Below are 61406 nucleotides of genomic sequence, written 5' to 3' on the forward strand. Positions count from 1 at the left end.
ACTTCCCAATTTAGACATATTTTTTGGGGGTGAGTTTCTCAGTATAGAGAACCCTCGTGGTGGCAGTAGAAGTACATGGGGGTGGAAAGGTGGAAAGGGATGAAGGGCTCGGTACCTTACAGTTGGCTCCAGGGTATATTGTCATTTAGCCAGTGTTTGTGTGATTGAACACGGAACACCCATCTCTGTTCCTTTTCCAACAGAAATCTTTCGTTGCTCACCAGTTCTATTACTGTCCATGTAATATCCTCTGGTTTATGGTTCATTTCCAGGAAATGGTTGGTCAACTTAGTACTGGATTTCCTGCATTTAATCGTGCTCTTGTGTTCACCTATCCTGACCTTGACCGCTCTGCTTGTCATGCCCACATATTCCAGTTGACAAGGGCAGGTGATCAAATATACAACATTCACACTGTTGCAGTTGCTAAAAGCTCTCTGTTCCCAGACAGTGCCATTGTTGAAGGTTATTTTTTTACTTTTTTTAGTAAGACCACAAACCCTGCATCCTCCACAGGGATAGTGACCCTGAACAAAGTTGGGGTCTCTTTGTGTGCTGTTATTGGGTTTTGGTCTTGTATGGACCAAAACATCCCTCAAACTCTTTGCTCTTTTGTGCGCAAACATTGGCTTTGGTATTTGTAACCCACCACTGTTCAAAATTTTCCAATTTTTGTTGATGATTTTGGTCACTAAATTGGAGCTGGTGTTATATGTTGTCACACAAATCGGTCGTTTCTCTTCCTCTTTGGCTGTTTTCTCTTCCAACAGGCTTTCACGGCAGTTATTTCTTGCTCGTGTGTAGGCCTGGTTAATAACACGGTCAGGGTACCTTCGTGCTTTTAATTTCTTTTTGAGATCATTTGATTGAATTCTGAAATTCTCAATCTCTGTGCAATTCCTGCGTAGGCGCAGGAACTGGCCATATGGAAGGTTGTCTCGCAAATGTTTGGGGTGAAAACTGTTATACATGAGGAGGCAGTTCTTGGATGTACTTTTGAAATGGGTCGTGGTTATCAATCTACCATCTTTGGGGAATATGTTCAGGTCTAGGAAAACCAAGTTGCTTCTGGTCACTGTGCTGGTAAACCTTAGGAAATCGTCCTGTAGATTGAGCCAAGTTAGAAATTGTTCAGAGCCTCTTTCATCTCCATCCCAGATGATAAGGATATCATCGATATATCATTTCCATAGTCTTATGTTAGGTCTGAAGGGATTGTTGGGGTTCAGTATTTTGGTTACCTCGAGATGGTGTACGTACAATCCAGCTATACTAGGGGCAAATGTACTTCCCATGCTGGTCCCATGCTTTTGTATATACAAGGTACCTTCGTATTCAAAGAAGTTCTCTTTCAAAGCGAGTGCGCAACAGTTCATCACCACGTTGCGTGGTGTTTGGTATTCCCAGTAGTCCTCAAATAAGACATCTTCAATGATATCCAGAGTGGCTTGGTGAGGCAGGCTGGTGTATAGGCTTTCCACATCACAGCTGATTAGTAGCTGGGTTTCAGGATCAAAACTTACCTCCTCTAGCAAGTTTAACACTTCCTTGGTATCCTTCAGATACGTTGATGTTTTTTGTACCATTGGCCTAAGAAAAGCGTCTGCAAATCTAGATACTGGCTCTAGAACTGACCCAATACCCGAGACAATCGGTCTCCCAGGGGGGTTTTGGAGGTTTTTGTGGATCTTTGGTAGGGTGTATAGGTAGGGGGTTCTTGGGTTTTTTTGATTTAGAAAATCCCCCTCCTTTTTAGTGATCCAATCGTGTGACAAGGCTTCCTCCACCATGGTACCAATTTTCGTTTGTATACTCGTTGTAGGGTCACTGTGAAGGATTTCATAATTTCTTTTGTCCTGTAGTAGCCGTCTGCACTCCCTGTCATAATCTTCTATGTTCTGTATGACGGTGGCACCACCCTTGTCGGCTGGCTTTATTACCAATCTTTTGTTGTTACTCAGATCGCGTAAAGCTTGTCTTTCTTCATTGGATGTGTTCTGAAAGGCACGTTTCTCCAGAGGATTGATATTCTCCAACTCTGTCATTACTGCCTTTTCGAAGGTAAGTAGTTCCACTGGAAGGGTGTTGTCCATGGGGGTGAAATTGGATTTGGGTTTCAGATTAGTATCCCCGTGGTCTGTCACATCTTCTTTGTCTTTGAAGAAAACTTGCAGTTTGAGACGTCACATAAATTCCTGGACTTCATGACAGAGATGGAATTTGTCCATACTGGCCGTAGGCACATATCCCAAGCCTTTTTCCAAAACTCTTCTTTGCGGAGGGGTTAGTTCAGTGTCTGAAAGGTTCACAACCAAGCTCATTTCTTGCCCGTCGTTGCGCCTGTCATGCTCCTTGTTGAGACTCGAGGAGTTTCTTCTTCCTCGGTGTTCCAATGGACTGTGGACCCTCTCCGGTTCCTTCCTTTCGTTCGTCCTTGGCGTGCCCCTAAAAAAGGAGCCGAGGGATCGAAGTATCCATAGTCTTGTTGTTGGTAACCCCAGGTGGGGTACGGTCCTTGTGGATGTTGGAAAGGGGGTGGTCCATATTGTTGTTGTTGATGGTACGTCATGGGAGGGTTGAAACTATTCCATCCTCTAGAACCTCTGAAATTGGGTCTACGGAAATTCCTCCTATTACCTCGTGATCTCGGGCTTTTATTCCTGCTAGAATTAGAGCTATTGGAACCTGAGTCAGATGTCTCGTCGTCTGTTACATTATCATTAGTTGTTTTATAATCGTCCCTGATGTAGGGATAGATTCTTTCCTTTGTCCACCGGCTGTTGTCTTTCTTTAGTTTCTCATATTTACTATCTTTCAGAGTGGTCTCAAACTCGTTCAAGGATTTGTTCATTTCGTCTAGGTATTTTTTAATGTCGGCTGGAGATTCATAGCTTTTTATTCGTACTTCTATGGTCTGTATCTCCACCTTCAGTTCACTGGCCAATCTACTCGCAGTTTTAATGATGAGGACTATCCAGTCCCTGGTACATCTCCATGAAGTTTTGGACCAATCAATCTTGAAAGTTTTATCGTGTAAGAAAATAAATGGTTCATTGCGAACAACAAGGCCAGATGGTGCAGTGTTTACTTTTAAGTATTCAGACATTAATAATCCATGTAAAGCTGTTTTTATTTGAGTTCTCCTCAATTCCTCCAGCTCGTCCCAGTCATTGTTTTTATTCGAAGGACCTGCGGTGTTTAGACCATCGAAGGTTCCCAGGGATGCCATCAGATTGGAAATCTCAACTTCCGTGAAGGCTAGGCCTAGATCGGCCATTGTAGTACAAAGCGAAGTCAGGAGGGGTCCCCTTGTCTGTCAAAAGCTTGCTGTGTAGTGCAGAATCACTCATGCAGTGGTGGTGAGCAGAAAATGGTCAATTGTTCGATGAGCTCCTGCACGCGCTGCCAGTAAGTCCAAACCAAAAAGGAGAAGCGTAGAGGTACTGATAGAATCACCCTCCAAAGTAAGACTTTTTAACCACAGAGATTCTATCAAAAAAGTGAAGAAAGTGATGATTTTTTTTAATTTTTACCGTTTCTAAAAGGGTGCTAGGCTCTCTCTTATACATGGAAAGATGGGAGCACAATGTGCTTGTTAAAATACCCCTCACACACTAAAAAACCGTTAGTGTCATGCTTCATCATAGGGGTCTTCCCGCCCCTATAACGGGACGGGGCGTGCTACGACCAGACGAAATACGCGGGAGCACTAAGATGTGACAGAGGCTATGTGTAGGTGCATGGGTATCAGTGAAAGTGTAGGGAGGCGGCACCAGCGCCTGGAGCAAACGCGGAAGTGAAAAGCTCTTTAAAAACAAACGGAGGCACGAGTCCGGTTATCCTCGGAGGAGCACGGGGGTAGGAATAATGATTTCCGTTGCTGGCAGAAATGTGAGTACATGACTTTGACGCCGAGTCTCTAAAAACGGGTCGCTGGGGTGAAATGTATCGACAAAATTCTCGGTGATTCCGAAACCATCTAACACGAGATTTTGTCCTTTGCAGTAAACTGCGCAGAATACCCCTCGCCTGCAAACTCATGGGGTGCTGATATTTGTTGAGATAAGTATGTCATTGATACCCTGACCACTACTCTAAATGTTACAAAGGAGGTCCCCCTCCCCTCTCATTTGTTAGTCTGTTGTACGTGCATTGAGTCATAAGTGTTGTGTGTGTGTGATGCGATGATAGTGGACCTTACAATATGAAACCACTATTGTTTCTACCGATAGGAAGTGGATATCGAGAGACATATGACAACTACATGTCAATTTACATGTAAAAATCGAACCGCTTTTAAAAATTTACAATGCGGTTTGCTCCCAAAAATAGGGAAACATTGTCTGTTTGCATTTACCACTCAGATAAGAATGCTTATTTATGCATCTATGTTGGTTTTTCTCTTCCCTTTCTTTTTCAGAGACCACATCAGGTCAATTTTTTCTGCTTCACCTGGGCCAGCTCATGCCCTGAAGCCCAAACAGCCAACTTATTTTTGTTGGTTGTTTGTAGGACAGTAGGCACTATTTGTTAGAACTGAGTAGTAACAGTAGGGATCGCTATATGGTCCTGATGAGTAAGCAGTAGGGGACTGCTTACGAAACATGTCGACAGGTAGTAGCTAATGCTCTACCACACAACCCCTTCTTAATGTTCCCAGCTAGAGAAGCTAATAAAATAGTTTTTTTCTACTAAGCCAGGGAATTTTTAACTTTTTTCCATTTTTTCACTTTTTGCACACTCACTAGTGTTAGGTCCCTACACTTTCACTGATACCCATGCACCTACACATAGCCTCTGTCACATCTTAGTGCTCCCGCGTATTTCGTCTGGTCGTAGCACGCCCCGTCCCGTTATAGGGGCGGGAAGACCCCTATGATGAAGCATGACACTAACGGTTTTTTAGTGTGTGAGGTGTATTTTAACAAGCACATTGTGCTCCCATCTTTCCATGTATAAGAGAGAGCCTAGCACCCTTTTAGAAACGGTAAAAATTAAAAAAATCATCACTTTCTTCACTTTTTTGATAGAATCTCTGTGGTTAAAAAGAGGTTGTAATTTAGACATACACGCATGACATGAGTTGGTTACACAGACAAGTACAGGTGGTCAAATGTCACATATAGTATTTTTTTTTTTTGCAGAGTTTTATACAGCGCGAACTTGACCCGAATCAGGTATCAGAGTGCTTTACATAGCACCAGTTACATTACAAGAGGACACTCATTCATTGTTGTTAGGCGCGGGGAGATGAAGTAATTTGCCCAGAATCACAGGAGGTTTAGCGTCGTTACCGAGACTCGAACTCAGTTCCCCAGGTCCGCGGTCGAGCGCTCTCGCCGTTAGGCCAACTCCTCTCCCAATGGTCATCTTACATTTCTCATTAAATGTATTAGTTTAAAAGCGATGGGGTTTGTTAATAGGAGTGCAGCTGCAGGGCAGATTGTGTGCCTTTTAGAAAGTATTCATGTTATTTGCAGCACCTGTAGAAGCATGACGGGTGCTGCAATCAACACGAACACTTTCAAAAAGACCCTCAATCCCCCCGGCAGCCGCACTCCTATTAACAAAAGGAATGCAGCAAGTCTGGAAGCAGGAGGGTCCTTCAGGGAGTGATGGAGGACATGACAGAGCATCAGATACACAAGCACAGTCCGATTGGCCTCTCAGCCGTGTTCTGCTGTTTCTGCTTCCTCGCTGAACACCAGTTATGTAAACTATCTAACATCCAAATGCAGTCATGCTGGAAAGGGGAGGGAATACTGGTAAGCTGCTAACATTTTAGGAATGGGCGGCCTGTCAGTGCCTGTACTGCTGACCATCCCTGGTATTCACAGTAATGATGGTGTCCACAGTAACATCAGCTCTGGAAATGGACAGGTGCAGTGCAGAGTATCCACTTAGAACAGCCCACTGAGCTTGTTGCTGGCCCATTTTGGTGTGTTATTCTTGTCTTTGGTGTGTTATTCCTGTCTTTGGTGTGCTATTCCTGTCTTTGGTGCGTTATTCCTGTCTTTGGTGTGCTATTCCTGTCTTTGGTGTGTTAGTCCTGTCTTTGGTGTGTTACTCCTGTCTTTGGTGTGTTATTCCTGTCTTTGGTGCGTTATTCCTGTCTTCAGTGTGCTATTCCTGTCTTCGGTGTGTTATTCCTGTCTTTGGTGTGGTATTCCTGTCTTTGGTGTGGTATTCCTGTCTATGGTGTGTTATTCCTGTCTTTGGTGTGTTATTCCTGTCTTTGGTGTGTTATTCCTGTCTTTGGTATGTTATTCCTGTCTTTGGTGTGTTATTCCTGTCTTTGGTGTGTTATTCCTGTCTTTGGTGTGTTATTCCTGTCTTTGGTGTGCTATTCCTGTCTTTGGTGTGCTATTCCTGTCTTTGGTGTGTTATTCCTGTCTTTGGTGCGTTATTCCTGTCTTTGGTGTGTTATTCCTGTCTTTGGTGTGTTATTTCTGTCTTCGGTGTGTTATTCCTGTCGTTGGTGTGTTATTCCTGTCTTTGGTGTGTTATTCCTGTCTTTGGTGTGTTATTCCTGTGTTTGGTGCATCCAGCTTCCGCAATGGGCTGTGCACATTTGCGGTCAAGAATGCCAGGGCCGGAATGAATGGGGCTGAAAGGAAAGGTGAAATGCTTTGTTCTCGAGATAACTTTGCATCCCAGAACAGTTTCTTGTTAGGAGAGGCATACTTCAGCATTGTTTGCACAGTTTGTGCAGCGAGCATGTATCTCTCTCCAGATTTAATCATTTTATGCTCAACTTTTTCATCATAATACTTCTGATGCTATCGGTAGAGTAGGTAACTAATTTTGCATATGAAATGTCCTGTCTCTCCAGAGTCTCTGTAGGGTGTGACACCTTTACTGAACTAACAAGAAAAGGAGCGCACCGGCCAAGTCCCATGGGAAGGGAGTGTATCAGTCCGAAACCTTTGTTATCACTCCATAGGGACTTTGAATTTATAGACCAGCATACACCGCGATTAACTTTCTATTCCGAAGCAGAGCATCCTCTTCTTGGTTAGAGGAGCTGGGAGGCAAACTGAGAAACTACCTGGCATGAAGGTAAACATACAAATATGGCTACTTCTGGGATCCGTTGACATACGGAGAAAGCTCAGTCGCTTCGCACAAGCTGCGGAGCTCCTCTGAACAGCAGTCTCCACTCACATCCGCCTGTCTGTGGCAGGTAATCAATCTCCCACAGCTGTACTCTATTAACAAGGTATACAGCAAGTCACTTCTAGACTTGCTGCATTCCTGTTAATAGAGCGCGGCTGAGGGGCATATTGTGTGCCTTTTTAGGTCTCGGCTCTGGTTGAGAGATGCTGTATAAAGTATAGTGGGGGAAGCTCCACCCACTTTCCGTCTATCATTTTCTTTGGCCACAATTGGCCACAATTCTAAATGCTGCGTTTTGATTGGTTTTCGGGACTTAATTTCGCCTCCTGTGGTAAATAAATATTTACCGTCGGAATTTCTATGCAGTAAAGTTCAATAAAATAACTCAATCGGAAATGAGAGGCAGAATCCGTGGTATCTGCGTTTATAAGGGTTTTATTCCATAAAATGGAATGGTTCGAACCAGGTATCATGTTCCTTTCACCATTAAGGATCAGGAAGGGATAGACAATACTTTATTAACAGAGTACAATATATATAGTAAATGCATATAATGGTGATGGATACAGAAGGCGTAACAGCTGAGAAAAACGAGATAAGAACACATGTGCGTAACAGAAAGGCGTGCACGAGGGCGTACACATAGGTGTGTGCTAGAAACGTCACATGAAAGTGTCACAAGTGGGTGGATACATAGTGGAATCTTGCAATGTCAGCAGAAATCTGTAGCAAGGATGCGCGCGCAGCAGCATGACGTGTGACTGACGTGAGGCTGGAGGGTGCAGGGGACTTGACATTTAGCACTAGAGGAAGAGACAGAAGTCTGGCATGTCAGATCGACTCCTTCCTAAATCATATCTGATATCTTGTGTTTAGGGAACTATATTATCTAGAAGGAAAGGTCTCTTGGGCAGAGGCTACTCTATACTGACTATTAATGCGTGCATATGTGACTACGTGTCTGCATGTAATGCGAGGGGCCATGGGCCTACCATGGTAACGGGAGCAATGAATTACTTGCATGGAGACAGAAAGGCCGGGCCCTTTGCTCTGCAGCCGGGGATTGTTTATCTACTCTGCTAGACTGGAATGTGTTTTCGAGGAGCTGAGCTCGGCTATACTGATAACTTGAAAGCAAAATACTGTCTTTGGCAGGCAAGCAGGCCGAGCCGGGCACCGCTCGCCACGCAGGGAGTAGGACAGAGGTCAGGGATGTATCCCACGTTGTAGCTTTCAGGAGGCAGAGAGCAGAAAGGGCTTGATGGCAGAAATCAGGGCCTAGCTCTGCAGGGCTAGGAAAACGTAAAAGTGCACCATGAAAAGACGTTGGCAAGGCATACTTAGGAACTGAATTATCGATCCATTCATGGTGGATCTGAAAGAGGACATGTTAACGTTGGACGCAAATGTATTTGCGTCTTCATAACTGGTCGAGGAGGGAAGTTACATGCACTTTAAGCTCGTACATGGAGACGGTGGGGTTCACGTTAGGGGACACAATTTACCATAAAAATTCATATTACCTCATTCCCTCCTTGTCCCCTACGGACCCTTCATGATATATCAATCTTCATTAGTCCATCTATTTGTTCATATAACATCATTTGCTCTTCCTTTTTCAGGCGGGATTTAGAACGTGGACTTGGATGAGGAAAACATGATGTGGCGCACAAGCCGCAAATCGCTGGCCCACACTGTATACATAGGCAACAACTGAATACTATGAGAAGGGCTATTCCGAGGAAGGATAGGACTTTCCATCCCCAGGCTGATAACACGCTCCAGAACCAACCGGACCAAGTCCAGGTGCCTGGATTCTGGTGTATCTGACTTGCAATCTTATGGAGACGGGTTATGGCTCTATATACTGACGGTGCGTTTTCTGGAATGAAAACACAGCAACTTGATCCGATGACTTTACAGGCTCCGCCCCTATCGGCCAGGATGACGTCAAGAACAAGACGATTTTGAAGAACAACAAGTCTCATAGCAGACTGTTCCTCTGTTAAGTTGCCTAGGGCGGAAGTAGTTTCATTTACCACTGCTTCAAGGGTTCTGGTCAAGTGACGTATTGATTTGCTATTAAAGATAGCTCCTAAATAGGGAAAGAAACCTTTATTGAAATCTATGTATCGTTCCCATGCCGTTTCAGTATAGTCGACAATCGGGAGTTCTCTCTTGGGTCTATTAGGTACTAGGCGGGAGTTCTTATGATAATCAGGTGGAGCTAGAAAAACAGGTGGCAGAAGGAATGCAATGTAACATGTCCCATCCCAATCTAGTGGCAAACGTATATAGGCTGTATGACCACAAATGCAATAGGAATGGCGGGTGGCTTTGAATGTAGACTTGCCTTTATCACTGAATTCGATCACAGTAGTACATTTACTATGACCTAGGTGTACTGAACCATTCTTTCTGACACATAATTCACCTTTTACTGGTAACACTGACATAGAGGGTAAGTCTGGTCCTGTATCGGACTGGACATTCAGAATCATGAGGTTAAGTGTATAATTACCTAATCCATATACTTCATTTTCTAGATCGGTCCCTGTCCTTTGTGGAAGACCCTCCTTGTTAGGGTAACATGCTTTATGCATAACTGTGTTCAGATTTCCCCATACCCAATTGCCTTGGTAGACTATGGAATCAGAATCTAAAGAATTTATTAAGCTGAACCAGGCACCACAGGAACCATTATGTGTGAACGGATACGGGAAGAGGGGCAGGACTCCCTTGTATTTCTGATAGGGAGGGAGTCGGCCACATATCCAACAATTGGTAGCATTGCTGGTCTGATGGGAATGATGTAACATACTGATAAAAGTATTGTTGCGCAGCGCAAGCCGGTAAGATAACTCGTGCGGGGGCAATTCACTGAAAGTTTGCTCGACAGTGCTATTTGGGAAAAAATGTGCATGTATGGAAATAGGAAAGTACATGTGTAATAATAAACTTGCAGCAATAATCGTAAGACTCAGAAAAAACATAATCAATAATGTCACGATGCAGTGACTACGAAGAGATTTACAATATTCTCGTTTCTTGAGCTGTTTCTGTCTATCTCTCTCTCTATTGGGGTCTAACTTGTACATGTCAGGAACCTGTCTAACCGCTTCACCTAGGGGAGGACTTAAACAATTAAACTGTCTGACTTGCTAGACCTCAATTTCATTCGATACTCCTGCTGAGGAGTTTTCTCTACCAGGGGGAGTTTAGTATCAGTCTCTGAAACGGGGCAGGGCTGGGAGTCTGTCTTTGGCGGCAGTCCATAGTATTTCTTGATATGACTCGAGTGGAGCCAGCCCTTGCGGCCCTCCACCTTCACTGCTGTCCTTGTAGTTAATAAAACAAGCTTCGGCTCCTGCCAGCGGGGCTCCAGCGGACTCCTCCTGTCGAAATTCCGAATAAAGACGTGATCACCAGGGACGATCTCGTGTGGCTTCACCTCGGTGTTGTCGGGAAAGGCTGCAGCCACCTGTGAACGACATGATTGTAGTGCAGACATCAAGGAAGCAAGGTAATCTGTCAGCATATTACAGTCAACATCTGTGATCTTACGAGGCAGAGGCGTCCCCCACATATTCGGTGGCCTACCAAAGACCACCTCGTACGGGGATAGCCCTGTTCTAGAGTGTGCAACCATTCTCATGTAAAACAATGCAACTGGCAAGGCGACTATCCAGTCTACCCCTTTCTCGGCACAAATCTTAGCAAGACGTGTTTTCAGTGTCTGATTGTGGCATTCCACGAGGCCTGCTGCCTCGGGATGTCGGACGCAGTGGAATTTCCACTGATATCCTAGCAGGAGTGATACCTGCTTCATTAGTTCGGACGAGAATGGCTGACCATTATCTGAGTACACGACACGAGGCAAACCGTACCGTGGGAAGAATTCACGAACCAACTGTTTGGCAGTGGTCGGAGCAGTGTAATCTGGGACTGGATATGCTTCTGTCCAACGGGAAAGTGCACATACAACTACAAGGACATATTTGAATCCTCGACATCGTTCCATCTGGATATAATCCATCTGGAGGACTTCAAAAGGGTGATCGGGAGGATTGAATCCACCTTGCTCTACGGGAATGCTTTTACCTGAGTTGAACTGACAACAGATCATGCAAGTACGCACTTTCTGTTTTGCTGCTGCTCGTAAATGTTTGTTGTACCAGAGATTCTGTAAACTGTCTAAGATGGCTTTTTCTCCTAAGTGTGCTGGACTGTGTGCGGTGTTAATCATAACTTGAACCATAGAGTCGGGGAGAAACCATGTGGCTTTTCCCTTCGTCATCCATCCCTGGTCTGTCTGGATCCCTCCTAGTTCAGTCCATTTCTTTATTTCGTCTGGAGTAGCATGTGTCTGTATGTCAATTACATCTAGTGCGGGATCCTTAACTGTCATGCAATGTGTCGGTGTCGGAACTATTGTCTTTGTCATATCAGCTGCATGTGTGTGAGTCAGAGCTGTGTGTTTCGCGGTTCGATCGGCCAGGTCGTTACCCTGGGAAATAGTATCTGTAACTTTAGTATGTGCTTTGCACTTCATGATAGCTATGGCTGATGGCAAATGTATTGCTTCTAACAATGCTTGAATGAGGGGACCATGCTGGATCTTGGCTCCGTGAGAGGTCAAGAAACCTCTTTCCTGCCAGAGTACACCGAAGTCGTGTACGACTCCAAATGCATAACGTGAATCTGTGTATATGTTAACATTCCTTTTCTTGGCTACTATACAGGCTCGAGTCAGAGCAATGAGCTCTGCAGCTTGAGCAGACAGTGTATCAATACGGTGTGTTTCTTTGACTTCAGTTTCAGTGGTCACTGCATATGCGGCCACTAATTCTCCTGTGCTTGTTCTCATACATGAACCATCCACGTAAAGTGTCAGGTCTGGGTTAGTCAGCGCAACATCTGTCAAGTCTCGTCGGGGCTTTGTTACTGCATTAATGATCTCTATACAGTCATGTGGAGCTGGATCTGTTGTGTTCGAAGGTAACAATGTGGCAGGATTGAGTATATTGCAGCGTCTGATTTCTATGTGTGGCTGGAACAATGTCAATTCATAACCTGTCAGTCGTGCTATAGTCAAGTGTTGAGTCTGTGTTCTGTTTAAGAGAACTTCCACAGAGTGTGGAACTTGTACTGTCAGGGGATGTCCTAACACTATGGAATCACTTTGTCTGATTGCTAAGGCTGTCGCTGCAACTGATTTCAAGCACGCAGGCAGGGCCTGGGCTACTGGGTCTAATGTACTTGAAAAATAAGCACAAGGCTTATGTGAACCTGCTTGGTCTTGTGTGAGGACAGATAATGCTGTGCCATCACGTTCTGTAACGAAAAGTGTAAAAGGTTTGCTGTAACATGGTGTTGCTAAAACTGGTGCTTGACATAATGCTTTCTTTAATTCATCAAAAGCCTGTGTGTGTTCCTGGGTCCAAGGGAGGACAGTCGAAGTCGCTGCCTCCTGTGTTGTCAACTGTATAAGTGGCTTGGCTAGAAATGCATACTGGGGAATTCATTGTCTGCAGTAAGAGGTGAGGCCAATGAAGGCCCGCACTTCCTTTTGTGTCTTGGGTTGAGGTAAGTGTGCAATTAACTGCATGCGGTCAGGTGTTAGCTGTCTCCCCCTCTTGGACAGCAAGTGCCCAAGGTACACCACTTGCTGAACACAGAATTGTAACTTTGAAGGGGACACCTTGTGTCCCTTGTCAGCCAAGAAATGCAAAACCGTCAGTGATGCTTGTTCACATTCAGGTTCGCTACGGGCGGTGATCAACAGATCATCGACGTACTGGAGTAGGGCAGTGTTAACTGGCATGTGAATACTGTCAAGTTGTCTTTTCAATGCTTGGCTGTAGATGCTGGGGCTTTCTGTGAACCCTTGAGGTGCGCGTGCAAATTTGAAGCTACGGCCATTTAAACAGAATCCGAAAAGATATTGGCTCTCCGGATCAATGGGGACACTGAAGAAGGCGTTCTTGAGGTCAATTACAGTAAAGAACGTCGCCTCTGAATCAATAGCAGTCAATAATGATGAGATGTCGGGGACCACAGGATACTGTGGTACAATGCATTTATTTAATTCTCGTAAATCAATCACCAACCGATAAACTGGAGGTGCATTCGGGTCAGTACGTTTAAGAATCGGAATGATAGGGGAATTATATAGATTGGAGTCGGTTTCTACAACCACTCCCTGTGCAATGAGCTCTTCAATGATTTCCAGTAAAGCCACTACAGCATCGGGTGGTAACTTGTATTGTCGGATTCGGGGTAGTACAACTCCTGGCTTGAGTGTAACTCGGTATGGTGTAATGTGCATACAACCTACATCAGTTGGGCCTTGCGCCCACAAATGTTCTGGTACATTTTTCAATCTGACATCAAAATCTCGTAATACATAGTGACCCTTAAAGTCACGCAAAAACAGTCTAACTCCTTCCGGCGAACAACATATTACAGCTCCTAGGGCTTTCAGTGTCTTGATACCTAACAAGTTTTCTGGACATGACTTCGTGAGCAATAGGTCTGTAGTACGTGACAATGGACCAACTGCTAGGGGAACAGGTTTCGATACTTCATTAACAATAGGCTGTCCCGAAAATCCAAGGGAAACATTCTGTGAGCCTGAGAGGGGTGCCCCTGGAACCTCGTCGTGACTTATTGTTGTTCGACTTGCCCCTGTGTCAATCAAAAACTTTCTATCTTTTCCTAATACTTGACTATGTACATAAGGACCCTCTTGATCTACAGGAACTTCAATGAGAGGCAAGCCAACCTCCCTCTCTAGGCTGTTTCATGAGTATCGCTGATAATCGGGGTAATCAGACTGTGCGTACTGGTACATCTGCTGTGAAACTTGCTGTGTCGCGGCAATGGGCTGTGGATGTGGTACCGCTACTGTCTGTACTGTCTGTTGTGGAGCAGGCATAGGCTGTACGTTCTGTGGAATATGTTGCTGAACCTGATGTTGGACCTGGTCCTGTCTAGGCTGACGTGGTCTCTCTTTAGTCTTTCCTGTTGCTATATTGTGTTTCAGAACCGTACATTCATTCACATAGTGACCTGGCTGTTTACAATAGTTGCAGGTCCCTTTAACGGGAGCCGCAGTATTATTTGACTGTGTCATACCCCCTTTTCTGACCGTCAGCTGGAACTGACTGAGCAACTAACATTTTCATTTTTGTATCTTTCATACGTCTCTGTTCGTGATCTTGTTCTTCCCTAATTCTATTTTGGTGATACTGTAACATTTGTAACATTTGGGACGGCGTATTTGCTTGCCATGTACTTTCTACTTTCAAAACACGGTTCTTAACTTGAGGCAGGGAATTCTCGACTAATTTTGATACAAAGAGGTGTGGGTATGACTCGCTACTTGTTTTCAGGCCACTGTTAATAATAAAACATTTCTCGAATCTAGAATAAAAATCACTAGTGTCTTCATCGTGTTTCTGCTTACAGGCTGAGATTGCGTCCCAGTCTTCCTTTTTAGTTGTTAACAGTCGAGGCAAAACCTGTACTAATAAACCCGGTAATGCTTTAGCTTTATCCCCAAGGCCTAAACCTGCGGTACGACCATTTTCTTCGACTTCTAATGCAGCCCAATCGATCTTTGTGTCTCCCACCTCCCATTCTTTCTCCTTTAGTTTCTCGTAAATTCCAGCAGGCAACAGTACCTTTAACATTTTCATAATATCTGAATACGTGTAATCGCCCATGAGTAACATATCTTTAATCTCTCGGTGAAAACCTGCAGGGTCTTTATCATGACTGGGCACTATTTTCTTCATTTCCAATAATTCCATTTTAGTGATGGGTGTATATACGAATACACGTTCTAGGGTGTTATCGTCTTTTCTGACTGGATGTACTTCCCGTAAGGGATTCTGTCTGTCAAAGTAAAACATTTTTCTTTCTGAGGGTGGTGGAGCTGAAATAAACTGTGGTTTCAGGAAAGCACTATATTTGTGTCTATGTTCTAGAATTTCTTTAATTAAATCAGTACCTAGGCCCCTCCATCTATTCGAGAGCAGTTCTATTAATATATCCGGTAAGGTACCTGGATCAGAATGTTGGCTTTTGAACAACGTAATGAGATGCTGAATCATGTATATACCAGCTAATTTTTGTTCATCAGGGGAAAGGTTCAAAAACGTCTGTGCTACTGTATCATCATTGTATGTACTAGAATTGTTAGCCCATTGTACTGCGGACCGGGCTAGTTCTTGTTCATCCATGGAATTGAGTACATGGTACCCCATTCGATCTTGAAGTATTTTATCAGTAGCCTGAAACATATGTTCAGGAGAACTCGGATTTGATATAGCAGAGAAAAAAAGTCTTTTGCTTTCTGGACGTATTGTTTTCTTAAGGTATCTTCCCTTTCCTACATATGCTATCAACTCTTTGTTTGACTGTTGCGAGGTTTCTGCTAGATCCTCTATATCATCCTCCTCTTGCGAGGAAGTTGGATCGTCTAATTCAAGTTCCTTTTCAGGTGCTCGCTGGGCATGTATATCTATTATTTCTTTACGGATCTTTCTAACCATATGATGTACACTGTTCTCCTTATCATGTTTACCCTCCGACATATTCTGGCTCCATCTAATCAGTCTATTCATCTCACTTTGCGGAAAACATGCCTGATCTTGTTCTCTGATTAAACAATTAACCAAAAATCGCATTATTAAACCTTTAGTCTCAACTTTCTGACGTGACATGGCTTCAGCAACAGACTCCGGTCCTTCTCCTGTTCTAATAAAATAATACAATTTGTCTAGATGTTCTGGCATTCCTGGTAGTAATATCAAATAATCTGTAACGCGTCTCAAACGTATGGACGCTAACAACATGGGTCCTGACGTACCAGGCACTGGGTCATATCTGCAGTCTGTAAGTTCTCTTCTAAGTTGTTCGGCCGGTGCGCCTTTCGGTGTCCGTGCCTTTGCTAGATCTCTCATTGTCACTCGGTGTAACTGTGGGGGTGTTTGATAACCTCCTGTAGCACCTCCTGAAGCGGAGGCTTGAGCATAATCTGGCTGTAGGGTCGGTACCTGCTGTAGCTGGGTTGGGTCCTGGACCACGCCAGTCCCAAAAGGATTTAATGGATGCAGTTGTTGAATACCAGGGGGGACAACGGGCACGGGTGCGGATAGCGGACCTGGAGGGATCTGCTGCTGCGGACCTGGGGGCTGATGATCATGGGGTAGGAGGCCGTCAGCGGGTACAGGTGGTGCGGGTACATGGGCAGGTGCAGTAGTATATGTAGGAGCTACATCGTCTAAATAGGAAGAAATTAAAATGTCTGCTGCGGTCTTGTGACGTAATTTAGTCAGAACCAATGGAGGGGGCAGATCTTTTGGTATTTCCGGAGTGGCCTTAGGTAAACCCTCGGCCAAAAGAGGATACATACCATTCACAAGAGTGTTTCGTTGTCGGTCTACTTGTTCTGCTTTAACTCGTATTCCTTCTTCATCTAGTACGTTTTCTCGGGCTTTATCTGAATCTTCTCTATGTTTTTCTGTTTTTCTGAATTCTTTCTCTGTACGTCTATGCGATTCTTTACGCCACAATTCTATGGCGTCTTTCTGAGATTGTCTGGCCTTCTTTTTCCATAGCGCTTCTTCTACTCTCATGATGCAGTCTGCATCCCATGTCCCTGTAACGGGCCATCTATATTTCTCGTCTAGGTTCTTAGTATAATCGACCCATAAATCTAGATATAATATGGCATCTAAGCCGTGTTTATGGTACATAAAATTTCCTGGAGTGTCCCTAGGTGGGACAGGAATCGCTTCCTCTAGTATCCCTTTCCTAGTTCCTAACTGTCTTAACTTTGAAAACAATGGCATCTTGATATTCGGCACTTGACACTTACTCGAACTTGATCACACTTTTTATACAGAAACACAGTAATGTATATCAAACAGTCATTCATACCACGACATTAATCACATAGAAACATTTTGAACACATATTGACTATGCTTGAATTCTATAACGAAAACAAAATCGAACCGTTGAAGACACGAATTACTTGATATACTGCTAAACAGTACAGATACACTGCTAAAACAGTGCAGACCGGGTCTGTGTACCCAAACCCGTCTTGACCGGATACATAGTAATGCACCCGTCTAGATGCATCCCCAGCAACGGTACTCACCGGGAAGAACGGAACGGAAGGCCTCGGAAACTCGTCTGGACTGGACCGGACTGGACTGGACTCGACTCGTGACGTCACAGGCACGTCGGAACTGGTGGGCCTCTAGACACCTCGGACCTTGCTCTCTCGGCTGGGCTCTGGTCGGGATCCTCCGCACTCCTCACCGCCTCGTCTGGATGCTGATCGCAGTCTCCGTCACCTCCGTAGGCCTGAGGGAGATACAGGAAATCCTGCGGGTACGCGTAATTGTCCGTCACGGCTGTGGCAGGGGCCGAAGCCTGCGACGCACCTACCGGCACGTGGGGTGGGGGAGGGGTCCCTATTCGGGCGCCAAATTAATGTGGTAAATAAATATTTACCGTCGGAATTTCTATGCAGTAAAGTTCAATAAAATAACTCAATCGGAAATGAGAGGCAGAATCCGTGGTATCTGAGTTTATAAGGGTTTTATTCCATAAAATGGAATGGTTCGAACCAGGTATCATGTTCCTTTCACCATTAAGGATCAGGAAGGGATAGACAATACTTTATTAACAGAGTACAATATATATAGTAAATGCATATAATGGTGATGGATACAGAAGGCGTAACAGCTGAGAAAAACGAGATAAGAACACATGTGCGTAACAGAAAGGCGTGCACGAGGGCGTACACAGAGGTGTGTGCTAGAAACGTCACATGAAAGTGTCACAAGTGGGTGGATACATAGTGGAATCTTGCAATGTCAGCAGAAATCTGTAGCAAGAATGCGCGCGCAGCAGCATGACGTGTGACTGACGTGAGGCTGGAGGGTGCAGGGGACTTGACATTTAGCACTAGAGGAAGAGACAGAAGTCTGGCATGTCAGATCGACTCGTTCCTAAATCATATCTGATATCTTGTGTTTAGGGAACTATATTATCTAGAAGGAAAGGTCTCTTGGGCAGAGGCTACTCTATACTGACTATTAATGCGTGCATATGTGACTACGTGTCTGCGTGTAATGCGAGGGGCCATGGGCCTACCATGGTAACGGGAGCAATGAATTACTTGCATGGAGACAGAAAGGCCGGGCCCTTTGCTCTGCAGCCGGGGATTGTTTATCTACTCTGCTAGACTGGAATGTGTTTTCGAGGAGCTGAGCTCGGCTATACTGATAACTTGAAAGCAAAATACTGTCTTTGGCAGGCAAGCAGGCCGAGCCGGGCACCGCTCGCCACGCAGGGAGTAGGACAGAGGTCAGGGATGTATCCCACGTTGTAGCTTTCAGGAGGCAGAGAGCAGAAAGGGCTCAATGGCAGAAATCAGGGCCTAGCTCTGCAGGGCTAGGAAAACATAAAAGTGCACAATGAAAAGACGTTGGCAAGGCATACTTAGGAACTGAATTATCGATCCATTCATGGTGGATCTGAAAGAGGACATGTTAACGTTGGACGCAAATGTATTTGCGTCTTCATAACTGGTCGAGGAGGGAAGTTACATGCACTTTAAGCTCGTACATGGAGACTGTGGGGTTCACGTTAGGGGACATAATTTACCATAAAAATTCATATTACCTCACTCCTCACAGTCATGTCGTCATTTTCCACCTTCCGAGGCTATCAACCCCTTTACTTTCACAACAGTTTTGTTGCCCAGCCTTTCCCCCCTCCCTCCGGTAGTCCGTAACTTCTTGGACCATCACCACCCACACCACCCCCTCCCGTCCGTGCCTTCTTTCACGCAAACACTTCTGTTTAAAATGCAATAGGTCTCTCGTAAATACGAGTCCTATTGCATTTTCAGTGCTTGGTTGTCCTGTGATTGGTCCATGGATTCGCACTCTTTGTTGCATGTGCACAATGCCATCATACGCATGCAGGACAAAACAGTGAGCCTGCAGCACCTGCACCCGCCCCTCAGCCACAGCCGCTCCATCCCAGCGTCAGCCTGCTGCAGCTCTCCTGCTGCATAATGCCAGAGGCTCAAATTAAAATTTGGTTTGCCACAGGTGACACCGAACACTTCCGGGTATGTTGAGCAGTGATGCCTTGTTGCGAAACAGCTTTGAGGGCATTTAGTCGGAAGATCTAGAAGATCTAGACATACCAAATTATAACTCAAGTGACCAAGAGATTTGCACAGATGGTGTACAGCCCATACAACATTTACTACTAAAACTGCTGCAATACTATTCTGCTACTTCTGAAGTCATTGCTAACCTGCTAACTTATTCATCTGATACTAAACACAGTATATTAATATATTTATAATAGTAACTACACCCTAAACTCAATAATATGCCGAGACCAATTGGGCATTGCCAATGCTTGTTTAGATCAAGCCTGGGCAGCGAAGGCACTTGCGACATGCTGTATTAGGGCATGGAACTGAAGCCCTGCCCATATTCGTCATTGGCTTGTGTCTTTGCCCTTAGTAAATGCTGGCTTCTGATTCCTTAATAGGCTTGTTAGTCCCTCCTTACTACGACCTTGTCTTCATTTGTAACCTCTCATGAGGACTGGCCATTTTACTTCTGTTGTTACACGGTACGTCTTTTTAGGTCGAGCCTTCGCAGCGCATGCTCTGCAAAGGAAAACGACCTCTTCCGAGCGCTTTGGCTTTTCAGCCAAGCATGTGCACGCGTTGCCATTGCCTTCAATGGCAACGCGTGCACGTCAGAGATTCATTCGCGCGCGGGAGTGCGCTCCACCATCTGGCAGCAATTATCGATCCCGCCAGTGAATCGCACCCCTCCCCCCCACCGCGCGAGGCGCTCGTGTTTGTTGCTGGTTTTTCCACTCTCATCATCACCTTGCACTTTGCACCACGAATTCAGCATGATTGGCGATTATCAAAAAAGAAGAACTGGGTCAAGCGTGCACCATCCTAAATAACAGTAATACGACTAGGGAATCTAGTAATCACCATCAAACAATATATTTTATAACAATAAATAGTACAGAACAGAAAAAAATCAGTCGAAATCCTTTAGAGTCTTAGAATCTTCATTTCTTTTTATTCTTCAAATCATCATAATGAAAACAGCCGACACGTGTTTCGTAAGTACTTGATAAGTACCATAACTTTCTCAAGGCTGAAAACAGAAAGTATCTGCTGTGAAGACAAGCTGGCGGAGTAGAGGTAGAAATCGTCTAATTCCAAGGAAGCTAAAAAGATGTGTATTCACAAATCTTCACAACAATACATCCAAGGATGCACCATATATAGTAGCGTCAAGTAATTGGTGTCTGTAAGTTAATTTTCCATAAGGTCAGGATGATTACAAGCAAGCTAAAAAGATGTATATTTAAATTTCTTCACAACTTTAAGTCCAAAGATGCACCATATGTAGTTGCGTCAAATAATTGGTATCTGTAACTCAATCATCCGTAGGGTTAGGACGATTACTATTATTGTGCGCTTGCGAGTCCAATCAAATAGAGAGTGGCGAAGTGTATAGCCACTCAAATATAAATTGTCGGGGCTCCGTAAAATTCCAGGTGATCTTATCCGATACCTTGGCGCTTGTGTCAGAAAAACGGCGTCCCACACGAGGAATGTAAGGCCGATTAGGTGTAAATATTGGGTGAATGTTTCGGTATAGCTGTGGGAAGCCGCAGGACATCGCGTGACAAGCACCCTTTTCATTTTGAACTTTACCCACATCGTCTCTCCTTTGTGTGCTGCTACACTTGAACGACCACTACCCTTCAGTCAGGCGAGAAAGCCCCGGAAGCAGCAACATTCACAGAGGATGGCAGCAAGCGTTCAGAGCTGATCAAAGCTCGCTGCTGCGCCTTGCGCTGCCTTTCCCTGTACACCTTGACTGCAAGTCAGCAGGCTGACATGCAATTTAATCCAATTAATCCATTTATTCCCGGGATAAAGCAGCAGCCTCTCGGAACAGGCGCCGCAGCCATTTACCAGGGCAGGAGCAGGCCCGGCTCCAGGAATTTTTATTTGGGTGGGCCAAGGGTGCATTTGGGTGGGCCACTGCGAGCTCGATTTGTCACATATATGTCTGGGCAAGCCTGCATAAAGGCCCTCCTTTATCTCTTGTTAGTCTTACAAGGCCCAGTAAAGCACAATCTTTTCCAAATCTCTTTCTAAAAATTATCACTCTCAAAAAGTGTTTTTTCCATGTAATGTTTCTTTGATGGGAGAGGAGGTTTCTGAGGTGGGAGTATCAGGCAAGTGACACTTCTCGGGCTCCCTCTGTGCGAGCCTTCAGGGAGAATCTCTCTTCATTACTACCTCCACCGGACCCCGGAGTCTGCAACGCACTCCCTTACAGGCTTGATTATCCACGACTCCTCTCCAGTGCACCTCATCGTATAGCGGACCTTGGAGCCCCAACCCCATATCAGGCACCAACAGGCTCCACTTTCATTTTTCCCAGTAAAAACATTAGTCAAATCACCTTCAAACTTAAAACATTGAATATAGCAGTAAATATAATTAGCACACACTTTGAAGTATGTTCCACAGAAGCCCTTAAGACCCGACTGCTAACTAAATAAACAAAAACAGAAAGGCCATGACATGGCTGGCTTTAGCGCTGGTGCGAAGGTCCTTTTCAGCCCACCACTGACCTCTTTCTCCGTAAATACCTTTACTACCACCTTCCAACAGTGCCCCTCATCCCTTCATGGGCCCCCTATTGACCTCCTCCTCGGATTCCCTCACTGCCACCCTCCACCAGTGCCCCCCTCATCTCTCTGTAGCTCCTCCCCTTCATTACCTCCTCTTCAGACTCCCTCACTTCCACCCTCCCCCAGTGCCCCTCATCTCTCTGTAGCCCCTCCCCCTCATGACCTCCTCTTCAGACTCCCTCACTTCCACCCTCCCCCAGTGCCCCTCATCTCTCTGTAGCCCCTCCCCCTCATGACCTCCTCCAACTCCCTCACTACCATCCTCCAGCAGTGCCCCTCATCTCCATGTGGCCCCTCCCCGTCATGACCTCCTCCTCAGACTCCCTCACTTCCACCCTTCCCCAGTGCTCCTCATCTCTCTGTAGCCCCTCCCCCTCATGACCTCCTCCTCAGATTCCCTCACTACCACCCTCCCCCAGTGCCCCTCATCTCTCTGTAGCCCCTTCCCGTAATGACCTCCTCCTCAGACTCCCTCACTTCCACCCTCCCCCAGTGCCCGTCATCTCTCTGTAGCCCCTCCCCCTCATGACCTCCTCCTCAGATTCCCTCACTACCACCCTCCCCCAGTGCCCCTCATCTCTCTGTAGCCCCTCCCCCTCATGACCTCCTTCTCAGATTCCCTCACTACCACCCTCCACCAGTGCCCCTCATCTCTCTGTAGCCCCTCCCCCTCATAACCTCCTCCATAGATTCCCTCACTACCACCCTCCACCAGTGCCCCTCATCTCTCTGTAGCCCCTCCCCTCATAACCTCCTCCATAGATTCCCTCACTGCCACCCTCCACCAGTGCCCCTCATTTCTCTGTAGTCCCTCCCCCCATGACCTCCTCCGACTCCCTCACTGCCACCCTCCACCAGTGCCCCTCATTTCTCTGTAGCCACTCCCCTCATGACCCCCTACTCAGACTCCCAAACTACCACCCTCCACCAGTGCCCCTCATCTCTCTGTAGCCCCTCCCCCTCATGACCTCCTCCTTAGATTCCAACACTACCGCCCGCCACCAGTGCCCCTCATCTCTCTGTGGCCCCTTCCCCTCATGACCTCCTCCTCAGATTCCCTCACTACTACCCTCCACCAGTGCCCCTTATCTCTCTGTAACCCCTCCCCCTCATGACCCGCCTCCTCAGACGCCCTCACTACCACCCGCCACCAGTGCCCCTCATCTCTCCCTAGCTCCCTCTCCACCCCATGACCTCTTCATCGGATTTCCTCACTGCCACCCTCCACCAGTGCCCCTCATCACTCCTTAGCCCCTCCCACTACCTCCTCCTGGGATTCACTCACTGCGACCCTCCAACAGTGCCCCTCATCTTTACGTAGGCCTTCTCTCATATGCATTTCCTTTGTTGTATAGCACTACTCATATCAGTGTAGGGTGTGTCAGTACTTTACACCATGCACACATTATACAGAGACAATGAATCATACAAGTATGTAAATCAGTCTACAGGGAATGTCACATTAACCAATGAGGATTACAAGGTGTAGGAATCACGTGTCATCCATACTGGTGGACAGTATATTTAAAGATGGTTTGGTCTGGGGAAACACAACCTTAAGATTTAAAGAGTATTCCATGGGGGTCAGCTTTACTGATAAAAATGTATATCTGCTCAAACGAACTCATTTTACCAATATTAGAATAATGAGAGACTGGGGAAGTTCTAACTATATCACAAAACAAAAAAAGCGAAGTTCTAACTACACCATTCAGGTTTGCATGCAGCTCTTGGTGACAGTTCATTGGTCGCCATCCTATGTTAGGATTGTAACTTCTGAACTGCAAGTAACACAAGGATCTCTGTGACAAAGGCAATAACCCACTGAGCTATGCACATAAAATACAGTGTATCTGCATTTAAAAACTACTAACATACAAATGATTACTCTCCAACAGGATTATTAATCTCCAGCGTTATCTGGGCATTTTATATTGTCTTATTGTTGTCCTGCATCGGCCCTGATAATGATAAAAACTGTTTAAATGAAGCACACGAAGTATGTTACCTGCTGGGCCTGAGCAGATTTTAGAAAGAAAAACAAATAACACCTTCTCTTACCTACTACTCCATTAGTCATACGTTGCGTCACAGCCTGATGTGAGAAGCAGCTGCAGGTGGCAGGAAAGGTGAATAGGAAGAAACAAATGTATTTTCTCCTGTGCTGCATAGACAAAGAAATATCCATGCAGCAGAACAGTAGGCAAAGGTTACCATTAACAAAGAGATGAAGGGGTGAAAAAATAAACAAAGCCTCCATAACATGTTAATGGTCTTTTAAAGACCTGTGAAGTACTCGGGTGCGGCTGCGATAATCTCTAAAACTGTCTGTGTGTTTGTGTATTCGCAAGGGAAGCTGTCTCAGCCAGGCGCAAACACACACAGACAGCCCTTTGAACCCAATGCCGTTGCGCGCCTGCCTTCAAGCCCTCACTGCCAGGGCCAAGGCTCCTGTTTGGGTGGGCCAAGGCTCCTGTTTGGGTGGGCCAGGCTCATGTTTGTGTGGGCCTGGCCCACCCGGCCCACCCACTAGAACCGGGCCTGGACAGGAGGAGGAGGAGGAGGCAAGCGGTCAATGAAATTGGTCCATGGACGTCTGCGGGACGCGCAATGGATTAATTGTACTATAGACGGCGTCTGCCTGTCGCCAGTGGTGCTGCTGCTATTGTGGTATTGGATTGTTGTGGACTCTGTTCTTCCTCCCAAAATCAGCCACGGGCGCCTGCATGAGTGCTGCGCGCTCTCCTCCACCCAGGCAGCATTATTATTATCATCCTGAGTGCTTCCACAGAAGCATTCCACCAGGGCTGCTGTCTGCCAGCCCTGTGTTGTTAAAGCACTAAGAGGAATGGGCGAATCCGACCTGGGAAGCATTCACAGATCCGCGCAGCGCCTGTTTCTTTTAAAAACTAAGGGCAGCACTATTGCCCCGGAGATGCATAATAGTGCACCCCAAAGACCGTGGACCCCTAAAAAGGGGGTTAGATGCGGCATCTCTTCCTAGGAGACACATTTTTCAGCGTGGATCTTGGCGCCTACGAGCAGCGACGTGTGTCCTTGTTTCTTGGGTAGGCAGAGGAAGCTAATGAGGGGCGACGTTCACTTTGCAGAGGGTGAGCAGCACACCAAGGCTCAAAGTCAAAGGGTAAGCTAAGCATCAGAGGCTGTTTTTACCGTCACGCCACAGTCCTTCGGTTTCTGCCATTTATTGATGGAGGAGGAGTAGCGGTGTCATCTCAACTCAAAACCAGCGCTAGCCTTGAAATCAGTGCGACAAAGTTACACACCACATAATTACACTCTACTCAATGCAACATAAATACACTCCACATACCATTCAGTAGCACATAATTACAAGTACAAAAAAACTATAAGGCATTTATTAGGTTAAAATCTTTATTTAATCAGGTTTTTCAGTAATATATAATGTCGTCTTAGTTTGTATACAGGTAACAAAAATGCTCAACACTTTTTATAATAAATTTTCAACATAATGCACAGCAGCCACAATACTCTACAACATAGACGAAAGTTTTAGCTAAACACATAAGGTCCCAAACGCGAGACCTATTGGCTATGCCAATGCTTGTTTTAGTCTGTAAACACTATTTTCTTTAATAAGTTTCTCCTACTGCAGGCACCACATGCTTTCCTGCAACATTCAGTGTGCCATGCACGCTTTCACTTTCCAAGCAGCCTGGGACAATGGCGGCCGCTTCTTTGAAATGGAATAGGTCTTGCATTTAAAAGAGTTTCAACTATTAGCTCTGTAAATGAGAATGTCTTGTATTTATGTGTTAATTAGCAAAACAGATAAATAAAAGGTATTGTCATTTACAATGCCAATTGCTTAAACTCTCGCAAATGTGATACCTATTGAATTGCAAATGCTTGTTGTTATTTGGGGTTGCCCTTCAATCGACAAGCTAACTGGGTGTTCTTGATGGTGTTGATGGTACAACAAACTAACAGAACCGTGGAAGCAATTTTTCACTTCGCAGCACAGTTAGGTCATAGGCCAGTGAGGAAAATTATCACTTTATATAAAGCAAAGTGTCTTTCGATAGCCTCGTATGGGGCCGGTGTTTGGGGGATGTGCGATAGCTCTAGATTCAAAATAACAGAGAACAGTTTTCTCCAAAGACTCTTGATGATGCCATAGGGCGCACAGTTTTTTTTCTGTCACTCAGAAGTTGGCTTACATTTTGTGTGGCATATCCTGGGCCTGGCCCCCCACTGTTATTATGGTTAAAAAATTTGCAAACTCTGGCGCTAGGGTTCTCTAAATGTATTCTTCAGGAATGCCTGACCTTGGATAATTCTTGTTATTCCTTAAGTAGGGTATTTTAAGCACACTCTTAGTAGGCTGGGAGCTTTAGAGCTTTTTAAGAACCCCAACCATTTAGTCCGCTCAGCTAGAGATCAGATAAAGCCGCCATTTTAGGACCAGGCGCAGCGTATGCACAGCAACAAGCCGCTCAGCTTCCCTCTCTGGCAAATGACCTTGCATCAACATCTGGCAACGAGCTAGAATTTTAATTCTCTTGTATTTAAAGTGCCCACAATAGCTTGTATATGAGCAGGCTTTGATTGTGGTCCCTGCATTTTCTCTTTGCTTTCCCACATCAAGGGGTTTGGTTTGAGAACCTTCCTCCTGCCCTTAGTTACGGCAAAGCACATTGCCCTTTCTGCTTTTCTGAGCACTTTATAAATCAGTGAGAAAGCATTTTTTTATTTCCTCATAGTTTTACTTCTTTTCAGGGAGGTTTTAGATTGCTGCAGCACCTTGACCCACCTGAGACTTGCTTTGCTGCGATCAGTTTCATTAGAGGGTCACTTATAATTAGGAAAAGATACTGCTAATGGGTTGGGCTTTGGTCTTGGTCGTGGGATTTAAGTTATCGACATTTTATACCATGTTTATATTTGTTGAGATCCTGAATGTGTTTATCTATGTGTTTTAATAAAGGAAATTTGAGTCTAATATGTTTGTAACTTGTACTTTTATGGCCTATGTAATCCAAATAAAGTTTTATGTCTGTCTGATATGCCGCAATTGTGCCAACGCAGCTGTAACAATATTGTGACCACTGACTTGCTCTTGACAATAATCCGGTATCACAGCTTCAGCTGAGGCCCCCAATTCCTAGTCTCATCATTCACTTAGCCCCCAGGGCGTCTCATCATTGCACACACATACATACATGCCACTGTTACCACTTAGTTCATTCCTGGAGACCCACACATATCACTGCAGATTCAGGGCTTCCTACCAGCCCCAGCAAGCTCTGAGCACTCACCCAGATGTGGGTGGAGACCTGGGCACTGGTGTCTGAGTGACCCCAGAGTAGCCTTGCACAAAGCCTAGCACCAGACATCTGTCTGTCCCTTGCTTCATGGTAATGGAGGACCACGGGTGTATCTTGTGGGGTCACACACAACGTTAACTAGGATGCTTCACGACTCCATACACTAGTGCTGTTGCTTCGATATAATGGTTTGGGGGCAAGCCTTGTGCGCCCACAAATGGCACAGAGTCCAGGGTCATCAGACTATATTAAGCCAACCAATACGTTCAGTGAAGGAAACGGTCCAAGAGACAAAGGTGTTCCCAAAGCAATTACACTATTAAATGTCAAAAGTTGTCTTCTGAAATATCAACATTGCAAATTGTACTTGTAACGCTTGCCCTTCTTGAATAAACACAGTGATGGAGCGAACTACACACTGGAATGCCTCACATCTGAGGGACTGGTGGTGGGAGGGCTGCAGGGGAGCCTAAGCTCCTCCCCACCCTCCTCCAGGACAGACTAATCACCAGGCTAGAAATAGACACTCTGGAGATACTTCGAACTCATCAGGGCGTTCAGTCTCATCACCACATAAAATAGGCAGGGAGATTAGTTTATTAGCAAAGGTTTATTGCATAAAATAAGTCATTCTTGGCAAACTGCTCCCTGCGATAGTGTCATTTGTTTAGTTGTCAATCTCACCCCTCACACTAGAACAGGACAACAACTGACCTCACAAAACACATCACAGCATGCGATGAAATACTCCTTACAGTGTCTTTATCAGACAATCTGTTTTGCTTTGTAAAGTATGTGAAAGTTAGTTTTTGTGTATTTTATTCTCACCAGAATAGTGGCCAAACTCCGGCCGACTTCTACCATATGGTTTGCTTTGCCCAGGCCTTGACCCATTCTGGTCCGAGGTGGAATCTGAGCTCACACAGACCATGGGACGGCAGGTTCCACACGATCCCTTACGTCTTCCCTGAGTGTATTTAATGGTTTGGACGGCTCTAGAGCGGACATTTTCTGGGAACGCTGGTCGTTGTGGCTAAACGAGATATTGCAGCAGCCTGGGCCCAGCCCAACCCCACTACCCTGCAAAAGTCTCGCTGGGGAGTGGATTGGTGCGGGCCCAAGAGAAACCCCTCTTTGAGACACATGGTTGTCCTGCGAGGTTCCACAGGGTTTGGGGCAAATGGCTGAACCTACTGTTTTAAATTGCCAGTTTTGGCTCTCCCATGTAACGGGGTGCTGCTTTCCAGCTTGGGTGGCTTGCATAAATACTTGTACCCTAACAGTGAGGTTTTTTACTGCCTGTTGGAGATGGAATTGGCTTTACTGTGTAAGATGTATGCTGTCTTTTTGTTTGTTTGTTTTTCAAAATGATAATAGAAACAAAAATAATTCTCACCAGAATAAACCATCTCAAAACATTATGAATTGTGTAACGGTCTTGCAGTTGAAACTGCAGAATTATATGGTTGGTGCCACCTTTGTATGTTGTTAGAATCTGGACAGCCATGAATCCTCTTTTGATCTCTCAGCCTGGATGGGTTGTACAGAATATTTACACAGCCGGTCCGAAGATACTGATAGGGAGTAGATGTTCCTGCTTTAGTGATGAAAGGAGTTTATATTTTTTGTCCACAAGCGGTAATTGATTCCGATTTCTTCTCGTAGTTTCTTTTTCCCATGTGCTCAGGTCTTTCAATAATTTTTTGTTGAATCCCAGAAGTTATGTCTATCAGGATAGGTTATGATCCACAGTAGGTAAAATGTCCTCAACACTGCACACATTTCATGAGAGTCGGATAGGTTTAATTCGCAGTGAAGCAGCCTCTGTGAAGTTCGTTGCTTGGTGAAGTGACGTTGAAGAACCTACATTCTGTTTGGAGACGCTGTGAACATTCAGAGGAAAGGGAGGACCTCAGCCGGGAAGGATCGTTAGATGTCATAGGAGGTCTAACTTCAGATGCAGATTCTTAGATGATGTAAAAGATCACATTTCTTTTTTTAAATGAAGGTTTTTTAGCAGTGCTTTGAGAAGGCTTCCATCTTGTATGCGTCACTTGATGCTGCTGATCACCACGTTTTGTTCACAGCAGTTTCCATACCCCTTGCGGCGTCATGGCTGTCACCTGTGTGTTCGTTGATGGTGTACAAGGCTTGCCTTAAGATCAAAGCTCTTGCTTCACACAGGGAAGTGATAAAGCCTCTGTCCTGTGTGTATGCTTTGATGGCGTACAAGGGTCGCATTCTGAGAAAACCTCTTGGAACACACAGTGCAGTGATAAGGCCGTTCTCCTGTGTGAGTTCTTTGATGCCGTACAAGGCTCGCCTTCCAAGAAAACCTCTTGGAACACACAGTGCAGTGATAAGGCCTCTCTCCTGTGTGAGTTCTTTGATGCCGTACAAGGGATGCCTTATAAGCAAAGCGCTTGGAACACTCAATGCAGTGATAAGGCTGCTCTCCGGTGTGTGTTCTTTGATGCCGTACAAGCTTTGCCTTCTGAGAAAAGGGTATGTAACACACAGTGCAGTGATAAGGCTTCTCTCCTGTGTGTACGCTTTGATGTTGTAGAAGATTTCCCTTCTGAGTAAAACTTTTCTCACAGATATTGCAGTGAAAAGGCAGCTCTCCACTGTGAGTTTTTTCATGTGTTGCCTTATCAGCAAACCTCATTTCATGCTCAGTGTAGGGATACCGATCTCTGTGTGTTTGTTCGTGCAGTAAAAGACGCGTCTTTCCAGTAAATGCCTTCTTACACTCAACACAGGCATAAGCTCTTAGGCCGTTGCGTATTCTTTTCTGCCTTGCAAGTAGTGTTTTATTGTTAAAATTCTGTCTTCTGCCTATTCCTTGGTGTTTTCTTTCATCCATTTTATAAGCAAAATTCTTCCTTCCTCCGGAAGCTTTACGTTTCTCTTCCCCATTCATACTTTCTGTCGTCGGCTGCTGTGCTGCAGAATGAAATGAACACTGAGAATTATACATGGGAAATATTTCTTGAAAGAAATGCACGGTTATAATATGAGAAAGGTGGACAGTAATATCTAGGAAGGAAGGAAAATGTTACTACCTGTAAACAATCATTTGCTGCTTGTAGTTCTACAGTTCACATTAGGTAATCTCTCATGGGCAGGGTTCTGACTACTTAAAAAAAAGAATTTAAAGATTGAGTTTTGATCTGGAGAATGACTTGTAATCCATAGCAGGGGACTCACTAACCTGCTCTGCTGCCTAAGACTGCTAGCGAGCAGCCATCCACCCTCGCGGGACACTCCCTTCACGCCACACCACCCTGGTGGGACTCTTGGTCCCAGGGTGCTTCGCTCCAACTCGAGTGACCACAGCTGCTGCAGGGGGAGGCGCTGACATCGCGCTACAAAGCGCCGCCTTACCCCACGCAGCACGGGACTCACTAACCTTCTCTGATGCCGGAGACTGCTAGCGAGCAGCCATCCATCCTCGCGAGATGCTCCCTTCAAGCCATACCACCCTGGTGGGACTCTTGGTCCCAGGGTGCTTCGCTCCACCTCGAGTAACCACAGCTGCTGCAGGGGGAGGTGCTGACATCGCGCTACAAAGCGCCGCCTTACCCCACGCAGCGCGGGACTCACTAACCTGCTCTGCTGCCTGAGACTGCTGGCGAGCAGCCATTCACCTTTGCGGGACGTTCCCTACACGCCACCCCACCCTGGTGGAACTCTTGGTCCCAGGGTGTATCGCTCCACCTCGAGTGGCCACAGCTGCTGCAGGGGGAGGCGCTGACATCGCGCTACAAAGCGCTGCCTTCCCCCACGCAACGTGGAACGCGCACAGGTGACGACCAGGCGAAGCTTGTGCCAAGAGCGTGCCCGTCTGAGCCCGTCCGAGCCTGGAAGAGACTGGACAGGGCCACCCCTCTAATAAGTTACCTAAAGTAAGTTTAGTGGGCTGCTTGAATGAAGTTAAAGTATTGTATGCATCATAACTTGTAGAGGGGCTTATTAGGGCATCTCTTAGCGGCCTGCAAATACAACGGGAAGTTTACTATTCGCACAGTTTTTCATATTTCTCTTTGTATCCCGTCTGAGTAATTAGCCCCACTTAAGTATGGGAGATAGTCCACCCCTAACCTCCAGGCCTAATACGCGCCAGAAAAGCTTCTAAGCATACACCTAACACAAAAGCAACTGCTATTGATAAAATGTTACGGCAGGCGATTGGTGCTGTCTCTAATGAGATTGAACGCACAGAACGTAGGCCTTTCTTTGACACCTTCAATCCCATGCCCCTCTTTGGTTTTAGAATCGGGAGTTCCTGATCTAGCCCAGATGTTAGATCTCTCTGCCACCCCTGACTTAATGTGGCCCCCGGAAAGGGTTCTTTCTGTATACCCCGTTAAATCACCTCTGAAGGGGGCCAATAGGAAACGCCTTCAAAGCAAACAAAAGGAGAAAAAGGGGGGGAAGCACGCGAGTTCCTTATCGAGAGTAACGTCAACGACTCAGACTGTGAGCAACACGCCTAATGGAAGTAGTCAGCTAGCATTGGAGCCCCCAATATGAGCTTCAATTTTGCTAAAAGAAATTAAAGAGCATTTGGAAACACACATCCATAGTGAGATGGGAGTTCTCAGACAGCATTTAGAGAAGCTTACCTTGAAGGTCCATTTATGGGGAAGTAAAATTGATGCCCTTTCTAAAACTCTGGGTAATTTGAAAATAACAGAACTGGCCTCTATACAACAGAGCAATCAGGTGGCCACACTCCCCCGAAATGTTAATAGAGAATCTAATTCTGTAGCTGAGCCTTCCACTGCAGCCAATCACGCTACGATACCAGGGGGGTCTTGTCTTGGGGCAGTAAGGGCAGTAAAGGAGGGGGCAGCTGGCCAAGGGCTGACGCCAGTGGTATCTATAACGGATCTGCCAGCAGAGGGTAGCTCTCCGAGCACTAGTAGAGGAGATCCTGGGAACAATATAGATCCTAATAGATCAATAATCAAACATACTCAGCCATGTATAGATCGGCCTTCTGCCTCAACTCCTTATACTGTCATTCTAACTGGAATTCCTGAGCTGGAATCAAATAGAGCAGGGCAATACCCAGAGTTAAAAAATAAAGTCATTTTTTGGCTAGATAAACACAGACCATTGCCCCCCCTAATCGAGAGTGACATTTTATTTGCTAGGCGGGTTAGTTTTACAAGATTAAAGAAAAAAGATATACAGGGGGGACTGTGTATTAATTAACTTCAGGGACCCCAGGGTGGTCCACTACATTTTAAAATAGGACCACTTAAGGGATACTAATGGTATAAGGTCCCTTTCGCTTGGCTATTTCTATCATCCCACTCCACTAATAGAAAGAATGGGTGTTGTGTATAACAAATGGGAAAAGAGAGCCCAGACTGATTTTTTACCACATATGCCACGGGGATTTGAAACATTCCCGTCCTTCAACATCACAGTATGTAATAGATTCAGCAGTCTAGACTTAGTTGATTGACTAAACCCCCAGTAAAACTTGCTGAAGGTACAAACTACTCAGACACCTCCGCAGCAAGAATGTGAAAGACTCAGCAATATAAAACAAGGAACTCCTTATTGAGCTGCCATTCAAAAGACCCAGCGCTGACTGTTTCTAGGGTCACATGCTCTTTTGATATGATCTTAAAAGTTCTTTGTATACATAAAAGTGCTTTATTTTAAAACCTTTACATTTTTATCCTTTTAATGCAATGAGATTGATTTTATTATTAAATGTGCTGTATGCAACGGTTTTAATTAATCATGCATAATAATAAATAAACAAGCAAATCATGCAAGGGGTTTGTTACCTTGAGGACTTATCTAAGGCTGCAGAAGAATCATTCTGCTTCGGTAGTACTCAGACACTGAACTAGGCTTTGTACGTGTGTGAGACTGAATTGCTAGTACTGAATACGCATAGAACTATTAAATTGTGATGAGCGCGCTGCCTGAATGAGTTAAGATTCAGAGTAGCATGCGTCTATTTTAAAAAATTGTTACCTGATGTGTTTTAACACCTTGGCTGCTTGAGCGATTTTGCTGCTGTGCTGGGCCATAATGTTGATGAATCTGATCATGATGAGCTGAGCTCGTCATGAGCACCCTAGAGGTATACCTCATGAGCATCGAAGGGGTTAACTGCTCACAATTTTTGAGCTGTTGGTAACATCCACTGCATAGTCGCCGCTTTGCTCCCTGGTCCACCGCAGCTGGTGCTGTTTGCGTGGAGGGAGACGGCGTGGCACATAGGGAGCAAGTATCCTCACTTCCGGGGGGATATTACACGCGGCCATCTTGGCTGAGGTTGACGGTCTAGTCTCGTACTAGGACCAAGCCCAGCCTACTACTTAAAGCACCTATGGTGACAACGCGGAGCGGGCACACCGATGGCGTGCCGAAGGTGCCCCAAAGGTAAGCCCGTCTGCGCCCGTCCGCGCACCGGCCGGGCCTAGGGCCAGAGATGATGTCCGTTTGCAATCAACTATCCAATATAGTAGGGATTCTTTATTATCATTACACAGCACCACCCGTGCATGTCAGCACCTACTAGATTTATTATCTTGGGAAGGACCGGTCAGCTGCCTGGACTGTAAAAAATCCTTCCCTTACACGCAAATATCATCAATCACAGGCTCTAGGAAAGGGCCTCGTGGGGGTCTCATAAACGCAAGGTCAATGTCCAAACATGCGTTGCACATCTTTGATTTGATAACTGAAAGTGACCTGGACATTATCACAGAGACTTGGCTTAAGTCATGGAGTAATCCAGATATAGTGCACGCCTTGCTCCCAAATGATCTTATACAAAGGGTGGACAGAGTGGAACAACGGGGTGGGGGCTGGTGATTACCTTGAAATGCTCTATAAATGAGCTCCAGGACCTCAAAGGCGCAGAATGCCCTTTACATTTTCAGGTGCCCTGGTCTATCGCCCTCCAGGCCCGAATAAGGAATTTCTGGAATGCTTTGGTGAGGCACTCAGTAACATGGCCCTTAGATTCTCTAATTTCACTCTACTAGGGGATATTAATCTTCATCTGGACTCCCCTACAGAGCCGGCAGCCATCTCGTTTAAAGACACAATGGGTGTTTTAGGTCTATCAGTGCTTACACAGAATACAACGCATAGGGCAGGACACATCTTAGACTGTATTTGCTCTAACCTGGCTACGCTAGAAGTAAACCACCCTATTGTCCAGACATGGTCGGATCACTCACTGGTCCCTTTCAACTTCTCACTAGACGGGGGAGCCACGAGCAAACACTTAGGGAAAGTGTCGCAGTCTAGAAATGGGGTTGGAAATCGATCATTGGACATCCGGATCTGATTACGATAGCTAGTGAATGTAGGCCTTCAATGATCGGAAATACGGTAATAGATTATAATCGCTTCGGGGAGTGGATGTCTACTATTAAGGATAAAATTGGTCATGTTAATGATAGAAATAGGTCAATCCTAAAAAGAGTATCTGCCCCCTGGTATATTCACACACTAAAAGAAAAACAAGGAGAGGTGCGAGTATCTGAACGTAGGTGGCGAAAAAACTATCATGATGAGGAACGCTGCAGATATAAAATAGTTTGAAGACAATATCATGCACTGATTAAGGAGGCCAAAACTAATTTGTATACGGCAGCAATAGAAGCGGCTAATAACAAAGATCGAGCTTTAAGATCGTGAATGGTTTTAATAACCCAAAAATACTGCTGCAGGAAATCCCCCATCTGAAAAACTCTGCAATACTATAACAGACTTTTTCGAACAAAAAGTACAGGTAGTCACCAAATATTTTGTCACCCCCAACATACTAATAGCAGAAGAAGGGAGTGTGTTAAGTTTACACTCGGACAGTATGGAGACCTTTCGACCTATCAGTCTGGAGGAAACTCACCAGGCCACACTGGCGATCAAGTCAGGATTGCCGTTTGATCCGTGTCCCCCTACTCTTCTTCAAGCTCTTGTAGATACTGTAAACCCTGTAATTAATAATATTGTAAATGCATCATTGGCCACTGCAATAATCCCTTCAGAATGGAAACTTGCGGCGGTTAAGCTTTTGCAGAAAAAACAACTTGCAGATCCCATCACTCTGTCTAATCTCCGACCCATCTCGTTGCTTCCCGTGTTATGTAAATTAACAAAAACTTTTGTGAACAAACAACTCAAAAAGTTTCTTGAGGAAAACAATGCCTGGCACCCGAATCAATCAGGTTTCAGAGCCCAACACTCCACAGAATCAGCCCTCCTGTTTACCACTGATACTATTCGAACGGCTATGGATCAGGGTAAGAAGGCTGTCCTGATCTTATTAGATCTGTCGGCAGCCTTCGACACGGTCTCACACACCATCTTGATTGACCAGCTAGCAACATCTGGCATAGCAGGAGACGTATTGGAGTGGATTAAGAACTTTTTGAGTGCCAGGCTGCAAGTGGTTACCCTCGGTTACTTTTGCTCAAGGGAAAAAACACTTACGTCAGGAGTTCCTCAGGGATCTAGCCTGAGCCCGACGCTCTTTAATGTTTACACTACCCCTCTGATCAGGCTGATATCGTCCTTTAGGATAGATGTTATCGCTATGCGGACGATACGCAGATTATCCTAGTCCTTGATAAAGAGATCAAGGACTGTGAAGAAAATCTGAAACGCTGCTTGACGGCCACTTTTGATTGGATGGGAAAGAATCATTTGAAGTGCAACACGGGAAATACGGAAATTTTGCCGCTGGTCCCGCAAAATGATTTCATTCCTAAACTATGGTGGCCTGAAGATGCGGAGGTACCACCAAACACGACTAATGCGGCACGTAACTTAGGCATCAAGTTTGATACCTGTTAGACCTGTCAGCCCTAGGGTGGTCTTTCCCTATTTCTTTTCGCCCTCGCCTTATTTTTCCCACCTACTTTTTGTTGGCTTTAGGACTCTGGGCACCTTCCCATTGCTTATCAATGTTAAGGTGCAGGTGCTCTCTTCCCCTAACATGGCTGCCACTGACCCCTGCTACTGCAGCGTGGTCTTTTTAGGCGCACTCTAGTAGCCAGGAGCTGGCTGGAACCCTCAAACAATGTATCAATGCCAGCCTGCCCATAGCTAGAATGAGGGAAGCTCCTGGAACCTTCTAGAATAGGGGAGGTGACACCAACTGCCACTGCCAAATGTCGCTATATAAGGAAAGGGAGGGAAACTTTCCAGTCAGAGCACAGTAGAGTAGTTGGGGCATCATTGACCTGGGGGACCCACGCAGGAGATTTAGGCGGTAGGGCCTTGTCGAGGACCTATGCCACTGGGAGTGACAGGGCTTAAGTGCTGCCTTCCAAGTAGAGAGAGGAACCCTGAACCAGCCCACTGATCTGGCCCGGCGGGAGGGGTACCCAGAGACCATCTGAAGTGACCTGCTGACAAGCCTTCAACTCACAGCCCCCCCCCCCTTTCTCAGGAAACCAAGAAACTACTTCAACCCAAGGGCACCAGAACCAACAAGCGCCAAGAAGAAGCTCACCTGTGCTAACAAGGTACTGGACTGTATTGCACCTGCGCCCCCTTCCTCCCCTGGGTCCCTGCGCTGATCTGCCTAACTCCCCCTGACCGGACTGACTGTATTGCTGTCCTGCCTGGACTTAACTGAACTGGGCTGCTCCTCAGAGCTCCACTAGTGAACTCTCTGCCTACCTAACCCAGCATTGTCTTCCGTGAAGCGCTGCCTGAGAGGAGAGCTGAGATCCTTGTAGCGCAGTAACCCTCTGACCTGCTGGAGCTTGGGGGATTGACGTGCCCGGAGTAGTGCTGTTTTTTTTCCCAGAGCGCTGCGATGGCCTGCTGAAGCACTACAACTGCCTAAAAAGCGGTGACTGCTAGATCTGCTGTGCAGCGAAGCGTGGTTGCCCCCTCGAGCGCTGAGGGCGTTGACTAACCTGGCCACGAAGCGCTGACTGGGAATTCAACGTCGCGGGCCTTCCCGCTACTGCCTGCTTTGTCGCGGCGGCCCCCGATGTGAGGAGAGGGCTGCCGTATAGTTTAAGGGGGTCGCCATAGGCCCTGAAGCCCTTGCCACCACCACGACGTGACGAGGGCACTGGCCGCGTCACTGGCCCGCCCCCATCATCGCCGCACCTTCTCTAGAGGAGGCCGCAATCCGATAGGCGGCCGCTGCCGCGCCTTGCCCAAAGCTGTGCCCTGATTGGCTAGGCCTGCCCGGAGCTTGGGGAAGGCCGATTCAAGTGATGAAGGGGCCCCATTTGATTCCTCAACACCGCAGGGCCTGCGCTGCTTCCCTGTCGGCCCAGTCTGCCCCCGACATCGCCGAGTCCGGTCTGAAGGCCCACATTCTAGAGGGGGCTCCAAGGAGAACACGACCCCCCTCCTCCGGGATCATCGCAAGGGGCCAAGGAGGCCCGAAGAGCAAGGTAACCCCAGGGAGGAGGGCGGAAGGCCTGAGAAGGCCCGAGTTCGCCCCTTCCCCTGGGAGAGACTGTGTGGGGCCCTGTTGGCCCAAATTGGTCGATTGGAGTACTGGTAACGTGGCCTGAGCCTGATTTAAGACTTAACCCCGCGTTGGGAGGACTTGATGTCCTTACCTGCCCCTAGGCAGGTCCTAAAAGCAGCACTGTCTTGGGCTGTTTGGTTAGTCCCCTGGCACAAAGTTCACCAGCTTCGCTTGGCCAATGCAATGTTTACTTTTGCGGATACAGTGATTTACCTTTGATAACATGTTCTAATCCTGCTACAACAGTGATCTGCTTACGCTTGCCTAATGAAAGGTCTTCTCCTGACGTAATAGGATGGTGCCTGGTTTCTAAAGACCTGTGTACTTCTAGTTGCAGGAATGTTTATGCGTAAGGAATGAAATGTTATTCACATGTCTTTAATGGAGAATCCTTGCAGGTGCTGTTGAGGAGTAAGGCTGATGCCAGGCCTACCGTTATTTAATATTCAATTTTTATGTATTTAAGTATTTATGGCCAGGTAATGCAAAGTTATGTGCTTTTAAAGAGAAGTAATAAGTGATCTCCACTGTGATTTTAATGACAGTGATCTTCCTTGCAGATAAAACTCATTGATTTGAATCAAACATACTGGTGTGGTCTCAGACTTTGCGTGTACTTATTGTCTCAGTGGATGCGTGTGTTGTGTAGTCACTTAACACCTGAGCTTTCGGGTACCTACCCGCTCGTGCCAGGCTACCCCCGGGGAACTGGTGACCCCAGTTCCTACAATGCCGATCTGTCGTTTAATGTCTAAGAATTTTTTTTTACTTACTCCCACTATCAGCCAGGAAAATGGTAGCGGTCACCCTCGTAACATCGAGACTTGACTATTGTAATAGTCTATATGCTGGAACCAACAAGGTGGTTTCTCACAAGTTGCAAAAGGTGCAGCATGCAGCCGCCAGGCTGGTTCTGAAATGGCCAAAGAAATCCTCAGCGTCTACCGCATTGAACACTCTTCATTGGCTACCAGTGGTCAAACGGGTGTTGTTCAAAGTCCTAGTAATCACCTTCAGGGCCTTTCATTCGCAAGGACCAAAGTACATACAAAAAAGGTTCGTCCGATATTGTCCATCGCGCATCCTTAGATCCTCCAATGCCAACTTGTTGGCTATTCCGACTTTTAAACTCACTTCAAGGGGTGGCAAATCTCTGCCAGTCCTAGTATCCAAGGCATGGAACAAACTCCCCCACACCTCTGTGATATGGTACGGGAATATGAGTTCAGAAAGGCATTGAAGACCTGGATCTTTAGTCTTCCTGACACGTGCGCAAGAGCACTAGTATGAAAGCAGCCGGACCAGAATCTAGATCCTCTCTGGTCTGTGTAGGCGCCAAGATGCTCCTTGGAGTGACAGTCGCGCGGTATAAATACCAACTTACATTACATTACATTACATTACATTACAAGATTCAAACAGATTGGTAGCCCCATCCAATAAACCGGGGGATATTTTGGGAACTCTTCAAGGTTGCGAGGGGCCACTTTGCTTGTTACTTCAGCAGGAGATAGAAACTCCTGACCCCTCAATTGCAAAACCTTTAGATCTATCTAATCTAAGGGTCCTCTCTTGGAATATACCAGGTCTAGCCTCCAAGTTAGACCATTCCGATTGGGGAACCTTTATTGATGATCATGGGCTATGTCTCTTTCAGGAGACATGGTTCATTACCCCAATACATAGGATAGGTTTTGTAACCTATACAATCCCAGCTCATCAGGGTCAAAGGGGAGACCCCCGGGGGCCTTTGTATCTGGATTGCTACCCACTTAGGGTGTACCATCAAAGCTCTTGATACCAGAATTTAGACTTTTTGTCTTCTTACCTCTCTTCCCTTTCTGAGTCTGTTCACTTAGTCGTAGGGGGGGATTTTAATTGCCACTTCGAACCCTTGAATGGCATTAGTCCCAATATCACAAGTGAAGAAGATGCTGTTTGGTCAATCCCATTATGTAATACTTACCCGACTAGGGGGTGGTCGCCCCTTGTTCTTCAATTGACCTCACTAACACTAACTCACTCACTAAGGGCCTGCAATGGTCGACTCCCAGCAGACAACCCGGGAAATTCAACCTTTAATAAAATAGGAAAGGCCTCCATAATTGATTACATATTGGTTGATGTTGAGATTTGGCCTAAATCTAGCATTTTGTTGTGTATCCAAGATGCGAAAATGATCAGAATCCATTAGTTCTGGCTCTCTGTATCCCCCAACTTGGGAATGCCCAAGAGCACCCTATCCAACCTCCTCTAAACTTAACCAAAGTGAAGCAGGTAGAAGAGTCCGTTGGGGTACACTGGCTGTCTCTGACGAGAAAATGGCCATCTTGTATACTGAGATTATCATTTTTCATGAGTATGCTTTTAATATTATTGAAAACTACCAAGACCAAGAATCTTTGATACTGCTGAAAAATAATCATCATGAGATGTTTTTAAAATTGGCAGCCTTCTTTTATATACACGATGATAAAAATAAACCTGAGCCCAAACCGAAACATCCATGGTTCAATAAGGCTTGCAGGGAAGCTAAAACTGCATCACTTCTAAGAGTCAAGAACAAGGATGTCCGAGGCACCAGATTAGCTAGGTCTCGCTTTAAAACCATCCGGGCTGAGGCAAAAGTAGCCTAGGAAAATGAAGAATGGGAAGCGATTAGGAAAGCTTTGGATTGTAGAGATATGCGTTCCTTTTGGAACTTAGTGAAGACAGGTCACACAGAGGGTAACCTGGCCATTGCTCCAAATCTATCAGAAGAAACCTGGAGATCACATTTTAAAATGTTATACTCCAGGTCTGTGAATGTAACTGAATCTCAGGGATTAATGGACGTTTTTCATATTCCCCTGAACATGGCACCACCTCCCTGCACTCTGTCGGAAGTCAATTTGGCACTGGGCAAGTTACTTCCTAATAAAGCACCTGGTCTGGACAGAATCCCTGGTGACCTGTTCAGATCTGAACGGACTGTCTGGGCTCCATACCTGCAGTCTTTATTTAATTCCATTTTCCAAGGCATGGAGCTCCCCCTAACAAGGCTTGGTGCCAAGAACATTCCAATCTTTAAAAAAGGTTCCCCATTAGACCCAGCAAATTACCGGCCTATTAGCCTCATCGATGTCACCCAAAAGATATTTGCTCGTATCCTCTTAGGGCATCTGCAATCTTGGATGGACAAGCCAGATATCCTTACCCCCCTACAAGCAAGTTTTAGGTCCAGAATCTCGACCTTAGACCAAATCTTTTGATTACAACTAATTTACTGGAAGACTGTAACTTTGGGAGGGGGTAGTCTATATCTGACTTTTGTGGACCTTAAGTACGCTTTTGACTTTGTCCACCGTGAGCAGTAATGGGGCCTGTTATTTGACATGGGGGTGCCGGTGTATTTTTGCCAGACCCTAAAACGTCTACACGAAGGCACCTATGCAAGGGTTCGGTTTGGCAAATAGGGAGAACTGACAGCGCCTTTCCCGGTGGAGCAAGAGGTCAGGCAGGGATGTGTGCTGGCCCCAACCCTTTTCTCTCTTTTCCTGAATGGCTTAATTGATACACTCTTGGCCGTAAAGGACATCGACTCTCCAAGGTTAGCAAACAGGAAAATACCAGCCTTAATATTTGCTGACGACATGCTGCTCCTGTCTAAATCATCCATGGGGATGCAGCGTGTCTTGGATAAGTTTAGATCATTTTGCAGGCAAAAGAATTTGGTGATTAACATATAAAGAAACAAATATATGGTCTTCCACGCAAAAACAACTAACTGTCCGCATCCCCAAATGGAGGGAAGACCGTTAGAGAGACTCTAGTACTAGCTCTGAAGGAATTCAAACTTGCCCACTTACTTAAGAGCACGATCTCTTGCTCTTTGACATCGAGGTTTCTCAATGTCGAACAGCAGTATAAACTAGAAAAGACCTTGGATAGCATCCAACCTTTTATGGCAAAAAAATTGTTTATTCAATTTAGATATGGAACCCTTCCACTAGGTGCATTTACAAATAAATGGAAGGGTTCAGTCCAATCTGTTTGCCCTGGTTGTGCTGCCGCGGAAGAGACAGAACTCTGTGTAATACTCTTCTGTCCTGCCTACCATAGGTCTAGATCGAAGTGGGTCTACCAGTTGTGTAGACATCTAGGGCTAAGAAATTACCATGAGGTTTTTAGGCTACTTGAATATAAAACATCACCAGTCTTGTAGTCACAACCTCAAAATTCCTCTTTGCAATGTGGTGTACCCGTAGAGGAATTTTAAAGGGAAAATAGCAGGGTAACAATTGATGTTGCTGTTCGCACTACTTTCTTACTCCTCTTGCTGCTACTTAGCTCCGTAAGTGAATGAGATGATAATAATTATGTCTATTTTATTGCTCAGGAATGTACGTTTTTAGCTCTATTCCCTTAATTTTTTTTTACTATGTAGTTTAACTGAATTGTGTATATGACGTAATAGTGTTGTTTTTATTGTCCTTACATATTTTATACTAATTCTGCTCTGGGTTCCTCATGCTTGTGCTTCCGAAATCTGGGGGTTTGGATAGTCATCCATCATGTGTTATGGCTGCAGTAGTATTGATGTAATTTATTCTTGTATATCATTCATTTTGGTTTTGATAACCTATTTCTAATTGCCCTTCTAGCACTCCTTTTATTCTTCACTACTTATTAGATGTATGTACATTTTATTGTGCTTTTATGGCTGTAAAGCTGAAATAAAGTATTTTGACTGACAGACAATAGCAGAAAGGCCTAATGCATCAGCGCGCAGACTCCAATTAAAATCATTGTGTTGTTTTCTCCATCGGAGTACAACTGCATATGTGTGTAAAATAAAAAAAACTGTCTAATCTGAGCAACCTATATACTTTCCAACCATACAGTGGGTGATGCATGTGAGCCTGCAACATGACAAGCGGATAGTATTTGCAAGTGAGTAACATTTTCCATTTGCAGCAAGCTGTGGCAGATCACAGGTTGTGCAATAACTTAAAACAATCTGTAAGGTCAAAGGAAAGAATGGCTGATTGAGTTACTAATATGCTAAGAATAATTAAGCACATCTGGGCTTCTTCTTTGCATTGATGTCACTAGAGAAATATTTTATGATAGGATGCAGAGAACCACATGTTTCTGCTTTATAATTATCTATTAGAGGTATGTGGGTAGGAAAGCCATGGTTGCATCTTTATCACACGCGGACTCCATATGCCAAATTGTGCCGGTGCAAAAAACATCTTATTTTTCATACATTTTCAATTCTGATAATGTAGAGCATGAGTGCATGTTGAACACTGGGTGCATATTCAACTTTGTCTTTGTAAACTTGCAGGAACTGTTCATCTACTGATGGAGCGTGTAGTTTGCTAAATGTTTGAGGAAGTGACTGCTACTAGGTAGACAACTATCTGCATTAAGGCTTGCAGTGTGTGGTGGCTTAAAAGGTGGACTTGTTACTCTTGATAAGACAACATTAAAATCTTAACTGGATGCCAGGGGTGCTCTGGTGGGATAACCATTCTCAACTCTCCCATGAACATTTTCACAAGAGTTTTTTCAAAAGTATTCAAACGTTAGTGTAGGCTAGACCAGCTTCTTTATGTATGTATCTATATGGTATTTCCATACTGCAAACCTAGCCTAAATCTAGGGCCAAAGATGAGCATAAATTATTTTTAAACTCTTTCTTAAACGGGAGCAATGTCGGGCGGTCCTGATACAGGGATGTTGTTCCAGATCATGAGTTCATAGATGGAAGAGGCCTGCTAACTTGTTTTTTTTGTTGTTACAGTTCTAAGTCTGCAGTCAGATGGAGTTCTCCAACCTCGCATTGAAAATAAGAGCTGAACTTAAGGACAACGAGAATGATGAACAAGTGATAAGTAAGAGGTAATAGCTACAAAAGAGGAAATTCTAAAGGAAAAAGCAAGACTACTGTACTGGAAGAGTCTTAAACTTTGTAAGATGATACGAATAAGTAAGGAGCGCAGTCAAAATTCCATTGACACTAAGACGACATGAACTTCTGACAGAGGAATCAAGCTCAGAAGGTGACTCAGACGACTCTGTTAGCAACTACCTAGGAAAAAACCCTACTTGACACTTTTTTCCCTGGGTACGGTTTATTGAGACAAGGACGAACAATGGAATATTATAAAAAAGGAAAAACAAAAGCAAGAGGCACAAACAGAGGAAGAGAAAGACAGGAAAGAGCAAATGGAAGACAAAAAGATAACTCATCCCATAGGAAGAGAAAGGTGATAGAGCAAAGCGAGATATGAATTAATTCTCCATTATTAACTCATCACAACATTAACTGCCAATGGATGAACTAAATATCCATAACCTTGGCTTATATTTTTGCCCCAGTAGGGAGTTAGATTACAGTTCATGTAGAATTGACATATTTCAGTTTCAAAGATAGCAACATAAAATTAGACCCAAGCAAATTATTATTTATTATTATTAAAGGCTTTTATAGCGCGCTCTATTACTAAAAAATAGTATCCTGGCGCGATGAAGGCAGAACAGAATGGGAGAGGACAAATATCTAGAAACAGAAAAAGAAAATTTAGACTTTAATATTAAAAAGGTGAGTTTTTAGTCCTTTCTTAAAAGCACTGAGAGACGATGCAGTTTTTAGGTGGAGGGGAAGGGCATTCCAGGATTTTGCTGCTCTTACTGAGATTGATTGGCCGCCAAGTCTGCAATATTTAAATTTGGGAACGGACATCTGGCACATGTTGGCCGATCGCAGAGGGCGATTAGGGACATACAAACAGAACCTTTTCCTCAAATAGACAGGGCCAGTTTGATAAATAGCTCGGTAGGCCAACACTAGAATTTTAAACAAAATCCTGTGGGCAACCGGGAGCCAGTGGAGAGCACATAGCAGGGGACGGGCACTGGAGCGCCTAGGTGCATTAAACAAAAGTCTGGCGGCGGCGTTCTGAATGACCTGAAGGCGGTGAATCAGGTATGCCGGCAATCCGCAGAACAGTCCATTCGAGTAGTCCAACCTAGAGAGAACTAAGGCACGAATGACAGTCTCTTTAGCTTCTTTTGGTAGGAAAGGAAAGAACCTACGTAAAGTTTTTAGGTGGCAAAACAAACCCCCGTAAGTTTCTTTATGTGGTCCTCGAACTTAAGGTTCTTACCGAACCAGACTCCTAAGTTTTTCACAGGGCCAGATGTAGCTTTTGGAGGGGGGAGGTCAGCAGGCCAGAGACGCTCACTAAAATCCTCAGGAAAAGAGCCGTACAGCAGGATCTCGGATTTACTTTCATTGCATTTTAGTTGTGCGTGTGCTAGCCATTGAAAAACAGAGGACAAACAGAGTTGGGCAGCCGACGTATCTAAATTATCTTTAGGCCAGGTAAACAAAAGCTGTGTGTCGTCGGCGTACGCCATAATTTTAGCCCCTAATTGTTCAGCAAGGTAAATCAAAGGGGTAAGGTAAATATTAAAAAGTAAGGGGCTTAAAATGGACCCCTGAGGAACACCTGTAGAAAGTTGTTTAGGGGTGGAGGCAAATGGAGGCAGCCAAATTTGTTGAGTACGGTTATTTAAAAAAGAAGTCAGCCAGTCAAATGCAGGGCCAATAACACCAATATCGGCTAGTCTGGCGAGTAATAGGGAGTGAGGCACCGTATCGAAGGCAGCAGAGAGGTCTAATAAAATCAGAGCCGCTCTGCCACCTTCGTCAAGACACTCCCGAATAGCTTCCGAGATTTCGACCAAGGCCGTCTCGGTACTATAGAAGGCCCGAAAGCCAGATTGAGCTGGATGTAGGGCCTCTGTTGATTCAACAAATTTATCCAGCTGCTTAAAGACAGTCTTTTCACAGATGTTTGCAAGAGCTGGGAGCAAAGATATAGGCCGGTAATTAGACGGCGTAGCCGGATCTAATCCATTTTTTTTTAGCAATGGGAGCAATTTTGCTTGCTTCCAGCAAGCGGGGACAGTAGCCGTAAGAAGCGAAAGGTTGATGAGCTGGGTAACCTCATTTCCCAATGTTTCCGCTAAACCCGCAAATACTCTAGCCGGGCAGGGGTCAGAAGGAGATCCTGATTTTAGAGCAGCAACAATAGAAGTAATATCAGATTTTAGTTGGGGAGTGAATGTAGCCAGTTGCTCAGTGCGCGGAGGCATTGAAGGAAGCAAAGTAGTTAGAGACGATGTGGGGCCAATACAAACATTTTGCAGATCCTCCTGAATTTTAACAATTTTTTCAATAAAAAACTCAGATAGTTCTTCACACCATTCCTTCGAAGCAGGTAACAGAGGTTGTGATGCACAGGGAGATACAAAACTTTTTACAATCGTAAAGATTTCCTTACTATTGTTGTTCGCTTTATTAATACGTCCTGCATAATAGCTGCGTTTGGCCGATCTGATGGCTGCATAATACTTTTTTTGTGCAGCCCGCAGATCCTTTTTTGCCTCGGGAAGATAGGCTTGTCTCCACAGCCTCTCCAGCTTTTTACAGCCTGATTTGAGGTCGCGGAGGGCATGAGAAAACCAGGGTTTGGAGGGGGTAGAACGGAGTCTGCAGACCCGGCTGCTATTGATAGATGCAGCGGTTGCGCATTCCACCCATGAGTTAAATGCGCTGGCTGCGGCCTCGATATCAGAAGGTAACGAAGGGCGAGAAGCAGCAAGACCCTCAGAGAGGGTGTTAAGATTAATCTTCTGTGTATGGGCAGTTTGGGGATGGATCACAGCAGCAGTCAGCAGAGGCCAAGAGAATCTGATAAGCTTATGGTCCGACCAGATTACTGGCTCAGGATGGGTCATAGTGATATCAAAGTTAGAGCATACCAGATCAAGAATATGACCTCCTAGATGGGTTGGAGCAGCTACCCATTGTCTTAGCTGGGCCATAGAGAGAGCTTCTGCAAGGCGAGCTGCCTCTGGTAGGTCCGAGCTATCAACATGAATATTAAAGTCCCCTAGAAGAAGATACCGGGAGTGACGTAAAATCCGAGGGACTATTAATTCTTCTAAGACCTGCACAAAGTTACCAACATGGCCTGGAGGGCGGTAAACCAGCGTGCCGCCTATGGAAGAATGGGCGTTGAAAGTGAGAACATGAGAATAGGGAAGCCCAATACAGAAAACATGACTTGTGTTCAAGAGACGCTGATACTTCATGACATTGGCTGGTCTGGATAATGGAAATATTTGTGCTACGAAATAGCAGGAAGCATTGCTGGGAAAGGGGGCACAGATAGATCAGGGAAGCCTAACTTGCTTTAAAAAGCAAGATACAAGTTTAAAGTTTAAAGTTTATTGCTTGATTAATTAAAATCATCACAAAATCCCCCCCGAGAAAATGTAAATAAAGTGCATCTATACAGGCAGCTAGGATTGTCATTATGCGAGCGATCATATTACATCTGTGCTCTGTCTGCCATACATTTCAAGTGTATAAAATTCTAATATTGTAAAATCATGCTAAAACTATGTTAAAATCAAGTTGCAAGAAAAATAAAATATGTACCCCCAAATAAGGGTGTGAGGATGTATTACAAGCCATTATCATCCGTTTGCAAAAGGCAATTGTTGACAAGTTTCATATACTTGACTCCTCGGCAAGCCAGGATGCATGACGAGTCCTCCAACCAGCTTATCACTGCTTGTCTACTAGATCGAATATTCAAGTTAATAAAAATCGCCTTTAGGTACCATCTCCTTTGGCTTAACATGGCTGGACAGGCACACAACAAATGAGTCAAGGTTTCTTTTTGGAATCCGCACAATCGACAACCTTCTGAATTAAAACCTGTTACCCATGAGGGGGATAAGTCCTTGGAGACATGCGCCCCCATCCTGAACTTTAAGAAGCACATCTTTAAATGGGAACGAAAATGAGCAGATAAATAGGCTTGTGGCTTTGATGTCCTATATGATTTTATAACTGACCATCCGTGCCGCCTCTTTGTGAGCGCCAATTTATCTTCCAGTAAGGATTTCTTTTTACTTGCGACTTTCGCAAGTTTGTTAAAAGAAACTCTATCCATCGTGGTATCCCATGCTGGTTGCAATTCCAACGTGGCCAAGGATGTGCTCAGGAAACTCCCCCAAGAGTTTGAATTTCTTGCTCCTTCTGTGACCTTACTTCGTCCCAACAGAGTCTATTTAGAGAGTCCGCTTCGGATGACCGGAGGGTATGGCAGAATTTAGTGAAGTTGCTCATTCCCCTGTATTTATGATCCTGGAGCCCAAAGTCCAGTCTTACCTGGGCAGGCGAGGCCCTTTTTGGCAGATCAAAAACCGATTTGTAGATTTTTGACTGCAATTCATTCTGTAAATGCGAATCTTTGCCACACCAGGGGACCGAGCCATAGGACAAACTTGGATGGATTTGGGCGGCCATAACTTTTAGCAGATGAGAAAGGTTTGGGCAGTCCAATTTTCTACGCAGTGCTCTGTAGGCATAAATCAGGGACTGGGTCTTTGCTCCAAAGGCCAGTTTGTGTTCGTTATGACTTAAGCCCTGCCCGATTATTACACCCAGATATTTGTATGAGCTGTTTTCTTCTACATGAACCCCCTTGACCATCCATTTGAACTTTAGTTTCCTACTATCAAGTAGGCGAACGACTTTTGTTTTGTCTTTATTTATCTCTAGTTGTTCCGAATCCAAGTAGGATGCCAGGTTATTTATTGATCTTTGTAGCCCCACTGGGGTTTGACTTAGCAAGACTATGTCGTCTGCGTATTGGGGGGTGGCAGTCTGGGTTTTCAAAGTGTTGAGCAATATCCGATAGACACAGATTAAAAAGGCTTGGGGCCAAGACACAGCCTTGCTTCAGACCGCTTTGTGTAAAAATGCTGGCGGCGGTACTCGACCCATTCCCAACTTGACTCTTGTCCAGGTGTCAGTATACAAGGTTTTGATGGAGGTGAGGAGTACATTTGGTAGGCCCCATCCTTTGAGTTTGCTCCATAAATGATTCCGGCTCACTCTGTCAAATGCGGCTTTTATATCCACGAAATGGGCGAAGAGGCGTGCTTTCCTTCTTTGTGCCTGTTCCGTCAAGAGGGCTAGAGTTGCAAGATTCGATTGGGTGCCCATGCCTTTCCTCAATCCTGTTTGAAATTTGGGTATAATTTTGCTTTCCTCCATTCAGCCTTGCAGATGGTTCAGTAGGCACGAGGCGTATAATTTTGCTTCCACGTCAATCAATGAGATTAGTCTATAGTTCCCTGGTTTGCCGTGATCTCCCTTTTTAGGTCTCGGATAAACGCGCAAAGCAAGTTCTCGCCAGAGAACTATAGCTGTCGGCTCAGCCGGCAACGAGAGGAAAGTGGAGACAAGAGCTGGCCACACGCATCACTTTGGCATAGGATAACGTTGCACGCGTGAACTTCTGCTGTTTTCAGCATCGCAGAAAGAATCGGATCGCGTTGCGTGCTTCAGAGTTCACGTGACTGACTTTGGAATGCAGGGGAAGTCTGCAGAGGGGCGCGAGGCGCTGATAAACAGGCAGGCTTTATTTCAGGAAGCAGCGGTATTTGGCTTGTTGCCTCATGTAACTTAACGTTGGCTTTTTTAAATTAATTTGTAAACTTGTAATGTTTCTCCTTCATGTATCAGTTCTGTTCCTAATGTGAAGCGCCCTGACACATTCGGGTGAAGTCTGCGCTATATAAAAACACATAAAATAAATAAATAAAAAATGTTTGGCACGGGTCTGGAGGGGCGGGTGTAGCGAAGCAGAGGATCGGACCCAGCTCTTCCCCCGGAGGTGGAGACCAGCGCTACAAGGGCGCTCAGAAGCGGCGCACTCACTGCTCGTAGGCGTGTAAGATGTACCGGCTGGAAACTGAGGAGGAGACACACAGAATACCCATCTGTGGAAGTGGGTGACAGACCGCGAGGCGCTGCAAGCATCGTAGAATGTGTGACCGGAAGCGTAGTTAGCTGGTGACGTAGCTGCACCGCCAGACTTCATACTTTCCCATTTCGGAACATTGCGTTGCAACGTTAATTAAAATATACATTTTTGTCCTGAGGTCTCAAATTCCACTCTTGTGGAATATAGCAACAAGGCAGCATTTAAACTTAGGGGTACAGCTCCCCTCAGCCCATTGCTTGTAGCACTGAACCCCACAACCTCTTAGAGGGGTGTTCACACCAGCACATGAATACACCTCCTGCCTTTCTGGTCTCTTTCAGGGGTTCATCACCGCTGCGCGAGCGCTCTTTACAAGACAGAAACATATCAGCTCAGACCAAGCATGAAAAGGCCGAACACAAGAAAGCCAACCCTTCCCGCCAGCCCCCGGGATGTCCCTCATCCATTTCAAACGTCACCACCTATGCATGCCCTCCCTATACATTCATCCATGCCATGAAGCCCGCACTGATCCCAGCTGAATGAACGCACGCACCACATACATACATCCACCCCTGACGTGCCCGACCCCATCACACAGCCACAGCTCGACCCCACCACACACAGCCACAGCCCCCTCATCTGGAACGGCGTTAACTTTTCACCCCCCCCTGATCTCCCACTCTCCTTCCATCCCCCCCACACCAGCATCGGACTGGCCTTCGTAGTGTCTTGGGGTATACCAGCGTGGGGCACTATACACTTCTTCAGAACTGTGTTCTGCTGTACAGCGCATAGACGCACGTAGTGCCCCACCACAGGTACCAACAACCAGGAAAACAAGCATTTGCAATGCAATAGGTCTCGCATTATTAAAGATTGAGCTATTGGCATTGCTAAATAATGCAACAACATCAGACTATACAAAAAAGACATAAAAAGTGCGCAATCATCATACTACTCTAACCAGATCGCAGAGGCCAGCTCCAGCTCGAAAGAGATATACAAAATAGTCAAAAGCCTCACCACCCTCCCTACCCCTCCGTCTATAACGGAGAATCCACAGCTTCGCTGTGAAGACCTGGCTAATTTCTTCTCTCAGAAAATCAACCTTATTTACTCATCATTTCCATCTACAGAACAGACTGTTCTGACTAAAGCACTCCCTGGTCCCCCTCATAACCACTCACCCTATCACCCTCCGGTGTTGGAGGAATTCCCCCAGTTGCAGGCAGATCACCTCACCTCCCTCATGCACCAAGTGAAGTCGGGCTCCCCCAGAGACCCAGCACCCCCATATGTTCTAGTCTCGGCTATTCAAACCATCCTTCCCACACTGCTTGGAGTACTCAATACCTCGATCGCTACCAGCACAGTACCAACAGCGTGGAAGCAGGCTATGGTGAGGGCCCTGGTCAAAAAACCTAACCTTGACACCAAGAACTTCAACAATTTCCGCCCGATCTCCCTGCTGCCTTGGGCAGCCAAAATCCTGGAGAAACACATAAACAGTATAGTAACAACTTTTCTCGAACAATACCAACTGCTCGATCCATCCCAGACTGGCTTTCGCCCCAAGCATGGGACCGAGACGGCACTGCTGGCAGTCACGGAAGAGTCCAGGAGAATCGTAGATCGGGGAGGATCGGTGGCAATCATCCTCCTCGATCTAAGCGCCGCATTTGATACCGTTAACCACGGTATCCTCTTGCAGCGTCTCCTGGACATCGGAATATCTGACAGAGCTCTGGAGTGGCTCAAATCCTACCTGAGCGATAGATCCTTCCAGGTGTACGAGGGCAATGTCACCTCCTCCAGCAAGCCTCTGGGGTGCGGAGTCCCGCAGGGATCATCCCTAAGCCCGACGTTATTTAACGTCTACATGAGGCCGCTGGCTGAGATCGTCCGCCCGTTTGGTATTAAGATCGTTACCTACGCGGACGATACCCAGCTGGTGGTCTCCTTGGCACAGGCAGGCGGTCCCTCGGCGAATGTAGATCTCGCAGGTTGCCTGGAGACGGTCAAAAGCTGGATGACCAAGTCTTGTCTCAAACTTAATGGAGACAAGACAGAGCTCATGCTCCTGGGTCACACTTTACCATCTACCATAGACACTCTCTGGCCCCCCAGCTTAGGTCCGGCTCCAGCTCCCAAAGACGCTATTAAGAGCCTTGGTGTCTGGCTCGACAGGTCCCTGTCCTTTGACCAACAGGCAACAAAACTTTCTGCCACTTGCTTCGGCATCTTGAGAGTCATCAGGAAGATCCTGCCTCTACTCCCCTTTGAAGCAAGAAAAACCGTAGTCCTGGGACTGATCCAATCGCGGCTGGACTATGGAAACGCATTGTATCTCGGCGCTCCTGACTTCACTTTACGCAAACTACAATTAATACAGAACTGCGCAGCCAGAACACTTTTACAAATCCCCTGCAGATCCTCAGTAAAACCAGGACTAAGGATACTGCACTGGCTCCCCGTAAAGGAAAGAGTAGATTTCAAATCACTCTGCATCGCACACCAGACTTTCTGGTCTCGAGGCCCGGCTATCAATCTCCCTCTCATCACACCCTACCTACCCACTAGACAGCTGCGTTCCACCTCTGCTAATCTAGCCACTGTGCCGCAAATAAAGAAATCAAGGTCCGGAGGCCGTTCCTTCTCCTACAATGTCGCAAAAAGTGGAACGCCTTGCCTCAGCATCTCAGATCAAACCCTGACATTCTCTCCTTCCGCAAACAGCTGAAAACGCTACTGTTTACTGCATAATCAATGAAGCTGAATCTGCCTTCCTTCCAACTTAAACCTCAGCAATATTCTTAGCGCTTGGACGCCTCAGGGCAGCTACCCGCGCTTTAGAAATCCGAATTCATTCATTCATTCATTCATTCAACAACAATAGCTTTTGTTGCAGTTGGTGTTGCAATATTTAGCAATGCCAATAGCTCAAACTTAATTAACCCGAGACCTATTGCATTGTAAATGCTTGTTATATATGGGGTGAATGACAGACCCCCTCCAGGAAACTGTGATATTAGAATGTGCGTAAATCTCATTGAAGACTGGGGTAAGGGTTTCCGACCATAACTCTGAATTGTTCTTGAAAATTGCGTTTGGTATGCAGTTTGGCCCGGCCGCTCCCTCGTACTTTAGTTTCTTTATAAGTCTGATCAGTTCTTTCGCATTTGTCAGAGAAATTTGCTCGTTGGAAAAGGAGTTTGAGTGGGCTAGATTGTCTATTGATGTAGCATGACTGGGTCCGGCTTGAGCCTCCTCTTGAGCAAGATACACATAACTCCTCCTTGCCTCATGATAATCTGGATGTCTTCAGTGACTTGGTCGCCAAAGACTTGTTCAAATAAATTGTTCATCAGTCAAGGCAAGAAGGGAAGAATCAGATCCAACTTGAGTAATGGACAAAGGGAGGCCATAAACACATTACGTAATGACAACATAAGTACCAATGTCATCCGATAAGGGGCAAGAATGTGGTTTTAATGATTGTTTGCAATTATGAACAAAATGCTTTTCAATAATTATTAAATACGGATTGTTGTGAAATGGGAATGGCAACATTTTAATTTGTGTAAAACACTACCCTCTACTGTCCCATGCTTTTACCTTCAACAAATGTATGCAAGAACAAGGGGGGCGTATAGTGCCCTCCAACAATATCTCACTGGAAAGCACAGCAATAAACTAAAACCATGTATTGCTGATTCTTGTGGAGAGCCTCCCATCATATTGTATAGATAGAGAGAATTTTCTACAAAAGATATACACAGGAGACAATAATATTTGACAATTAACTAGGATGTGATCTTGCTAATTATGTGTACAACACACGCAAGGTCTAAGAGCCTACGAAAATGCTTTTTGCAATAGACCAATATCAATATGACTATACATGGATGCTTGGGACTATGACTTTTGCCAAAATAACAATATTTTCATATTTAAAGATAGATATTACAGACAAATCTCAGGGACAGCAATGGGCACCTGCTCTCCCAGCTCTGCAAATGTATTTGTGGTCTGTTGGAAGGAACAGGTGTGTCGTGTAGTTTTTTACTTATATGCTCCTACTATACGTTACCACGAAAAATGTTTTTAAAACCTCTTCTTAAAAAACTGAATTTTGTGCAAATTAGGCCTGCAATAATTTATCTTAAAATGCTGCACTGTGAAAGCACTTTATTTACATGCAACTTTTTAAAAACAGCCCTGAAATTTAGAAAAAGTATGGAAGGCTAACCTTTACTTGACCCGTATTATTTATGTATACAAACCTCTGATAAACTGTACATCTATGCTTGTGTGAGCTATGATAGGCTATTTCGAGATCCACCATTTTATACTGAATTTTTTAACCAATGAACTGTTTACATATGTATTTTTCTTCTCTCTGTACTTTTATGACTGAATATAACTTACAGTGGAATAAAGAAATTTTGAATTTGAATTGTGTTGTGTAGTTCCCACTAATCCGTAGGACCTGCACGTTTGATGGACAACATAAACTTTGGATGAGGTGCCTTCGCTGGCTCCGGGCACCTCCGCAGGATGAGTTGGCCTAGAGACCAGCTAGCTCACAGTGCCACCATAAGACTCCCTAACCTTACCAGGAAGCGATTGGTTTCTGGCAACCTCTGAACGTGACAACCCTGACCCCTCAGGGATCTTGGAAACAGAACAGAACCTTTCGCTCAGTCACTCAAGCTTACTTGCTCTAAGAGAATACACAGTGGGACGTTTTCAATATATTTATTGAACCAACGTTATTCTTGTATAGAATACATAAGCTGCAATAATCAGTAGACCGAAGCAGCTGAAAGTGATTACAAGCACGTAAATAGTAGATATAGTTCTACCATGGTGCTAAAACCGTGTATATATGCAGGCATATAAGCAAGGCAGCATTATAATATAATCTACATTTGTAAAGCGCACAATCACCCGTAAGGGTCTATAGGCACTGGGGGGCGTCGAGAAGATTAAGCAAGCTATTGCCCAGATTCACATGTGCTGGGCTAATCTGCCGCTGGTGCCGGGGATCGAACCGTGATCCCCAGATTCCGGAGGCAGTCGCCCTAGCCACGACGTACTGCTACTATGCACTTCCTACTCTGTGTGTACCTAGAGCGTGTGTGGGTGTGAAGCCAAGAATCCCAGTAAGGGACATGACAGGAGAGAATGCAGGCCACAAATTGGTTACAAACTGAACACCCCCCACGGAGATGCCAGCCCGCTGCATAGTGAAGTCTCAGCTCGCACGGACCCTGGGTGTCAGCTGTAGCGCCTCCTCTATTAATCTATTGGGATGCTCATTATTTATAATAGAAACCATCTTTGTGATATACGTACAGGTCAGACAATGTTATAGATATGTAGATAGGCCTGTCACCCTGTGGATGAAGATACGGCATTTGTACATAGTGCGTCAAGAGGCCTTGTACTTAGTGTTCAAGGCATCGTGACAATGTTGTGCGAAGCTAGATGTGTAAACAAAGTAGTTTTAGAGAAACAAATCCAACATTATCATGCATGAAAATATGTGCAAAAGGTCACAGCAGAAATGATCCTGTAAAACATTGGACGATATATGAAATGAGCCTCTTCGCTACATGGGCCTAACCCGGGCACATAACAGGTGGTCTGGACATCACAAAACGAAAACATGACAAACCCTACTCTGATTTGGATCCGGTATATAGATGACCTTTCCCTGCTGTGGAACGGAAGTAGGGAAATGTCTAAAAGATTAATCCAGAGACAGACAAAAACTGATCTCCACCAAAAATTCACTCATTAGATCAGAAATAAACCTATAAATGACCTGGCTAAGTCATCCTTATGTGGGACCAAGTTCAGAATATGAACTGATAATCAACCTTTTTTGAATGGTAATAATGTGAACACCAGCAGGCTACTGCCAGGTTAGTGAGGTTAAGTTTAAAACTTTTGAAACATAATTTTGAGGTTGAACACACTGCAGGAGAGAGGAACAAAAATACTGATAGCTTGCCTCAACTGCCCTGAGGGCAGGAAGATGTGGAACATGAGAACAAAGAGAATGACTGCGAAGATGTGGAATGTACTGCAGCAAATATGTGCTGGGTAGTGAGTGAGTGAGTGAGTGAGTGAGTGAGTGAGTGAGTGAGTGAGTGAGTGAGTGAGAGAGTGTGCGTGCGTGTGTGTGTGTAAAAGTAGAGAAAGACATTGGATGAAGATTCTATTTTATTGAAAGTGATTCATTTCATGAGGAAAGAATGGCCAAAAGAAAAACGATTTGTTGTGTGAACTGCAGACCGATAGCCAAGTTCATTCTGTCAGAGGTGAGCCGTGAAGGACATTTAGGTGTGATATCTAGCAGCAAATGACTGACAATGCAATACTGGTAGCCTGGCATGGAGAGGGATGTGGAAAAACTCATTAGAGAGAGTTACCAGCTGTTTGCAAAATGATAAAAGGATGATATACAGAGTTCTGCTTATGACAGAAGTGGGGTTTCCTGACAGAGTGCGGGGCAATGAATGTAATGATTTTTTAGGTCTGTTTCAGATGCTTACTGTGCATTAGAAATTTGCCATTGTGCTTGTGGAGTACATGTCAAATTGGATGAAAGTATGATTTGTACATGGAAGTGAGGGTTTTCTGTGTGAATTGGTATCGGATAATGGTGAACAATTTATCTTGAGGGAAATAAAGCAGTATTTGGATGGAACCGGTTTCAAGATAAATGTGCTAGTCGTCATCACCCACAGAGTAATGGCCAAGCAAAGAGGATGAACAGATTGGTCAATCAGGATTTTTCATGGCCGGTATCAAAGTGGAAGATGCTGTCAGGGCTATGCTTACAGCTTATCGCAACACACTGCATTGCACCATTTTGTGCAGAGAGGCAGAAATGTGCATGATTTGGTCCTTGTAATGTGCACTGAAATGTCCAAGAGGGCCTCAGACACAATAGCTATAGGAAGAAAGATGAATTGGGCTTCAAAATATACATATGATATTGTAAATCTATTGTTCGCACAGACATGATCACAGGGACAATAATCTTATATAATCATAGTACACTGGAATTACTGGGGGAATCAGATGCCAAATCTCCACAGTAATTCCACATATCTCAGAGCAATCCCCATTTACTTCACCCACCCTTCAGCAGAGTTTCTGTAATTGCTGATATTGCTGACTAAGAGGGAGAAAAAATTGAGGGAAATGTAACAGGACACATTATGGAGACACAACTGAGGCCTTATAATGGGGCCCATATTAGATAAAATAAACAGGAGAAAATATATCACCCAATCCTGTATACTGTAATACAACGAACCCAGCTTGATATTCAGACCACCTTGTACTGTGCACCTAACCCTACAGACCACACATAATCTTGAACCTACCTTGACCTTGTACGTTGTTCTATATGATGTAGTATGACATAATACAGCCAGCCCTCTCTGACCTACAGGCCCCCCAGTTCTATGTACAAGTACCTACACACGTCAGAAAAACGACCACTTCTTATCGAAGGCTTAGGGTGCCATGGGTCTTACCCTACCCATTCCACCACTACAGACCTGAATTACAGATGAGTTGTTCTCTTCACACTGCCTTCCTTCCCTTCTAAGCGGCAGACCCTGACTGACCCAGAAATCCTCTTATATTCTGTGCACTCGAACATCACATAGATCCAGTCCCATCTCTAAAGTGCTTTAGTTTGCACTAGCAACAAAAAAGGGCAATGTTACTCTCGGTGAATAACACCTCACTTTCATCTCACACTTAGGGGATGGTGAGTATCGCGGTGCTTGGATTGAAATCACAGATTCTGCCACATAATTCCTCAGAGTTCCTGAGCCCGGAATGGGGCGTCTCATGCACAGACCAGAATTCAGGTAATTTTTCATGTGCAGAGTCCCAATTCTTAGCCTATCACATAACGGGAAGGAGAAACTCCTTTGCGAAAATAAAGGAGATACTAGGTACATAACCTCTTCTGGTGTACTCAAGGCCCCCACAAAGATTCCACTCCACAAAACTCAGATTAGGCCCCCTGCAGGTCTTACTAAAAATATGGAAACATCCACTTTGGAGATATTTTATGCTACATTCCCTCAGAACTGTACAAGTTACTCAACATTCTGGATGTTAATTCAGTACGAACCAAATACCTGGGATGGCTTTGAGCAGCAATCCATCTGCGTCTGTATCTCCTCTATCCAGTGGGTCTCTAGTGATAGCTCCTCCAGTATCAGGAGCATTCTGTGGCAGGAATGATGAGGCTCCAGATAGGCCCTGCGCTTCAGCACATGTGGGTTGTGGGTCAGAGTTCTCATCTCGGTTCTCAGGGTGCAGTGGTTCTTGCTTGTAGTTCTGATCGTAGTCCTCAGGACTCGGTGGTTCTAGCTTATAGCCGTGATCTGGGCTGAGTGTCTCAAGGTGCATTGGTTCAGTCTTGCAGTTCTGATGCAATTCATGTGCATCAGAAAGAACCTGCAGGCATGTGTTGAGCTGCAGACTCTCGTCTTCTTGAAATGCTGGTTGTCTGCAGATGTTGTGCCGTTGACCCTCACCATCAAACCACAACAACTCTTGCTTTAGGAGTTTACTTGTTCCCTCCCCATCTGGGAGCATTGGTTGTGTGCAGTGGTTTTGCTGTAGCTCATGTCCCTCGTGAAACAGTGGCTGCAGGCAGACGTTCTGTTGTGGGCCCCAACTATCTGCATGCAGTGGTTCTTTCTTCACGTGCTCGTCTTGTTCCTGTTCAACTGGGAAAACTAGTTGTATGCACTGGTCCTGCTGTGGTTTCTGTCCATCATCAGACACTGGTGGAAGACGAAGGCTTGGCTCACCTGGGATGACTTGAACATCTGGAGGAGGGCACCTGGAGACAGTACCATCCTGCCGTGGTCCAGGGCCAGCCGGAGACAGAGGTTGGGGGCACTGGCTCTGCTTTGGTTCATGCCCATGAGGAGACAGAGGTTGGGGGCACTGGCTCTGCTTTGGTTCATGCCCATGCGGAGACAGAGGTTGAGGGCACTGGCTCTGCTTTGGTTCATGCCTATGAGGAGACAGAGGTTGGGGGCACTGTCTCTGCTTTGGTTCATGCCCATGCGGAGACAGAGGTTGGGGGCTCTGGCTCTGCTTTGGTTCATGCCCATGAGGAGACAGAGGTTGAAGACACTGATTCGGCTGTGGATCAGGAACAGGTGCAGATGTCGATTGAAGGCATGGGTTCACCTCCTTGGCCCTGACTGAAAGATTGATCGGAGGGGACCTGCTGAGAGGAAAATCTCTAACCACCGCCGGACTGACCCTCTCCAAAGACACCCCCCCATTTTCAAGGTGATCTAGACCCTTTGCTTTCCAGATTTGCTCCATGAGCCCAGCGACTCTAGACGGCACGTCCTCTAGGGTATTCTGCAAGATATCCACTTTGGCTTCCAACTGCTCCAACATAGATAAAAGGATCATGTTAGGCAGGTTCCCCGATAGCGCTTCCATCTCCCAGTCCCTCCGAGCATCAGTTTGGGTCCTTGAAGAAGGCCCACTATGGATAGGAGAAGATGGGAGTGTGGATCTTGCGGGTTTAGGTGAACACTGCACTTCTTCTTTTTGTCTTGGAACCTGCCTTTTCTCCATTCTGGAATTCCGATGTTCACGTCCTCAAGTGTCTGTGAAGGGAAGAAAATAGAAAAGACAACACATTATCACAGGACAATTAGGTCAAAATACTCCTTCCTGTCTCACCACACGTTGTTTAAGCTTTAAGTAAAAATTATTCAGTCCAGCTAATGGCTCGAAAGAACTAAATTGTCACAAGAGCTGACGAGAATATACCCTGCTCATGGTCAGGCTGTCCCCGAGGACATCAGGAGTTACCCCACTACACATCTAAACCCGCTCAGTGCTGCCCTTACGTGATATGGTGAAATTTCATGCAGGTCCGCTCTGCCCTGCCAGAGAGGACTCCCTATCCAGAGCTGATCTGTAAAGCTTCAAAATGTATCAGTATGACCTCATCAAACCTAGCCCTATAATTTAACGGACTTATTACGTTTTTGTAATTCTTAATTTTTGTTTAAATGAAAATTCGGTAAGCATTACCATAATTGATATTAACTAAGAAGTTGAGCATTGGGGAATAATAGATTTTAATAAACAGAAAAAAATAAAATTTGCTGGTAAGGAATTGAGCTACCTAGGTCACGTAATCTCTGCTGATGGGGTCTGCCCCAAAGATGAATCAATTAAAGCCACACAGGAAATACCTAGACCCATAAAGAAAGAAGAGACACACACGTTTTTGGTGAGAAACATTCTATTCTCAGTTTGTACCTAATTTACTTGTGCCTTGTGAAACCTGCTGAGGAAGGGTGCAGACTACGTGTGGAGTAGGGAATACGAGAAGAATTTGCAGATGTTAAGGAGAGTCTTGTGAATGCTCACAGTCTACGTAGTTGTGCCCCATTGCGTTGTTACGGATGCCAGAGACAAGGGCCCAGTAGTGGAACTGAAACAGCGGCATGATCGGAAAGCAAGTCATAATTGCCTTTGCATCTCGGGCTTTGCCGGAGGCTGAATGTAGACATTCCACTACTGAGAAGGAGACATTGGCCATATTTTGGGCTCTCAAAATAAGTGTAGGAAACTGTAAGTAGAGGATGTTCTACTAGTCCAAACTGGACCCAATCTATGCAGCTGCTACAAGGTTCCTGCTTTCTAGTGTCAAATAAGGGGCAATCTCTTTCTGGCGTTTAATATGATACATGCACAATGACACGACTCACAGAGCTTGCCAGACCGAAAAAGAACAGTTGATCTTTACTTTCAAGGTCTACACATTTTGAGCAAAGAGTGGAAGAGTGCCCATCTCCGAAGGCTATTAGGCATCAAGCCATAAGTCATTATGACAATTAATAAGCAGAACTTTGGTCTTCTCAGCGTTTCACTTCAGTTTATTGCAACCCAGCCACTGCCATAGGACAGGCATTGTGTGGTGGAATGTAAATTGAGGGGAGAGTTAACTGTCTAAACACAGCAAAATCTGGGTGTCGTCAGAATACATAAATGCTCTAACACCTTTCTCAAGTAAAACTTCAGTCAGCAAACGGGATTATATAGCTGGTGAACAAATGGGGCGAGATTGAGGACCCACGAGTCACTCTGAAATTGCATGCAATGTGTTGGACGAAAAGTTGCCCAATCTGGCGATACGTGTTCAGCCTGTAAATAATGATATGAAGCTCTTTAAGGCCTAGCACCCGATGCCCAAAGCCTCAACAAGGTTCACCAAGTTGGAGATCTCAACTGTGCAAATACAGCATAGAGATCTAATGAGAACAAAGCGTTGGCTTCTGCTCCCATTTCAGCTCATCCATTATATGGAGAAGCACTGTCTCTGTATTGTGTGATCGCCAAAATCATGCCCTAGTGTCCTTGAGAAAGTGGTTTTGCTACAAACCTTTCTACCAGCTAAGAGCAAAAGAATTGAACGATATCGGTAATAACTTTTTTAAAACCAAGGAATCTGCTCCAGGGATGTGCTGTGGTGTCTTTAAGAGTGGCAGGAACCATACCATTAACAACTAAGTGGGGAGTAATGGCAGAGGTACTGGTCCAACTTAGAGATTCAGTTGTTTGAAATTTATTACAGGATTGACGTTGTTCAGCTAACCAGATCTAGTCACCCCAAAAGGAGGTTGCAGAAGTCCCAGGGAAGAAAGTGGAGAACTCCCAGTGTCAAATAATACTAGGTGCTGAAGTGGTCTCTACCAGGGGGAAGGTACGTATATCAATCACCTCCATTAAGGTTTTAATTTTGTTATGTCACACAGTTGGTGCAACAGTGTGAGAGTGA

The 61406-nt window shown here is 45.3% G+C and overlaps 1 pseudogene; it reads right to left on the bottom strand.

The window, feature by feature from the left end:
* Nucleotides 1-29330: 29330 nt before the first annotated feature.
* On the bottom strand, nt 29331-59188 carry LOC147662727 (uncharacterized; annotated as a pseudogene).
* Between the last annotated feature and the right edge of the window lie 2218 nt (nt 59189-61406).

The sequence above is a fragment of the Lissotriton vulgaris genome, unplaced genomic scaffold, assembly GCF_964263255.1.
Source record: "Lissotriton vulgaris unplaced genomic scaffold, aLisVul1.2 SCAFFOLD_211, whole genome shotgun sequence".
Classification (NCBI taxonomy): domain Eukaryota; kingdom Metazoa; phylum Chordata; class Amphibia; order Caudata; family Salamandridae; genus Lissotriton; species Lissotriton vulgaris.